At 42.0% G+C, this 72,089-nt stretch overlaps 3 protein-coding genes across 5 annotated transcripts; 1 reads left to right on the top strand and 2 right to left on the bottom strand.

Annotated features, from left to right (window-relative positions):
• Positions 1 to 25,309: 25,309 nt before the first annotated feature.
• Positions 25,310 to 34,885, bottom strand: si:ch73-43g23.1. The gene is given in 4 exon segments (XM_038699143.1): positions 25,310 to 33,189; positions 33,192 to 33,721; positions 33,724 to 33,965; positions 34,545 to 34,885. Coding segments are annotated over 3 exon segments (8,091 nt in total). The 5' UTR covers positions 33,887 to 33,965; positions 34,545 to 34,885; the 3' UTR covers positions 25,310 to 25,791.
• A 3,667-nt stretch (positions 34,886 to 38,552) lies between these two features.
• rmnd5b (required for meiotic nuclear division 5 homolog B) lies at positions 38,553 to 45,350 on the top strand. Of its 3 annotated transcripts, none has more exons than XM_038699139.1 (10): positions 38,553 to 38,663; positions 40,359 to 40,537; positions 40,659 to 40,801; positions 40,880 to 41,017; positions 41,179 to 41,279; positions 41,707 to 41,873; positions 42,107 to 42,272; positions 42,446 to 42,548; positions 42,638 to 42,792; positions 43,421 to 45,350. In XM_038699139.1, the coding sequence occupies exons 2-10, from the start codon at positions 40,399 to 40,401 to the stop codon at positions 43,482 to 43,484; spliced, it is 1,176 nt and encodes a 391-aa protein (XP_038555067.1). In that variant the 5' UTR covers positions 38,553 to 38,663; positions 40,359 to 40,398; the 3' UTR covers positions 43,485 to 45,350. The 3 variants fall into 3 exon arrangements, with proteins under 3 accessions (XP_038555067.1, XP_038555068.1, XP_038555069.1); XM_038699140.1 differs by having other exon boundaries at positions 38,582 to 38,619; XM_038699141.1 differs by lacking the exon at positions 38,553 to 38,663 and adding an exon at positions 38,777 to 39,109.
• A 1,211-nt stretch (positions 45,351 to 46,561) lies between these two features.
• Positions 46,562 to 63,324, bottom strand: n4bp3 (NEDD4 binding protein 3). The gene is given in 11 exon segments (XM_038699131.1): positions 46,562 to 48,152; positions 48,717 to 48,975; positions 49,164 to 49,387; positions 49,390 to 49,414; positions 49,506 to 49,598; positions 49,675 to 49,870; positions 49,996 to 50,117; positions 50,441 to 50,653; positions 51,731 to 51,902; positions 52,028 to 52,279; positions 63,158 to 63,324. Coding segments are annotated over 10 exon segments (1,896 nt in total). The 5' UTR covers positions 52,246 to 52,279; positions 63,158 to 63,324; the 3' UTR covers positions 46,562 to 47,778.
• Positions 63,325 to 72,089: the final 8,765 nt, after the last annotated feature.

Below are 72,089 nucleotides of genomic sequence, written 5' to 3'. Positions count from 1 at the left end.
TTAACATGTCAGTGGTTCAGCAAAGTTAATGGTCTTTGAATTGCATTGAATACTTCTTTTAGTTCTTTTACAAAGGCTGTGTAACCAACAGGCCTGTTTGAGGTCACTAAAACAGATCGGGACTTTCAGGTTGCCCTTGAAACCACGGAGATTGTGCTATTTTTGTATCTTAACTTTCAGAACTGTCAACTCTGGAATTCAATCACAGTCTTCCCCACCTGTTTTCATTTTCTCTTTATGTCTCTCTCTCTCTCTCTGTCTCTCTCTCTCTCACACAACGCACACAGAAGCTGCCTCCCCACTCTCCTCGCTTCTCTTTTCTAAGACAGTGGTGTGATTGTTCGAGACTGCAGGTGTGTTTGCAACAGTGGGAGTTCTTTCACACTAATTACAGACTCTTCACTGACATCTTTATTGTCTCTGAATTCTGTCCCTCCTCAAACACGCCCTCCATATCTCTGTATTGCTTTTTGTCTTTTTGACCTAACATTAAGGTCAGCAGAGCGAACGCACACATCTCAGCTCTGCAGAAGCCTGAGAAAGGAAATGAGTATGGCAAACCAAGCAGCTGCAGTGAGACTGACCACAACATCCTCCTGCTTCTGTGCTCATTAACAGCTTTCTTTCTCTCCTCTTGCAACCTACATCCATCCAAGTTGGGTATTACCTCACCCCCTCATCCACCAATACGAAACTCCACATCAAACACGGTTACAGGAAGTGCCAGGAAGTGCATTACCCAACCACAACCTGTGCTTGAGAGACTTGGTTCACCATGGACTTCATTCCCTTCTGGGCCCTAGGTCTGAAGAGTGGTCTGCAGAGTGAGTTGGTCTATGGCTACAGTCCAGGACTGACATTCCTGTCACTCCTGTGTGTGAGGGTGTGAGTAGGATGTTATTATAGCACCTTATATAGAGAAAACAGGGAGGGTAAACCATGGGTAGTACCTTAGTAATGAAGGAAGTTTTTTTCCCCCCTAATATGAACCCTGAATCCTCTAGGGTCAGTGCCAGCCTTTGCCGTCCATCTCTATAGTTACCAAAAGCAATGCCTAGTAGGGAAAACAACATCATAAAAGAAAATTGCTGTTGCGTTTGACAGTCATTATTGGATTCTATAGCTGGGTGGGTACGAGTAATTGATTGCAGATGTTTCTCTCTCTGTGAGGCCGAAAAGAAAATGTTATGCGTGCTTGTGTGTCACAGTAGGCTTACAGTAGACAGTTAGGATGAGGAGTTTTTCTGGTCAAGGTTAGTCAGCCATCTGCAGGAGTTCCTACACCCTATTTCCAAAAGTCTCTTATCGTTTTTTATTTTCAAAGCTAAGAGATAATATTTTCTTTGTCTCCCTTTATCAGTCTAAATTTACAAAACAGCAAAATTCCCCATGATATAATGCCCTCCAGAGCAGACTTAGTAAATTATTAACTTTGTAAATGTTTTATCTTCGCAGGAACCAGATTTTATATTAAATTATATGACTAGTTAAATTATTACAATTTTAATTCAAATGATATTAAAGCTGCTCCAATCATTTTTTTATATGATTGATGGACCAAATGCCTTCATGTAATGTAAAAAACATTATTACCAAACTCCGCAGTTTCCCCCAGCTGTTTGGAGAGTTTATTTTGATTATTGTGATTATTGTGATCTTCGATATTTTATCTCACTATTTTAATATTTCCGCCTGCAACTTTAGTAGTTTATTCTCGGTGCTCTCATCAACCTTAGTTGTTTTATGACAAAAACGCTCTGATGAAACCCACGGTACGCTACCGGTGCAGCGCCAAACAAACAGCATACAGACAAAGTTAGCGGCTAGTAGTTGGTGGTATAATGCATTGGAGCATTTAGCGGCTAAAGAGCCAGATATTTCTTACAGGAATTGGAGGAGGTGAAAACAGAGCTACAAGGAGACATTTGTAAGGTGGCCAGAACCACGACTCAAAATTAATGCTAATACTGCCCCATGGCTGCTGGATGGGCAAATGGGTAAATGTTTGCTAAGTTATTTTCTCTTCAAGGCCATAGGGTGTCATACGTATGTGATTTTTGGCTCGTTGTGAATATCTGCCCCCGAGAGGCCCAAAAAACGAAAACTGTGAAACTTAAAGGCAATATACATGATCTCAAAGTAAAAAAAGTGTAGACAAAAGTTAGATTCTGCATGTGTAATTCTAACTTATTAATGTGAGCCTACCTCAAACATATGTGGTCAAAACGTTTGGTTGATACTTTACAGCAAACACCCAATGACTGTCAACGCATAACCCCTGGTACAACTTGGCATTAAAGCCTAAGCAGGAAACTTATTTTTGTTTTTGTTTTATCTCCCCTCCCACATTTCTCCGTTTTGTCCTCTCTGACAGAGTTTTCCATTCTCTTATCTGGATATCGAGTTTGCTTCACAGTTGGTAAAAATAACCCTGCTGTCAAGACCATTGTGTCTATTTATGTCATAGTAAAGGGTGCTGCTCTGTTGTCTCACTTGCCCATTCCATGTGGTTGAAATGTTCATCGGTTTGTCCTGGTAATTTTTATGCTTTTGTAAGCTAATCCCTACACATTGTTGTCTATGGTCTGTCAAACGGGGCGATGCATGCATGTGTGTTTATTGTGCGAGAAAACGGGTGGCTCCTCAGGCTAGGGGAGATACGCTGTCTGCACTTGGACAGGGCTCTTCCTTCTGGCTGATTACTGCACAGTCATAAGCGCCACAAACGCAGACACAGACACACATCCACCACACACACACATAGACGACACACTGCTGACCCTACACACCCAAGAAAAGGCCCGTCTTGCATAAACACAAAGATTTTTCTTTGTTTTCCTTTTTTCCTCCCCAGTACCCTGTTCCTTACCAACATAGCTGTGTTTTCTTCCATCTGTCTGTCAGTAGTGCTATTTCAAGAGGCTTTCCTTAAAGTGGGTGTTAGTGGCCTAAAGTAACAGCAAACACACTAAAAATACTAAATTCTAAATGACCTAAAAATAAACAAAAGAGGGAACAAGGGGGAGAAGAGGATGTGGACTGATGTAAACTAATGTCTGAACATTTAGTTTGTGTTTACGCTTAGTGTCACAGCTGCCTTTATATGTACCAAAACACACACACACACACACACACACACACACACACACAGTTAGTTAGTAGTTGTTGGTAGGCTTACTGGTTGGGGAATTCACAAATGAATAAAACCAGATTACATTTTCGGTGACACACACTTCTCTAAAAGTCACTGTTGTAGAGGTCAACAGACAACGACTACTTTTGCTGACGACTTCTTTCAGATCTCCTTTTATAGTGGACTTACTGTCGCTGGTTTAAATTTATTCTCTCTTCCAGGGTAGAACTCAGGATAAACTGTTGCTGTGTTGCTCACGCTGTAGTAATAGCAAGTACTCGGCTGTTTTTTTTACAACCAGAACACTATGTCAAGAAATACATGCGTTAAACCTATGATGTGTAGAATTTGTATAGCATCTGTCAAATGAATCTGATGCCACAGGTTTTTGTTTGTTGAAGAATGAGACATTTAGTATCAGTGCAGTCTATTTGGTGCATCCAGCTGATTCATCTCTGCATTGGACAGTGTCTTTTTTCACATTTTAAGATTTTATTTGAGGCTTTAGTAGATTCCCACTCCAACACTGACAGATTTTATCCTACCATATGAACCTTTTTGGTGTTGTTAAAAGTTTTATTTCTTCACAAGTTCAAAACATTATTGATATTCATGCACACTGCAAGGCCTGTCGCATGTTTCTCGCGCCAGGCGTTGCAAATGCACGCTCCAATGCACACTAATTACGTAATTGGGACTGGTCTCAGAATTTGAAACATTGGGGTCTGTGGTCATGGTTTCTCTGCGCAACTCCCTGTTAATTGTGACTGGCTTGTTGATCCAATGATCAAGCCTTGACTCTATCACTTCCTTTTCCGCCTACTTCCAAAACACACCTGCAATTAGATAACCCCTTTTTTTACTGGGGCGAATGGCCAGCTACTGTAAGTTTCAACAGAAATCCGTCACATGCGCCTTTTCCTGATTTCTTTTTCTACACTTCTTTTCTGAGTGCTTGCTGTAGAAGTGTCCACTGCACCACTACAAATTTTGAGGTCAATGGCAACTCCTGCTCAGACGAGAGAACAACTCGTTCGAGTATGTACTCATTTGTCATTAACAGTGCGTACACAGCTGCAGATGCAGGTTTTTGCATGGAGTGTGCCGAGTGCTTTAAATGTACAATGTGTAAGATCTGGCCACAACTGCCTTGTTAACTCACTTTCAAACTTTTAGTGTTATACTGTAAGGTATTGTATTGTATTTTAGTTTTTCCTTTACTTCATCACTGTTAATGTTTTATTTCTTCAAAAGCCCTTCTACGGGTGTAGCAAATTAGCAAGTGCTAAAAACACTATGGTACACACACTGGACTGCTGTTTTCAGTTTATCTATGTTAGATGTATAGGTCCCTAATAAAATTAATAAATAAAAACCCTTCACTGAGTTACATTTTAATCTCCCTCACGTCCTCTCCTGCTTGACACCTCTTCTGCTTCCACCTGAACCCGTCTTTGTTGTCCCCAGCGTCAGAGTCCTGATCACTTTGCTGTAAATCAAATCAGTAGGCTACTGTATTACCTTTTATGAAACTCGCCTCTGTCTCCGTCTCAGAGGCCGTGTTCGGCCCCATTCCAGCTGTAATCACAGGGAAGTTTCTAATCCCGGTTCTGTTGTCCACTCATCTGTCCATAGTTGTGGTGCTCATTCAGGACTCAGTCAGCTAAGACAGCAAGTTAGCTGCATGGCTAATTGAGCTAACTAGCTAGTGGCAGTTAGCTTAGTTATTACCTGACATGTAATATGCTGCAGATTCTGCTTCTTTCATTTTGATCCTGCCCTAGAATGGATTTGCATGCTCTACCTTTTAGAAATGTGGAGTAGCTGCCTTAGAATGGCTTTACATAACGTTGGCCAAGCCTTATAGTGTGTTTGGAGATTGAGAAATGGTTGGTTGTCTAGTTTTTATTGTTGTTGATGGTTTCTACACCTCCGCAGGGTAGGCAAAGTAGATGTAGGGGAAAAGTCATAATTTCTAGTTTCTAGTTAATCAGTTGCTAGTAATGGCACTAAAACCCTTGGTTTGTTGCAGTTTGTGGCCTTCACATTGTTTACGGACAGAGCAAAAAACTCCAGTGTCCTCTACATGTACCACTTTTTGTTTTACCCCACTGGGTCATGAGATCACAATGTGACCGAAATCCATTTATAAATATTCAGGCATGTACCAATTATGCATTCTGGTGTGACGAGATGATAAAGTGAAAGACACGTGGTGGTCAGTAGGCTACATTCTTACCACATGACACAACAGTTACTATGTCACACATACATGGGACGTCAGTACTCCTGAGCAACTCTGCGATGCCTACCTACCGGAGGCAACCACAAGCAAAATCAAAGCACTGATCATACAAAAATTTTTTGTTAGTTTGGTTCTTTATCTGTCCTCAAACCGTATATGGGATCCCGAGAAACTGTGAAGATAACAACAGCACAAACAAGTCAGTCAGGGTTCAGGATCATGGTTTTTGCTTTAATTTGAAATTCAGGTGTTACAGGTTATTCAGTAGGACACTAGCGCCCGAAAGACATGCCCCCACCTGCCGCATCAGTCCACATCACAAGAAATCTAATAATGCATTAACACATATGATAATCCTCTTCACAATAACAAATACTTGTATAGTACGCATATAGTACATCATATATTCCAGTCATATCAGCAAGCCACCATTTAGAATAGTTTTATTTCTATGACTTATCATCATACACCAATCTATTGTATATAATTTTTGCATGTACCGTTTGTTTTTGTGAGTAGCATAAAGGGAACTACAACATGATCTCATGATATAACCCTGTATAAAATGATGCAAATAAATCAACGTATATGCATACGTATATATATATACGTATATGTAAAAGCACATGCAGATGAAATGCCATCATGATTCACTGACTGAATGTGTCACAGCTTTTTGTTCTTCAGAAAAATGATAACTGGCAAAGCAGGCAACACAGTAACCACGTCCTTGCTTTATTTGAACCATTGTGGTTACATTAGTACTTCCGTCGTACAATGACAGCACCAACTACAAATGTGTTTTTCCTCTTTAATGCGCAAGATTATCCTAGCCAGAAAGTCCCAGCACCTCATTGACACATGTCACCCCCAATAACACCTCTTTTTCTCACTCTTTCCCCCCTCCTTCTCTTGAATTACTGTCCGTGTGGGTGCTGCGTCTGTGTCATGCTGCAGTGCCTCTGCATTCCTCCCTGACCAGTTCCGTCTCAAAACAGTGCTGACAAAGGCAGAAGGAAAGAGAAGAAGAACAGAGTGGTGGGCCGAAACTAGTAGCAATGACAAACGGAGAGACGTCAAGAGAGGGTGGCCCAGTGAGATCACTGCTGTGATGCCAAGGAAATGCTGGTGGCCTCGATGCAGGCGCTGCATGATAATTTTGAGCTAAAAACATATAAACATAACATGGCTGATGTTTATAGATTGTTTGAGCTAATAGCAGAGTACAATTTAAGAGGATATGGCCTCACTAGCTCCCCATATAGCAGTGGATCTTCAGTCAACACTCCGTAAACACAAAGAAGCTGAAATAACAGTGTTTGAAGTGAGGAAGTGTGATTGTTGTGAGGATAAAAGGGAGGGAGGGGAGGGGGGGTTCAACCAGCGTTTTGTCTGCTAGCCTCTACCAAGAAATCTATGTGTGTTTTACTGCAGAACTTCGAATGAATAAATAGAAAAATTGGGCATTTGAAGGCAGACACAATACACACAGATATAAACACAATGCCACAATTGGGAGCCATCTGCATGGAGGTACCACTTTCCCATAATCCCCTTGTGTATTTGGAGTCAAAAACACACTTCCTGGTTGTTTTTAGCATTCTTAGTCTCCAAAGCAAATGGCGTCTCGTTTCTTAAGATTTAAGAGCTGAGCTTCCCTTTAAAGAGAGTTTGCTTTATGAGCTTTTGCTTTGTTTCTATGGAATGTGTGTAAAATCCCCATACTATATTGTAAAGTATGCTCCTACCACAGCCAACGCACTGCTGGCATGCCAAGCATTACTAAGCAACATTACTAAGTAACATTGTTATGTTAGCAGACGGCCAGGCACCAGGGCTTTTAAACCTAGATATATAATGCAGCTATGGTAAATGTGTGGTGCATTTACACTCTGAGATAAGAGCACATCAAAGACCAATGGAAGTTTAATGGAAGACATTAAGCATGGTCAGTGTAGAACTGATATTTGTTTCATGACTTTAGTTTATCACTTTATTTTGATAGTTGACAAGTGGAGATATGACCAAACTTTGATGTCATCTAAGTATAATTTCAAGTTCACTTACTCAAATTAATATGAGTTGGCTGTTGGTTAGGTTACAAATTTTAATTTGAAAGGTTAGGGTTAGATTTAAGGATAAACTTGAACACAGTTAACCGCTAGTATAAAGTTTGGGTTAGGTATAAAATAGCTCTGGCTATTATTTCTATCAGTTATGATAAGGTTATACTCACCAAAGTAATTGCTGAGATTTTGAAACGTGACAGCATTGCTGCAATGGAGCAACGCACGCAAGATGATGCTTAGACGATGAGACAGGTTGCAACAAAGCCAGCGGTTTAGCCAGATTATCTAAACCTCTATTATTTGAAACTTAAATTGAAAGTGAGCATACCCTGTCTCACTAATAATCCCTCAGTGCACAATAAAGCTGTGAGTGAGCACAAGGGCAAGTATCGTAGGCCAAAGTAGATCCAGGACATCTATCTGTATCTATCTATCTAGGATCTATCTGTAAACAGCTGGATGTTTAGAGAAAGACAGTTTGGGAAATTATTTTACCATTTGCCTTATTTTTTTCTAATAAACAAGTCTGACTAACGTGATGGTTTGTTTACAGCCTGTTTCTTGTCCCGTCTGACTTTTCTTTTATCAGTGTCGCCATGTAATGAGATCTCAGCAATTATGCTCTTGTGAAAGCACTTTGTAACATGGTTTTGAGCTTGAGTGCTCTATAAATAAAGATTATTATTATAGATTATAGATGTGGAGAGCAATAAAATATATAATACACAGGTTGTAATGAACAGTAGTTTTTCATAAACATTGGCCACTCTTGAGAGTCAGTAATGCACCTCAATAACCTAGTGTTTCTGATTTCAAATAGCACTAGTAGGATTTATAGGTGCAAAAGATTTGTCCTTTTAGTGTAATGACAGCTCATCTCTATGATACTGCACCCACATCACTCTTTCAGTTCAAATGTAGGCTGTGACTGGAAAACATCAGAATGTGGTAAATAAGGCGTGGAGGCAAGAGCACCAGGTAAAGTGTCATAAGTGTAGCCTGGGGCCACCTTCTTCTTCCTCTGTACAGATAAGACCTGAATGGAACATAATTTACACAAGAAGGACTGAGTCACGCTGATGATGATGCTGTTTTACACAGCTGTTGTCTTGTCTCTCTCTTGGTCCAGTAATTTCAGGCTTTCAAGTGTAGTAACCTGAGGAAACCTACAGCAGGACTCAGGTAACTTCAAAAAGCTATTTTTCCAACAAACATATCCCGTTTCTCTCCTGGAATGTTCCACTGCCGCAGAAACGCTTTCAGTCAGAGGCTGTGTTCATTCACTTTTGTTTGACATGAAAGAGAATCAGCGGTGACTCTTTTGATCACTGTTAACACACCTCTGTGTGTTCTGTCTCTCCAGGGTGGCAAAGGCCAGGTGAAGAGCCTGCTCTGTTCATGTAGGGCATTATTGAAGTTTGATCTGGCTCTGAAGCACCAGGTGAATGTAGAGGAAGAACAATATGGCATGAACAAGATGTTCACGTGCATTTACAGTGTTCAAAAAGCAGCACACTTGTGTCGTCTTAACAGGAAGGACTATTTTGGAAGCTTACAGCAATCCTCTAAATACTTAGCAGAACAGTCCATGGATTATGGGCGGCAGTGCCTCAGGGGAAATTTTTTTATGAAGTATATTTTAAAAAGCTCAAGGGGTAGAGCGGACATCCACATCCCCAGCTACCCCAGTTTGCCTAAACTATTATTGAATTAAAGTATCCTTGAACCCCAAATTGTGAATGTGTATGAATGTATATTTCTGTTTCTGATGGCACCTTAGCCTCTGCCTCAGTGTATGAATGTGTGTGAACGGGGTGAATGTGATGTAATGTAAATGCAAGTACAGACCATTTACCATTGTGTACAGTGTTTCCATAACACATGTTTGTCTCAGGCCTTGCAAATGGATATCAGGTATGTTTGACATTTTCTAAAACAACTTCACTGAAACTGACATGGGACACCTGATAAACTTGAACCAGGTTCCTGGTGGAGCTGGCAAACAGCTAGTGACTCACTGTCATTGCATCACATCAGGAGGGGGATGTGATGCAATGCAGTGAACAATTGAGAAAGTGACATGTCACATTTCCGACAGATATTACATGGGTGAGATACAGAGGCAGCAGGGCATGTAGTATGGCAGAGAAAATAAGAATGAGATGCATATCATGGTCATTTCCCCTTTGTTTCATAGAAATAATGTATTTCTGTGAGATTAGTATTAGTAGACAAATGGCTCTAACTACGACAATGCCCAGAAGCTTCAGCCACTAATTACTATGGAAAAGAACGTGAATCAGAGCTTAAGCAACCTGAGAAAACTTGAATACTTTTGGGATTGCTTTCAACCGTTGTTCATTTTACATGTGGTGACTGGATATGTCTCACAAATATTTAACAGTGAGTATTGCAGCTCTAGTTGACAGGTACATGAGTTTTTACCCCAAAACAAAAAACAAATAGGATATTTTGTAATGCAGTTCCTCATTTTTTGTAATGATGATTCAACTGGGGAAGTTTCATTCTCATCCAAGCTTTGGACTTGCTCCACCTACCAGTCACCTAACACTGCAGAAAGCGAGCTAGACTTTAACTGTTGAACAGCCCTGTTGAACATTTCTAGCATTTCTTTATCCAACATAATCTGGTACATGTGTAGCTATTTCACATATTCATAACTCAGTTATGAAAAGGGACTATTCATTTGAACTACCAAAAAACTGGTCTGGGGTCTAACAGTTGGCAAACAAAAAAAACATCTTCACTCCACATCCTGTCAGTTTACAGTTTTGGGTTGGGTAAAGCTGAGCAGGATGATCCAGTGATTCAGGTAATTTGAATGGATTGAGACACACCCACAGGAAGCACCGCTGGCCATGCCTGTGTCTCCACCAGATTCCCTGGCTGTTGTTACACATATTTTAAATAGGATATGGAGCATCATCTTCAAAACCAGTTATGGATGTGGTATTACAAATAATATCAGCCTTTTGTTTGAATGATAAATTGCGTATATAAAGTGGTGTACTAATGGTGACATCAGATATATCTAAAAAAGCAAAGTGTAACTGCAGCTGTCTGCAGCTCACTCACAGAGATCAATACTGGTGGCTTGTCAGTTTTCTGTTGCACACGCCATTCATGTGACTTATTCCTGAGGCAGTCCTCCACAAATGTTTTCCAACCTGGAAAGATACAGTGGGTCATTTACTAGATAATACAGTGTAACGACAGACCTGACCTGAGAGTGGACAGGAGTACAGGGGCAAAGAGACAAAAAAGAGGAAGAGGAAATAAAAGTGAAAAGGGCCGGTTTTGGTTGTTTTTTGTTTTTCTTTGCGACCCATTTGTAAATCACTGCCCTCCCTGTGGTTTCATTTCTTGAGAAAAGAAAAGGTGAAGCACTTCTTTCAATAGATTTATTTTGTTTTAGCCAGATTTTCACTTATCCCTTGTTGTATCTAGCCATGCAGATAGTTTTGTGAGTTCTGACATATCCGTCAAAGATGCTTAAAGTTTCTGCGCCTCAAAGTTCAGTTACAAGCCTGAGAAACCATAACTTACTCCACCTTCAGTTAATATTTAATAGAACTGGTATCAGCATACAAGTTTTTGTTTCTGGAGTGTGTGTAAGTATATTGCTGATACCCCTGTGTCTTACTCACTCTTCACTGATCTGTCTGAACTGCAGACAGTCATAATAAGATCAGGATCTCAGAAGTCACTGTCTCTCTAATGCTTGGTTTCAGCACGCACACATGCACACATGTGCGTGCACACACGCACACACACACACACACACACACACGCAACAATTCTAATACACTCCCTGCCTTTTATCCAGCTCTCCTCTGGTGCCTATGTAACAGGAGCTGGCCTTTCTCACAGAACAGAGAATGTCACAACGATAGATCGCCATTCCACAGACTCTCCTGACCTTCACACAATGCTGCTTTTGAAAGACTAAATGTCTCCGCACACAAGAAAGGGAGTAACTGTGTGTGTGTGTGTGTGTGTGTGTGCGCGCACGCGTGCATGTGTAGTATGAGAGGGGGAATCCCTGAGACAAAAAGTGTTTTTTTTTACAAGCCCAGCAATTAAATGGTGTATTTTGCCAACATAAGCGTGCTTTCTAGGCTTTCCAGACTCTTTTTTTGGATAACGTGGTTTCTTTTACTCTTTCACAAGCCAGCATAAAATGGATATATGGAACAGAAGTGGGTTGATTTGGAGAAAAAAGGGAGAAAAACCATATGTCACAAGTGAGACATAGCTCTCTGCCCGGGATTCCTTGACTGAGTTATGCCTCCCATGATGAAAAGCTCGGTTTATTATTCTATCACGGGCCACACTCACATCCTGCAGGGAGGGAATATGCCGGCGGTCTCAGCTGCGTCTCATGGATTATGTGAAATATGCAGAAGATGTGTGGGAGACAGACTTATTCTGTTTGACGTGAATGATACTGGAAATAAAAACCACTCCAAGCAGACAGACAGTCTGATGACTTAGCTGACACACAGGAGCTGACCACTGTGATGACGCTGTGATAAAGTTCACCTGACACCCGCATCACAGCGTCAGCGCTTGTATTTGTCACTCCAGACATGAGTGCACATTTCATGGGTTTGACATTTTAGATAATGCAACATTTTGGTTCACTGATATCACACAGTACACCTGTGTTACCGTGCCAGTGTTATTACAAGTCCACACCCATCTAAGCCACTTTTACATGTTTGATAACTTTGAACACCTGCAGCAATTCTCTATATAGACGAGCAGCTCTCCAACCAGACCGGTTTTTGGTAAGAATCTACTGCCATGCTACAGCTCTGTGAGGATGTCTGCAGCTGTACTGCAGATAGGTAGATGGAAATGCACCCATAGACTTAACATGACAAAAATCCTAAAGTCATGCTTCCGGTTCTGTGAGGCTGTAGCACATCAGTCATTTGGTGCTTCTAGCAGCATGCTAACAATGACAATGTTAGCATGTTCACCACATTTGCAGCATTTGAAGCACTAAACACATAGTACCACCGATTGATTGGATTGTTTGATGATAGTGCTGGAGCACAGGTCAAGTGATCACCAAAGTTATTCTAAGTCATTATGAGGGGAACATGAATATCAGAATCAGAATCAGCTTTTTTGCCAGGTATGTGTACACATACGAGGAAAATGACTCTTGATTGTACAATGCTCACGATGTGCTTACTTAAACAATAATACAATAAAAAAAAATCAAACACAGGCTACAATATAGAGCACACATATATACACACTATAAAACAAAAACAGACAGATTGAGACAACAGTGCAATGAGCAGAGTGCAAATATCCTCATGGTAATCCATCCAATAGTAAATATTTTATTCAAAACCACAAATGTCAACCTCAAACAAAAAGTCACAGGATCGTCAAAGTCATTAGGATTCACCTTCTGGGGACCATGAATGCTGGTTACAAACTTCTTGGTCACAGCAAAAGTGGTGGACCAACAGACATTGCCATTCAACCACACTGCTAATGTGGAAAAAGCTAATTAGGAAAATCTGAAAGTCAGAAAGAGTTACTGATATTTGTTATATATTTATTAAATAAAAAAAATATAATCTCTATATCTGTTGCTGGAATGTATCTTGAAAAACAATGTTCTTATCAGACTACTTACTGTGGGGAAAATAAATTGTATGGGGAAGGTGTGCAGTGAAGTGTTGACATCGGTGCTCTGCCTGGACATGCATGTGAGCACAACCTATGAACCTGTCATGACATCACACTGAGTGAGTACCCAGCTCACGACTCAAGAATGCAGCACAGGCTTCCCCGACTTCCAGGAGCTTGTATTTTGTACTTTTCCAAAGTACAGCTTGAGAAAGCCATACAAGAGGCATAGTAACTGATTTAACAATAACCTTTGCTTGCCGATAACTGCGCACACCTTTGCTCTTCGCCTCGCATATTTCCTTTGCCCTGTAGTTTTGTTTCTTGAGCCTGTGACACAACCAGTACCACACAAACACACACGTCACAGACTACAGCTATCAACACATACACAATTTATAGCACCTGGGTATCTGAGCCACTGTTTGTGCAGTCCCTGTTCATAGCCCAGAGGCCATAAAACACAGTCGAGCAGCTGTGGCTCAAGTTTATTGGCAAGACAATCTTGGCTTTTCATGTTACATTCACAATTTTTTACCCCTAGTGCATCTAAAATGATACAGAACATGCAGTGCAATTTAGCAACCAACTGCTTAAGAATAATGCACACACAGTAGGTGTTGTAAGCGGGTGCAGTGAGTAAAAATGTGATGGTGGGAGAACCAAACTTAGTATATTGGGTGTGCATAGCAGGCATTCCCCCCACCCTTACTCTGTATTTAGCAGCCGCCCATGACAAGGACCTACAGACCATCATGACCTCACCATCCAGGAGGCTTGTGCATTCACATGGTCAGGGGACGGCGGGTAGCAGGGGTGTTCATTTACATGATGTCATTAAACTGGACACAAACACACACCCTTATCACAGCCCAGACATGACCCCAACATCACCACGAACCCAGTGCACTGTTCAAAGTGTGTTATTCCCTATAAGTAAAATATGCAACGCAGCAGGGAAAGGGTATAAAAGGCAATTTTCTGACTTTCACAATCCAAGGATTCGGCGTGCACCTTTTTCCAGCACTCATCAGAATAAAAACTTTGCTTGGGGTTATCGTTAATCAGTAGTTGGATGGGAGTGTGTATATGGGTGTGTGTTATTAATACCCTTGAGGTAGTCAGTTGGGGGGATTTGAGAGGCTTCTTGGGTTTCAGCGTTTCTGAGCTCACAGACAAATGTCCCTATATGGCAGGTATATTCTCCACTCCAACGTGCTAACGACTTGGCCCCTTGCTGAAAATGCCAACCCAACAGACCCCATGCTGCAGTGTATTGGTGCAACCTATACGATCTGCTGCCTGAGCCAGCACACATGCACGTCCACACATTAGAACAGAAGTGGGATGCAAACTGGCCGCTGCATTGAATGTGAATGTGATTCAAATCCCCTGAGAGCCTGGGAAAATCTGTGTGGGATGGATGACAACCACTGTCATCTACCTCAACAATGGTTATCACAGTAAACAAGGTACTTAAGCCCCAACTGCCCCGCTGGGACTGTTCAGTGGTTGGCAGCAGAAGACTGTGGCTGTACTGGGAAGCTCCCAGAGATGAACTTATACAAAGAGCATGTATGCACAGTCAGCTTTCTTTGACTACATAAAAGCAAAACAACCACACCATCAGATATATACACAAAAACTAATATTGCTGTATTTAAAATACATTTACCTTCTTTCTCTGTGTTGTAGTTTTTAGTTATTAATGTTTATTACTTGGCATTTCTTCCCATTTTTCTTTTTCACCAGTCATACTCTGTACTCTTCACTGTAAAGTGTTCAAATGATAACGTAAAATAATACCCCTCTATCTCGAGCAGTGACACAGCATGTCTGTATGTCAATCTCTGACCTTGTGCCTGTCCTTCTTTCTGTCTGTCTGTCTGTCTGTCTGTCTGTCTGTCTGTCTGCTTTAACACTATCTGTCATTGCAGGCTGTGTGCCTGCATATGTGTCTGGCCATCTATTTGCAGTATCAGACAGTCAATCCCATTTGTATTTGACAGTTGATGTGTTATTTTGTCTGTGTGTCTGAGTGATGTCATTCAGGTGCAGTGTGCCAGGGCAGAAAGGCGTCACCATCAGCTTTCTTCACCAGACACCTTCCAGTCTGGGGGATTCATGCACATGTGCATGCTAAAAAACATGCAATATGAGCATGTGCACTTGTGCACATTAGATGGCACCGTGTAAGGATGCAAATGTTTAATGCTGTGCTGTAGATCCAGAAGTACAGCGTGACCTGTGGCACTGTTGTGGTCAAATTGTGAGGTGTTTTAAATAGGCAAGCCCTGGGATTGGACTGTGGTGATGGATGGGCAACACTTTCCCTTCCTCGTTCTGTGCTGTTGCGCTGCGATGATGGATGCCCTGCCCTCTGTAAATATAGCCCTGCCCCAGCTAGTTAGCATGCATTGCATGATCCAGGCCGGTGGTCATGAGCTAAATATATATCCAAAATAAATGCTTCCAGATTCATTTCTCAACTGTTGCTTAGACAGGCTGTAGCATACATCTCACAGAGAAAACATTTTATAATTAAGCAAACTTTAAGCATTCAAACTTTGCAGAATCGAAAAGCTTAGAAACCCTACAGTGATAAATTTTTTAGAGACCAGTGGAGGAAAACAATGTGGTTCTACAACTGTCTATAGATGTTCTGCCCAGTGCTGTGGTGACTGCAGTGGCAAGTCACTGCAAGTCATTGCCATGGTTTCCAACCAAACTCTGATTTTGTGTTTAAATGCACTGATACTGTGGAATGGATGCTGTGGGTGGAGAAATGGAGAGAGCTAGCCAGCGGTGACCGCAGTGAGTGACGCAACTAGAGAGTCTATGATGTTAGTGTGGCACTTAAGCTTTCATTCAGGTATGATTGTACTAAGCGGCGGTGAAAAACCACACCTGCTTCATGCAGTCGATACAGACAGAGAAACTATGCCGCTTCCCACACGTGACCTGTCAACACAGATGCTGTATCAGATCAAACAGGCATCAATGTATGAATTCATAAGCCCAGAACACTGTGCCAGCATCAAATCTGTAAGTTGTTGTCTGAAAATAGGCCACAGAGGTATTCAAAAGGGGGAAATAATTTTGATCTGGCAGAACAGAACAACAGACTCTTTGAGAATGCTTCAGAAGAAGCTTATCAGGGTGCTGCCACCGTGACCGCACTGGTAGGATGGAATCTGACTGAGTGAGAGTTTATTCTCTCCACAACAATAGAAGGCCTTCTCCGCCTGCTTTCACCCATCTGACTTGCAGCACTGCAATCCCCCAAACATGTCTCTGGCTTTTCCCCTCGGCTGCTCTTTTGACTTACACTTATATCATCACTTATGAAGATAAATGCATGGGAAAGTATAGACTTGCCAGCATTTTACAAAGGTTTTCCTGAACATTGATTGTATGCACACCTGTTATAGAGAAAATGACTCTAAATTGATGCATCTGTGAATACAAGTTTCATGCACAACATGGAAAATAAGCTGATCTCACCAGGCTGCAATCATTCCCTGTGTCCCAGTAGCTCATTACTGTATACTAATTCTATCTTTGAGCATGACACATTGGAAAATTGGCATCTTAAAGATTTCTTGTAAACAAACAAAAGTTATGCTTACAGTTAGTGTTGCTCACCAAAAAGCACTGTATGTATCCTTGAGGTCTAACTAACATGCACTGAAACAAGATATAAAACATTTTCTAAAAGACATTTAAAAAAAAAAAAAAGAGTTAAATCCTACATTGTTTACTTCCATGTTTACACGCTAGTCGTCTTCTTCTTCACTTCCTTTCTTGGCACATTGCTGCACTTCTTGTTATTTTATGTGTTACAGCTGCCAAAATGAAACAGGCATCAGGAATGTGTGTCATGGTGCCTACAAGCTCTCACATGTGCATCGCTGTAGGCGTGCATGATACAAACAAAACGGGAATTCCCACTCGCAAAAACATTGCTCCACAGCGCCACAAGTGGTCAAAAGCTCCACAGGGTTTCTTTAAGTATTTGTAGAATTTTCAAAATGCAAACTTTTTTCACCGAACCTTTTGGTGTGCTGTAGATGCTCACTTGAGTGTAATGAGAAACACACAGCAGGAGGAGCTCTTTGCATATTCAATAAAAATTAACATGGTTTTCATGGTGATGACGGCACCACAAATCTGGTGACAGCTCAGAACAACAACAACAAAATTATAGCACAGCCTTTCCATAATTCCTGCTAATAAACATAGACTCATATATGGCATACTTATTGCCACAATAGAAAATTAAACATTAGGGTATAGTATCTTTTGTGTATAGATATGTCTAGAGTGATTCATTCCCCATGCACATGTATGGAATGTAGGAGAAACTCCTTGTAGTGCTGAAAAATACAAACTCAAATACTGTGTTGGGTGTAATAACATTATTGATGTCTGTCTGTTCTATTCAAGTGTCGCAGTAAACCATGACAGTGTAACAGAATGTAAGCATGCACTAGACCAGGCCTCTGAGCCTCTAATTGGAATTCATTAATTTCATTATCTATACTTGGGCTTTTCCTACTGGGACATGTCAAAATGTCTGATGTAAGAAGGGCTTATTCGTTGTCACTAAGCCATATTTTGTCCTATACTGAGTGCACAACAACCTGCAGAACATTTTCCAAAAAATACCTTTGTGACTTCTGATGTTGTTGATTTTTCTTGGTTGGTACTGGATGTCCTGTCTCTGTCAAATCGAAAAAATGCGAAGCCTTAGCAGTGCCGCTTAGTGCTGAAGGGAAGGTATGACAGAGAGCTCATTAATCTGTTATCACACTGTACCTCCACCCATCAACACAATTACAAACTTAACATGAGCCTGTCTACAAACCCTGATATGAGTATATTTTATGGTTTCTGGGGAAATTCACTGTTAATCTCAAATGGGATATTATGAGAATAAAAACATTAATAAATCGTGCTTTTGGTTTACTTTATGCCACTGATGTGTTAAAAAAAACCTCACCTTGGCTCAGGGATGGAAAAAAAACACTTGGAAAATCACAAATACTGTAACACCTATTTGATACAAACAATCCGGGGGCAAAGACTTGCATGACAAATTATACAGTCAACAAAACTATTAAGCTGAGTTTCCTGCACGTATTGTTTGTTTGCCATTGTTCCTGCTTGTTTTGTCTTGTCAGTGCCATAGTTACTCAGATCACTGGGATCAGACTGGCTATTAGATCCAGTCATCAAGGATCACTCCTGCAATTTATGTGCAGTAGTCACTTTAAATTGGAATGTAGAAAATCATGTCAGTGATTGATGCGGTGTAAGATAATTGCATCACACATATTAGTGTGGAATCTGGGTCTCAAATATTTGCGAAAAACAAATCTATGCAACTTACTTACAATTACTGGAACAACTCATCACAGATTTTAAAATTGAATGTTTACTTCCTTAGCAGAGATAAAGCCATTCCTTTGATAAAAACATTGTTATTGTTACTTTGGTGTTTTAAAGGGTTAAAAACACAAACACAATAACACAAACTAAATGACTGAGGCAGAAGTAGACCAGAGAGATAAAATTACAGTTTTTGAGTCTGGTGGTTTTAACAAAAGCGATTTAGCAAGTGTTTCCGGTTAACACAAAAATGATCTTACGACTTAAAAATGGTCTATCTCTGTAGGGATCCTTTCCATAATGCTGACACATAAGTGTGTCAGTGGCAAAAACAAGGACTTTAGTGGATGTCCTTTAACGGGGTGCAATTGCCCGCAAGGATTACGATGCAGCCCTGTTTCACTGCTGCTGACTGCAGCTGGCTCGCTCAATACTGGACCAATTTCAAAAAATGTTGTCCCAATTAGTCACATGGATACATGGAAAATAGGGTCCAGGTTGAATAAAATCCAAGTTACCCTTTAACAATTGATTAAGTGACTGTGTTTATTTGAAACGGGTTTTTGTGGAAAGGATGAACAAAAAGAGAATTATCACAGAACTATGCATTTCCTCTCAGCTGTATAGACCGTTCTACTGTTTTTCAGCTTAATATTTTGGTTCTTAGGGCCTCCAACTTTTCCGTTTTGGTTCCGTGTCACTGCTTTTATCGTTTCCAGATACATCAGGCAGCTGTTTTTGTCAAAAAAGCTCTGATAAACCCACTTTACACCTCCTGATCAGCACTAATGGCAGACAAAGTTAGCAAAACTAAGCTAGCTGGTGAACATAGTCAAGCAATTAGCGGCAAAAAAGCCAGATAGTCTAGAAGATTTTCTCAGGAGTTGGTGGAAACTAAGCTAATAGTGAATATTGGACTTACATTGGTCCATTTTTGCTGCGTTCATACTACTACAGCTTGGATCTGTGCCCTGCCAAGTGGCCAAAAATCAATCTTTTTATGTCTGTGACAAGGTGATTTTGATTTGTTCATTTTGTTTTTACAGTTCTTAGTTGCATCATCATTTGCTGGGAAAGACACCAATGACAGGAGCATGACTGATGACTGAATGTATGTTTAACTGAGTGTCCTCTACAATAATAGAGCTTAAATTCATAGTTGTTTCAAAAATGGGTTAATTCTTCCCAGAATTTCAGCAAAGAGGCTCCACTGATCCTTTATTCACATTATTCTAGTAAAACTGTGGGATCATGAGTATAAATTAGTTCCTGACTTCCAGCTGGTTGTGTTTTCCCCTGTCTTTATCTGAAACACAGAGATTTCACAACATGGCATTCTTGAAGTACTGCTACTTGTTAACTTTGACCTACTTAATCAGTGAATATTAAACTTGATGAACAGTACAAAGTACAAGAGTGATGTCCACCTCTCTGCCTTTCCTTGTCTGGTAATTTGTCACTTTCTATTGCTGCACTCTCTTTGGCACCGCCCAGGTGTTGACCTGTGGTGACGCTTTATGGCTGACAGTATATTGACGTGCTGCAGGATCTCAAGTTATTCATAGCATAACATAGAATTTCCTGACCATGTTTGAGATTCCACACATTCTACTTGACGCTAAAGCCCGTGATGTATATTCTTTAGTGAGAGGAGGGAAACATAAATATTACTGTTTCTTCAGAAAATGGGAAGACTGATGCATTACTGGTATTGGTTTCTGCTCTAATATCTAATAGTTTTAGTATTAAATAGCTGATGTCTATGGTCTGTGAGGCCAGGGCCACCCTTGTATGACTCATTACTTTTACCTCATGCTCGAGGAATCCAGTGACCCATACACACCACCCTGTAAAGGACCTGACCACTGAACGAGACCAAAGGCTGATTCCCAGGAGATTCCCTCTCGGTAATACCTGCCAGGCCTGTGTGCAGTTGGCTGCAGCACATGTGGGCTAATATTGCTGTCCAGCTCAATATGTGGAGCTTTGAAGAGCGTTGTGTAGCCAACAGCTGACATGGCATGGTATCAGTAAGAATTTAGACATGTCATCAGCTCTAAATGATTCAGGATGGAGGCAGCAAAGAGCGTTTTCCTGTCAATAACTCATGTCTCTCTCCCTCTGGCTGTTTTGCTCTCTCTCTCATCAGCCACTTACACACACATGCACTCAGTCTTGCTCTCGTCTCATTCCTTCCATTCCTCATCGATCTGCCGTCCAGGTCATGGGAGGAAGAGGACCACGGGTAAAGTGATCGGGCTATGACATCACTTTGTTGGCTACCTCATCCTCAACACTAGATAATGCAAGTATGTTTATGTGCATGGTGTGTGAGTGAGCCCTAGGCTTGGAGAGGAGGGATAGGAGAGGAGACTCATACTATAAGTAACAATTTCCTGCCTAGACATGAGGGGTCCTGTGGCACTAAAGGAACTAGACTAGTCTAGACTAATGATTCCCACTATGAATGAAAACATCTCCTTTCAGAGCCCTTTTCAGTCAATTATAATGTAGCTGTTCAGCCAATGTAACAATAATCTCCATCTAGAGCTTCTCTGTGTGATTAAGCACTTGGCCAAAATCAATAATTACAAAAAAAATATATTGTACTTACTGTACAGGTGAGTCATGTAAAGACTGGTCATTTGTAGCAGATGAACATTATTACAGGAGTTTGGGCTGAAGCAATCACAGGAGATGACGTGAAATCTGCACAGTCAGACAGGTAGGCACACCACCTGGCGGTTAGGGAGGTCTGTATGACACACAAGGGCCCACACACACGCAGGTAACTTGCAACACGGAGTCATTATTATGCTCTGTTGCTGCTAGGCAACAAGGTGATTGCCAGGTGATTGAAGGCACATTTTAGGTGTTCCCTGGCGTCTTACATAGTCCTCCTTTCTCTTATCTCCGCTCTTCTTGCTTCTCTTCTCTCTTGCCTCTTACACAATCAGCACACGCTCGCACGCGCACGCATGCTCACACTGGCTGTAACCCCGCCTGCTTCCTCCGCGAATAAAGCCTTTTAAGGTCATTCATCTGAGTGTACAGGTGAGGGAAGATGAACAGCAATGAATTTTGTTGAATTTTTGCTCTGTCTTGTTATGCAGCACTTTTCAAAGCATCTTCTCCGTTTTTTCACAATCAATAAAGGCAAAGTTTGTCTTGGGTGGCATATGGCAGTGTGAGACAATAAAGGTCCCCCAGTAGGCCTATAGAACTGAAGGAAGATTGGTGTTACTGGTAGGCTACACATCAAATAGGCAAAAGAGAAGAAAGCTGTACATTACACTCATAACTCGGATGCAGTATTTTTATTTAAAGTGTTTAGAATCAACATTTTGGTACCTCTTATTTTTTCAAAACAAAAGTCTGCGATCATTTGGTAGCATGTATATAATGTCCGGTTCTCAACCTGGGGACTGGGACAAGATAAATCTGAAGGGGTGCAAGATTAATGGCTTAGGAAAGAAGACAAAAATATTTTACCAAATAGTTTAGATTAGCCTAATTCTTTCTGATGGTTCTTCAATCTTTTGGGGAAAATGTCTTTTAGCTCACAACTGATAGATGAATAAAAATAAAAAATAATTTTTTTTGTCATTTTGCTGACACTTTTTATCCAAAGCAACTTAAAATTGACACGTATATCATAAGTTGCACGCCTCTGGAGCACCTAGGGGTTAAATGTCTTTCTCAGGGACACACTGGTGTGTTGCAGCAAGAATTAAACTCAGGTCTCCCACATCAAAAGCATTTTTCATCCACTGTTCCATCATCACCCCAGATGCGTAAAACCTGTGACACAAGTAGGCACTGCTTCATTTTGATGGGTTACAAACCAAGAAGAGTTTACAGGACAGGTGTTTGAAATCATGATGTTCATAAAATGTGGACATATTGTTGTTGCTGGCCTTTCTCAGCTAAGACTGACCACACAAAAAAGGTTGCCAGTCAGCTAGAGGTTACTAACATCTGTCTGACAGGGAACAGACATCCACCTTGTAATCTGGTTTCCTCCCTTTCATAGATTCACCACACTCAAAGAGTCATGAACAGACTGACTGACACACAAAACACTCACTCACTATTTCAATCTGAGTCTGCAATACAGTCATCATTAGTTGTACTTTTATAAACTATTGACATCTAATATCTGGCTGCACAGGCAGAGGAGACTCACTGGAAAATGTCAGGAAGCAGACTGCACATTTTATTCCAAACAACTAGCTTATCATCACATAAAACTCTGCCTGTTATCTAGCTGCCTGGCCCATGCCACCCACTCTTTTCTCCATTCCTGATACCAGAAAGACAATGCAGAGTGGATTTTCCTGTTGACCAATCAGCACCCCAGTGGGGCCACATCAAACGTGGCTTCAGAGTCGAACTCACCCACTCACTCCTGGGTGCGGCACGGATGATGGGACTCCTACAGTGTGTCTGTGTGTGTGTTTGTTCTCCATGTGTGTGTCCTCACATTGTGGGATAAAAAAGTGGTCAGAGAACCATAACAATAACAGACGCACTGGAAAGAGCCCAGAGCCCTCCTAATGATGTCATGGTGTCTGTTTTGTGTGTGTGTTCGATTGGAATTCATACACAATGGGGAGGATGTGGCTGGAAAATGTTTAATGCTTATTGATCATTAGAAAGAAGCTACTTTATTATAGTAATTTTATATTTGGCTAATTTAAAGCAAGAACACTTGTTATACCACAAGTAAGTATAATAATACAATAAGCCACACTGTGCTGGGATCTGTTTCAAGATGCAGGTTTGCTGGACAGTGTAAAAATAAATGTTACAGAACAGGTCTTTTGACATCAGATTTGAACAGGTTCTGGGTTTAACTCAGAAAAGTTAGATAAGTCCATAAAGCTGCTTCTTGGAGCAGGTCCAAGGTGTGTGGAAGTGTGTGTGTTTGTCTGGAAGTGCTTTTGTATTAGGTGTGCCAGGAGGTTTATACAGATTAGTGTGTGTTCCTAAGGTGTGTCTGTAATCATTATCCAAGTTGTGACAATACAGGACCATGGCGATAAACTTAGATAGCTAAACATTCCATCCCATTGACCAGTTCAGAGAAGGAAGTTGTAAGGAGACACATTGGGCCCAAGCTTATTTTCTGTGAACTATTAATAAATACAGGATCATTTTGAATTTTACATTATTACTGGCTTAGCCAATATGTCACTGTGGATGAAAATGGACCTGTGTGCTGGCACTAGTGTTTTGTTGTTACGTGCTGTTGCTGTGCAATGATTACCTTCTAACTGATTAACTTGGTGGGAACCTTTCTTCTCACTTGTATGACTTGATTTAATTACACAGCTTCAGTATCTTCCTCAGTAACACGCTGGCTGTTGAAGGGATTAAGCCGGTATCTTTATAATTAGTAGAACATCACAGCATTCTCCTCTGGTTTAGTAGGCATTCCTAATAATGAAGAGTTTTGGAGGTTGTTTAAAGGGTCTGGTGAAGCAGGTTTCTAGACCTGAAAATTACCCACACATGGAGACTGAACGTTTTGCCAGGTGTTACATCCCCTCCAGATGTGAATGAACATGAATATTTTGAGGCTTGGAGTTCAGATGAAACAGTATTTTGTTCAATCAAGCACATGCACACTCACAGCCACACATAACACATTAAAGTCCCTACCAGCTACTAGTCAGATAAGTTTTATTGCCATCCACTTCAAACAAAGGGGTACCAGTTTAGTCCATTAGTCTGAACTTACAAATTAGGCTCTGGTCTAGTCAACAGGATCATTGTTTGATTAGGAAATCGCTCAAGTGACTGGGTCATCTGATGAAAGCTTAGCAGATTTAGACATACCTTCAGACTGGAAGTGCTACTGTAGTGGTCTGTGGCACCATCCAGTGGTCACAGTAGCACAATCTTCTGCTACAAAATCACAGTAGCGGAGCCATCTCTTTATACTTAATATTAATGCTTTCATTGTCTTACAAAAGTCATGACGATGACTAGATCTGAGATTAGGCCCCCGGCAATAACTTCCACGTCATGTGACCTAGTGACTCCAAATCAACACCAAAACCACTGTCTGATATATCAGTATTATAAACTATTGTTTGCTGTTGTGTAGTGTTAATAGTGACAGTGCCCTCTAAAGGCCAAGAGAGACAGAGCTGAGGGGTAAAGCTAAATAATTCATGCTTTGTTAAAAGCTGGTTTCAAAGCATAACATTAAGGTGGAAATATCTCGCTATATCTACTATGCTGATCACCAAAGTCCTATACCTTTTGTTGTTGGAGAATGTTTAATGGGCTGTTAAAACTTGGATTTGGTTTAATAAACCCCACATTGTAGCCTTTTCAATAGTGTACTTTTGATTAATTTAGTGCATTGATGTTGTGTGCCAACACCAAGATGAGGAGTTGGGACAGTGTTGTGTGTTCACATGCCCCATGTGACAAAAGAATCACTTCTTTAAACTCATTCAGTAAATGTATTCCTGTCTAGCCAGATCTCTCACTGCTTGGTTCATCATTTGATTGAAAGATTGACTTTATAATATCTGATGATACATAAAATATTTTCCTGAAAACAACACATTAGAAGAATAATAACTTCAGAAATGTTATTTCATCTGAAGGACTTGCAAGACTATAGTAGCACAAAGGTGACATGATTGTAAAGTCCCAGTATTTTTCCACCTTACTTACATGATCTGGCTGGTAAACAAATGCTGAGATAGTTAAATATAGAAAGAATAGATAGAAAAATAGATGATGTCATGAAAAAAGAGGGATGCATATGTGACATGTTTTATTGACATTGTTGTTCCAGACATCATGTGCACAAACTCACTCATCCAATTGTAGAGACACAATAATAAAATAAATATGAGGTTCTTTTAAACAGTATTTTCAAGTTTTTGGAGATATTTGTTGTTAAAGTACACACATCAGTAAATGAGTAAAGCTATTGATTTATAGTGCCTGTGCATTACTGGTGACTTAAAGTATAATGTTCTTACCCTTTATCAAAAATCATTTTAGATTTCGGTGATAATCTTAAGAACACCTCATAAAAAAGGCTTCCTCACTTGTGCTTTCAAAACTGTTAACTCAAGAATAATATATCTTATTTTAATAAAGCAGCCTAGCACAGAACAAGCAGCAGCAAATAAACAACAACCAAAGAAATGTGAAAACTCAAATAACATTACAGGCTAACATTAGACACCCCCTTTATACACTGTGTATTTAAAACCCAACAGGCTCCAGGAAGGCGGCCTCTATCCTCTATTTCAGGACCTTTTCCCCCCTGATGGGGGTAGGGTGGGGGGGTGTTTGTGATAATAGTCTGGTGGGGTGGGATTGGGGCTTGCATTCATCCCTGTAGGGACATAATACATACCCTCCAGGTAACTCTGGTCTAGTTGTGGATGGTTCTGGGGCTCTGGTTTGGACCCCTGACCAGAGGAATTCCTGTAGCTGACCCCAGGCCCGGTTGGGTGCATTGCTGCTGTGGCAGAGGCCTCAGGATATCGGGGTGGCTGGGGCTGAGCCTGGGGGTGGGCTGGAGGAGGAGGAGCTGCATATGGCATGTATTGCGGAGCAGGGGCGTACACGTTGGGATTGTGGAGAGATGGGTAAGGGGCCGCTGAAGGAGGATAGAGTCCTGAATGTGACATTGCTTGCTGTGGGATGAGCACTTCCACATATTGACCAGTCTCTGGATCAAATAACATTTTCCTCAGTGGCTGTACAGGCACCTCGATATAAAAATACTTCCCTGTTTCAGGATCCAGGAGCACTCTGCGAGGTGTCTGTCCAAAGCTACTCTCTGAGTACAAACTGGAGCTGTCACCCCCGTATTCAGAGCCATAGGATGGCCCCAGGCTTTGAGGGCCACACAGGTACTGGGGATCCATATGAGGAAGGCCAGGAGAGTGGCTGTGGCCAGTGTCGCTGTAAGGAGCCCCAGTCATGCCTGGTGGCTGTTGCTGGGGAGATCTGTGGACAGGGGGCCGTCGAGGGTCAATATGTTGAGGTGGCTGCAATGGGCGGTCAGCAGGGCAGGCCTGAATGTGTGAGGGGTGGGGAGGGCAGGGAGCAGGCTGGTGAAGAGGCTGGTACATGGCCGGTGGCTGACTTTGACCAAGAGGACTTGATTTGGGAGAGCCAGGCTGGTAGCTCATCAGCTGAGGGTCAGGTCTGCACTGGTGGGTACGAAGAGGAGGCTGAGCCACTGGGTAAGGTAATGCCTGTCCAGGAGAATGCGAAGGGGCAGGGGGAGTGAGGTTATGGGGGCTGCGGTGATGGTGAGGAGGGGTGAGACCAGGGTGGGAAGGGTAGCCAGCTGTGCAAGAGCAGGGAGGAGGGCGGGAGGAGGGTTGATAGCGATTTGACCTCCTGTGGGTCAGATCTGGGAGCATGAGTGGGCTGAAGCTCTCTCTTTCATCGTAGCTTGGAGGGTCATCTGAAGCATAAAAACGCAGGTCATCTGTTCTTTGGGAGCGCTCACTGGAGAGTGATCTGTAGCAAGGCTGTTGTGTGTATCCTGGCACTTGTGTTATGGAAACGGCAGCGGGTGGTTTTGTATTGTTTGAAGTTACCGGCATAGCTTGTTCATGAGGGTATGCCATCCTGGTATACTGTGGTTGGCTGTCTGGATCCATAACAGCTGTCTGGCTTGACTGGTTGGCTCCAGCTGAGGCAGCTGAGGTTAAACCTGGGCCAGTGGCTGATGTTGGAGTTGTAACTAAGTTTGTAGGTCTTTGCGTATAACTAGAGATCTGAGACAAGGCCCCTGGCTTTTGCTGCTGACCTTTATCATTAGATACCTCTGTCTCTGGTGGTGCCGTTGACTGGTTTGAGAGATTGGAGATTGTGGTTGCTGTTGTTTTGCATGGTGGAGGTTTGAGGCTGGATACTGCAGACACAGCTAGTTTTCTTGTATAATTCGATGTGGATGTGGACTCACTGGGGATCTTTCTATAGATTGTCGGTGAGGACACAACAATTGTTTGAGGCCTCTCCTCACCTTGTGGTTTTACAGTTAATGTTGTTGCTGATGGTCTCTGTGTTTCATTTGGCATTGCTCCTAAATCTGCAGGTTTAAATTTGCAGCTTGGTTTTGGAGGCACAGCTGGCTTTTGAGAATTTTTAGCTATAGATTTAACTTCAATGGTTTGAGGCCTGTTGTTTCCTATAGAGTTTATGGGCATCTCTTGTTTCTGTGTTTCTTTAGACAGTGACTTAACCTCAATTGGCTGTGGTCTGAATCTCCTTATTGCTGGGGACCTTGGGGGAAAAGCAGGATCAAGTCTTTTCACTGCATCAAAATCTCCTAGTTCCTTCTGTTTGGTGGGAGGTGGTGTTTGCTCTAGTGGAGTCCTTAGTGGAGAAGCACTTTTTGGCTTTGCCGTATCTTTTACGGAAGGCTTAATGCTGTCTTCTCTGTTCTTTGTAATGGTGTCTGTGTTGTCAGACACTACTGCAGGGCCAGACGTGGTGGATGAAGAGGAGGATGTCCTCTCTCTATGAGACTCAATGCGACCTCCATCTGAAGGAGTGGTGGTCTGAAGGGGGATCTCCAGGCAGTTCACATGCTTGCAGGGAACCCCTTTACCTACACCTGCATTCTGGTTGTCACCCACCACTGCTCCAATGTCAGCTTGGTAGCCTTTCTCCTTTAATAACATAGAAACTGAGTGGCCACTGCCAGAGGTAGTGGGCCCAGGTGAAGCTGGGGCTTGGAGTGGGGTGGGAATCTCTTCTTGGGCTGAAGATGCCATAGTCTTGCTGGATCCATCCCTTATTAACACTACAGCAGTGGACACCTCTCTTTCCTTACTAGGCAGTTTGGGGAGGCTTCCTAACATCGGAGGTTTTCTGTCTGATCTAACCACCACCGGTTTGTCCTCATTGCCTGGCACTTTATGCATTTCTGTCTTCATCTCTTGTGTTTCTGTTGCCATGTTTACAGCATGTTGACATGTCTTGGCAATTGCTGTGTCCTCTATTCTGTAATTCTGTGTGTTTGCCTTTGAGGACTCAGTTACAAGCATCGGAGAAGCCTGGGATTTGTCACCTGGGTTCTCTGAGTCTTTCTTGCTGCATGTTTTATTTTTGTTTTCTTTCCAGCAAACAGCCTTGTATTCTATTTGCATTGGTTGTGGACGAGACAGAGGATTTCCTACGCTCTGAAGAGGTGGAGATAAAGTTAACAGCTTTGAATCTTTTACCTCCTCATTCCTCTCCACTCTGAACTCCTCTTCCCTTTCTTCCCTCATCTCTTCCCTCCTAATTTCTTCCCTTACCTCTCCTGCTATGAACTCTTCCCTCCGTTCCTCTTTTATTTCTTCCCTCCCTTCCTCATTATAATTTCCCATCCTTTCTTCATTCACATTTGATGGCATTACAGCACCAGTTGCCTTGAAGGACAGATTATATGTATTTTTTACAAGCCGCCTCACATCTCTAACTTTGTGAATGGGAACCTTAACTTGATTATTCCCATTTCCTTCTTCTTTCTCTGCTTTCTCATCTACATCGGTCTCTACACTTTCCTCCTTTTCTCTGAAAGACATATCTGGTGAAGAAGAATCAGGTTTGTTTTCTGCTTCAGGTGTGAGACGGACATTTAGGGAGGCTTTCTTTTTCTCCATGACTTTGAGCGAAATCTCCTGTGTTCTTGACATATAGGCACCCTTGTCACCCTGTTGCAGTTGTTTAGGGTCCTCTTTGTTTTCACATTCCTGGTCTCTATTTGTCATCCTGGCCTGCATGCTGCTGGCTCCAGTGGGAGAAGGAGCCCTTGGCTTCCCGGCAGAGGCATTTGCAGAGTTACCACCCTCCCTTTCCTCCCATGCTTTACTGTCATCTGCTTGTTGTGCTCCAGTTCGTAACTGGTTACTTTCAAATGGCACTTTCAATTCTGATCTCATCTCAGATCTTAATGAAGTTGCATTCCTGCTTTGAGAATCAGCCTCTTCACTCTCAGTCTGTGAAAAGTTAACACTTCTGCTGCTGCTGGATGAACTTGGCCTATTACTAGATCTCACTCCAAAGATTTTTGGTGATTTGGCTTCATCCTTTGTGCTAGGTTCTCCTCTCATAGGAAGACCTTCAGAAGAAAGACTATAATCTGATTGAAAACTGGAGCTCAGATTATGCGTGTCAGACTCTTTAAGTGCTGCCACTGCATTCTCTGTCGGTGGGCTGTTTACTTCAAACGTGGGGCTCACTTCTTCTCCTGCCTGGTCAGGTTGTTTATCAACACTTTGCATCTTCTTGGACAACACACTCTTGATGAGACAAGTAGCCATCTTGGTTTTAGTGCATGCTTCATCCAGAGAAGCAGATTTTTGGAGTTTGGATTTTCTCTTATTTGGTTGATTGGCCTCAGGGCTGCACTCAGAAGGGTAGCATTCTTGCATTGTTGCTGGTGTACTGTGTTGTCTCACAAATGTCTCTCTGAAGTGACGGTCTAGAGATGGGCTTTCCACCATCCCTGGTACCCCAGGACTACTATTTTCACTGCTTTCACCCTGCTTCCCTTCAGTATTATTCTTTCTCTTCAGCTGGATCTGTCTCTTTGGCACTCCTCTTCTTACCTTTCTGAAGTCCTCTCTTTCTACAGCCACATCTACACACTCAAAGCTGCCCATCTCATGGCGCCTTGATGAATCTAGGCCATCTGAGTAGTATGCAGATGGTTGCTGGAAGGAGAGTTCATCATTGTCCAGCTTTGGTGCAGAACCTCTGAAGTCAGCATAGGCCAGCCAGGCGGCATTGGCCCCACCTGGGCTCTCCTGGGTAGATGGTTGAGAAATGTTGGTAGATGAACGGTGGCTGGAGTTGTACATATCAAGGTAATCTACCTCAGGGCTTGACAGGCTGCGGAAAGCCAAGTCTGTAAACCACTTCACCTCATCATCTGCTTCATCAAGCTCACTTCCCATGCTGGAGCTGGAACTCCGGCAGGGCCTGTTTACAGCCACACGTCCAGGAGCACTTTTCTTGTTCCGGGGTGCAGGAGGTTGAAGCCGTCTGCTAGGAACACCACCACTGGTGTCTTGTTGGGAAGCAAGTCTAAGCAGACTATGTTGTTGCTGTAGCTGTCTGGCGGCAAGCAAGCTCTCTGAATAGGAATGCACTGTTGGCAGTCCCTGACGGGTCTCTCTGCTTGTGGGAGCTGTTCTGCGACTCGCAGGCCCTTTTCTATTCCTGGCATTGAATGACAGCTCAACCTGTTCCCCTCTGTAACTGGCATCCCCCTGCCACCCCTTCCCCTTTTCCAGAACCCGCTCCTCCCTCTTTCTCTCTCTGTCTATCTCCCTATCCCTATGCCTCACTCTACCTAGCTCTCTATCCACCTCCAGCTGCATTTCACTCTCCATCTCCAGTTGCGTTCCTAGGCTGACCCAGTGGCTCTGGCTATTATTGTCAACGGGGGCAACATTGGGGCTTTCCCTATTTGTCACTACTGTTTTTAAATTACCACTCTGTGAGGATGCTACAACCTGAGAGGGGCTGCGGCTTCTGTTCTGCCACTGTCTGTATGGTTTCTCAGGGGCTAGGATGTGAACAGGTGTAAACCTGGTGAGTGGCGGAGAGGGAGTCCGCCTTCTGTTTACATGGTGGGCCATGTCCTCTGTGAATCTCTCTTTGCTTTCACGTCTAACACTGGTTGACAGCTGTCTTCTCACGTGCTCAGGTGTACAACCTGATTTTAATAAGCTGCTACTTTCAGAAGTTAGGGAATAAGTGAAGTGAGGCTGTGGGTTGTCCAATCTCTGCACAGGTGAGTTGGATGAAGTACTGTGGACAAGTGAAAGGTTTTGATTCCTGTCCTTAGAGACTGGTAGATTAGGGGAAGGAGACTTGATTTCAAAAGGGGGGTTATTATAAGTATCTTCTTTCTGAAAAAAGGTAGGCCCAATAGCTTGTTTTTCCCCAGAGGAGGAGGTTAAATTTGAGTTATCCTGAAGGTTTGCTTCCTTTGGTGTTGCTTCTCTCTCTGTGCTTTGTTGTGTCAGTGAACTGTCTACCTTTTCCACAGCTAAGAAAGGTGAGGTGTATAAAGGTGAATGGACTGCAATCACTGGTGATCTGTTTTTAATTTCAGCTACAACTGATTTGTCTTCACTGTATAATTCATGTGAGGGTGACACACTCTCTTTTTCCAAATAGGAATCCCCCTCAACATCAGGTGTATTTCTTAGAGGTGGAGTAGACTGTGTATACTGAGAGTTGTACTCTGTGGAGAGGTTTGCTGGTGAATTTTGATGATACCTCTGCTGCTCGGGAGATGGGGGAACAGGTGATGGATCTTTACTTCGGTGTCTAAGTGAGGGACTTTGACTCTTGTCAGATGAAGAGGTTTGATACCGTGGCTCAGGTGAGGGAGTGCGATGCTTTGAAAGAGGTGAAGGTGTTTGGTACCTACGTTGATGCGATCCAGGTATATCAGGCTGGAGGGCAGAGCTTGTGAAGCCTGACATATGAGGTGAGTCTTGTGGTGTATCAGTGGACTCTGCTATACTGCTTTGTATACTGTCTCTGCTTGGGGTAGGGCTTCTTGCTTCAGGGGAGACACGTGTCCTATCAGGCTCAGGGGTGGAGAGACGAAAGAGCTCAGGAAATGGGAGAGTGTCCCTGTCTTCAGGCTGAACAACAGAGTAAGAAATACCTGTGATGTGAGGGGACGAGGTGAGGCTTCTTGATGAGGCAGAGTCAAACTGAGGCTCTAGGAGAGGAGAGGCTGATATTGTCTCGGCTTCAGATGACTGCTCTCTCCTACTGGATGCTGTAATCCTTATTTCAGGGGAGGGGGCAGTATGTCTGTGCCCTATGGGAGAGCAGTTACTCGTAACTCCAGGTGATGGAGATAAACTATAACTTACCACAGGTGAAGACACCTGGGTCCTAATTTCGGAAGGTGTGGAAATGTGTCTTATTGTATTGGATTGTATTGTAGTATGTGACAGGCCAGGAGAGACAGTCTTAGCTGGAGAAGCAGCACTGATCAGGCCCAGTGAGGGAGCTGTGTGTCTTAATTCAGGTGAGACACTACTCTCCACAAGCACAGGAGATGTTGTTATTGAAATGACAGGTGAGAGAGGTGTGTATCGTAGGGCAGGAGTAGACACCGTACTGACAGATTCGACTGATAACCTTGAATCTCGGCTCTCAGGAGTGGTTGTGTTGTTTCTTTCTGCAGTGGTAAGATCTGAAATCAGCTCAGGGGTGTGAGCAGAATCTTCAATATCAGGTGTGGAGCCTCTGCTGAGGAGATCATGCAGGGAGACCGTCCTTCGTAGTTCAGGAAAAGGAGATGATGCTGGGGTATGAGGAGAGTAGGGCCTATTCTTCAGTACAGGAGAGACCAGTGTTTCTCTTGACTGGGATAATAACTTTATACTACTGGATGGATGTAAAGGAGATGAAAGGATGGCTCTAGATTCAAAGGCTGAGTCTGTCAAATCTAGAGAAAAATCTTTGGAAGTGTGCTCAGGTGAGGGACTGTGTTGATTAAAGTAGCTGCTCCCTGGCTCAGGTGAGACTGCTGCCCTGAATTCAGGTTCAGATTGGGTGTTCACTGATTCAGGGGAGGATGAGCTGACACAGTCCCTAGGCCCAGGACTTGGATTTAAAGACTGATGTGAGAGGCTTCTGTGTCTATCTTTTAAAGTAGGAGTGTTTCCCTTGGTTCAGCTTCTGAATGAGTTTGACTAGAATTAAATGGTGATGGTGACAATCTATTTTCAACTGAGGAAGAAGATAAGGATGACGCTCTTCCCTCTGGACTGAGGGTATAGGGGCTGTTATGTCCAAGAGAGGGTGTCCTCTCCCCAATGTTAAGGACTTCAGATGATGGGCTAGCTGTACTAAGCTGAGGCACTAGTGATTTGCTTTTTGGTTCTAAGTTTGGGGTACTGCCCACAGAAACTTCTGGATGCCCTACACTCAGTCCTTCACTCTCCTGCTGCCTCCTCTCTGAAGACTCGCTCTGCAAAAGGGGGCTGTAAAACCTTTCTCTTGAATCTTCAAAGCCCTCCTCTCCTTCACTGGATCCTTGTGCGGTGTGGTAAGAGCCTGAGGAGTCGTTCAGATCATCCACCAGGGGTGACGCAGCAGTTGTTCCATCCACCTCCCTCTGGGAAGGGACAAAAGCCCCAACAGCAGGGGTGGTTGAGAGGGAGGGCGACTCACACTCGTCTCCAAAATGTCACACAGGCAGGTGGTCTCGGAAATGGCACTGCGCTGACTAGGGACATTGATGATGTCAAATATTTCAACGTGATTGGGGGTGCCGTCACGACACAGGGAAAAGGCGTGGGGCGCACTGCGCAGGAAGGAGTAGCTGTCCCCCTGGAGCGGATAGCTGTCCATCGCTTGTCCACAAGCTCCAAATTGTCACTGTGGCCAGTCCAGTATGCTCCTCTAGTCTGCTATGGGCTCCGTTCCTGGACTAGAAATAAGATATGGTAACCTGGAGGGTGTGTAGCTCATTCATTTATAGCCCCAGTAACACTGATGAATAAAAAGCAAATGCCTATTAATAGCAAATATAGAGGCTAAAGCGAAACAATGCATTGTTTCTCTTTTGTTAGCGTGCCTACAGAAAATTAGCTTTTAACCCTCAAATGTTCTGAGAATATGTACACAGAGTTATTAAGTCTCCAAAATGGATTCAAAACAAATAAAAAAAGAAGCAGCAAGCTTGAAATTAACAGGAGAAAAGAGAAAATAAAGACAATAACTTTAAGTTTACAAAAGATATTTAGCTGATACCAGAAATTCAGTGTCTTTACAGGTGAATTACAAGCTCACATGTTTTCATCGAGACATCATATATGTGATTTATTTTGAATTACAAAGACTGGAATATATTTATCTCACATATATGGAAAGTGATAATATTTATATTACCTCTGTCCAACATACCCTTTATCTAAACTTTCCACATTGCCTTGGTATAGGACTGACTAGAGAAAGAGATTCCACTCCCTTTGGCAAATAGAGAAAGACAGAATGATTGGTACTGTACCTTTGGCCAATGATGAGGCTGATCGAGTTTCTCTATGTTTCAGTATCTGCCCCTCATCCAGCAAACTGTCTCTCAAAATCCACTGCTCCAAAATCCAGGACTGAGCACCTCTGTACAGCTCAGTCTGGCAGGGCCACACTGGCTAGACAACTTCAGAATGTAAAAGGCACTGCCATGTATCAGACTTGAATAGAAAAAGCAAAGAGGGACATCTTGCCCAGACCCATTATATCCTCTAATTCTCCCATCTCTATTTCTGCCCCTCCCTTCTGAGCTGGCCTTAGGGAAATTGCTTACTGAGTCTAACCTGGATCTTTTTTCTTCTCCAGGCTGGGCTTTGGTTCGACATTAGCTTTTTTGTGTGCGCTGGGCGAGGGGCAGCACTGGGGGTGGGTGGGTTTATAGTTAGCAGCAGTTGCTGATCCGGCCAGGATGGATGAGTGCGCCTGGAATCTGACACTTACAGCCAGCTCAGTCACAGGGCTCCTCTAAATATAGACCCATACTATCAGGGCCAGATAGCCATAGCTTTAGCTGTTTGCCTGGGGGAAGAAAGGGGAAATAAAGAGCTCGTAGTACGGCCCACACATTGTCCACTTAACCACTTCATATGAGGTTAAACTTAACATTGAGGGTGTAGTTAATGTATGCTTGTATGTATCTGTGTATTTATGTAGGTGTTTGTGTGTGTCTGAATGACATGCTGTAGCTTGACAGCTCACATGAAGAACTCCTGTGTGCTGCATGGTAGCTAGCAACACGTGCATAACATCAGTAAGGTGCTCTCTCATGTTTAAATTCATGTTTTTCATTTTAACGTCTGGAAATTGCATTTTAAATTAACATTTATGCTTGCCTGTCAAACAAACATTTGATGAAAACTGTCAAAACAAAAGGGATCATGCCATTTTAATGTAGTGTTGCTACTATAGCAGCACCCTCTGAGCCACATTAAGGCTGTCTGGGCATGTTTGATGGTAGTGAGTTTGGATAAGCCCTCTGTCCCTAACCTAATACCTCACGAGATTACCATTCATTCTCAGTCATTAAATCTCTCAGGGCAAGCCAATGGAAAATCTTTGATTGTAGCACCGACTGAATGTTGCATAAGGCTGTGACTCAGGGTATATTATGGCTGTCATATCAATGGGTTGAGAGATCGCTTTCAACATTGGAAAGTCAACAATCTATTATATGTATATCCTTTTCTGTCTGAAGTATCATACATGGCCACAAGTGCACACGGAGTCCTTGAGCTTAGTGGAGCAATTTGGCTCTTCTTGAAGAGCTTTGCAACAACTATATATCATTTTTTAAACCATAAATACTGTATAATCTCATAATTTCTTATGAATGTGTGTTTATAGACTCCAAATCCCCTTTGAAAGATATCCTGTAAGGGATTTCATATTTCAGTGGAGGCTCTGATGGAATGACCAACATGAATCATCTTGCTTCTGAACTCTTAACAGGTAGTAAGGAGAGGATGGATTATATGATTAGAACTTATACAGTAAACTAGCATTCACTACTTCATTGTGTTATTAATAAGCAAAGATATTACTTGAAAAACACAGAGGGAAAGTGTAAAACATGTTTTTTCAGAACCATACAGTTTCAAAAGGTCAGAGAGGACAACATGCATGCATGTGTGAATGTATATGTGAGTGTTGGGTATGAAATAGTGTGAATTTAAGCGTACAGAAGTGCTGATGAATTTGAACCTCTGTGGCTATGGCAGTACAGTAGACTGGAGGACTCAGAGGGAAAGAATGATGAGCACTTCAGCAATGGGGAGCGTTAGTCTACATCATTGATAGATTAGTCACAAAGCCTGTTCAAGTCCAAAGACCTCACCATCAGCAATGCAACACACCAAAAACGCATGCATAAACAATACATTGCGTGGCATCTATAAGTGGAAAAACATATAATAATCTTCTAAACCTGGGAGCACTGATGGCTGATGTTCAGTCTCCACATATTGAACAAATTGTCAAATGCAGTTTGGCACAGCACTTATTTATGTGTTAAGATAAATAAAGATGACTAACTTTTCAAAATGCATTTCGGCAACTCTCTCTTCTTGCTTTCCATTTGTGGGATATGATGCTAAATGTCCAGTCTCATGACGGGTTAGGAGTGCTAGTATTGATGACAAACAGTAAGAATATAAACACAAGATCACATTTCAAATGTGTCTTTTATAAACTGACCTAGTTGCTCTTTTAGGATGTGATTAACTTTGCATGGCCTAGCTCTATAAGACACATTTCTAATGTTATATTTTCACTTTCTATTTTTAGTTATCAGTAATGAACAATTTTCAGATACTTGTACTCTACCTGAATATTTCATGCAACTTTTCACTTTTACTCCACTACATTTCAGAATAAAATATTGTACCTTTAACTCCTCAACACACATATGACTGCTATTAGGCTTAGGCTTCCTTGTTACTTGGAAGATTAAGACTTCACATACATAACATATGATCGGCTTAAAAAATATGAAGCATTGCTACAGGTGAAACTAGACAAGGGTGCAGAATTTGGTAAGGACATGTGTCAATTGTCACTAGCAATAATTTTGATCAAATCACAATTATATATAACCACCGTTGTCCATCAGCATCAAGTCAATGTCAGCAGCCTTTGTTCTACTTTGAGTCCAATATGTATTTAAAATATGGATTTAGCATAATAGCAGTTCTATTAAATTAAAATTACAATTGCAATTATAATATGAAGAATTGGGCTAGGCCTGTAATAATCCTGCAGTCCTAAAATACACAGAAGGTCTCAATTTCTCAGCAGATGGAGAGAAAGTGTGGCAGCAGCATGGCAATCTTTGTGCCGCAAATTGAATGTTTATTTTGCAATATAATGTAATGAGAGGCCTATTCAGAGTTTAGTAAATGCCCTTAAAATCAGTTCAAGGGACAAAAAGATAACCTCATGTAGGCCAACTTCGATAGCCACTATACCTTACATCTTCTACAGGTTTTCATTTCTATTCAGGAGGTAAACAACAGGCCATATGTGTGTTTTCATCTTTTTAAGCACAAATGTGATGTTTTAAACAGGGAGTGTGGTTCCTATTCAAACAGTCTGTTCATGAAAGGAAAAAAGTTAAAATAGATTTATTAACAGCCCAGGACTGGAGGGCTCTGCAGCGGGTAATTAAAACTGCTTAGAAGATCATTGGTATCCATCTCCTGAGCATCAGTGATATCGGCGAGGTGCCTACGCAAAGCCAAAAGGATACTAAAGGACAGTACCCATCCCAGCCACAGCCTGTTCACCCTGCTGCCTTCTTGGAAGAGACATAGCCAAGTTTCTCTTGCGGCACCACCAGACTGCAGAGCATCTTTACCCCCCAAGCTATCAGACTTTTAAAATCAAATTCTTCCTCAGCACTGCTCCATTGAATATAGTTTATTTCTGTTTTCCATATGATTGCTTTTGTATTACTGTATTGTCTGCTAGCAGAAGGGTTACAAACTTAATTTCACTTTACAACATGTTGTGATGTGACAAATAAACCAACCTTGTACTTTGTAAATGAGTCAAGTATGATATTGTATACAAGCTATAAGTAACCATATCAATTATTCATTAATTATACGGCCCAATTCAATCGATTTTACTTCTTAACCTGACAATTATTTTCTATTCAAATTTGTTGTGGTTCTTGCTCTCAGGAGGAAAAAAAACTTGCTCCAAATTCGCTCCTTTTCTCTGCTAATTAGCCAAATAATCTGTAACGTTGGTGTGTTTTTAATAAAGTGGAGATACAAAAGAGCTCTACCTTGACAATCTAACAATAAAACGTTACTGATCAGCATCCTGTAGGCTATGGCGGTGCCAACCTTTAAAGTATGAGTTGTTGCAGACTCAAAACGCCCTTGTACAAGAGCGATACCTGATTCAAGTGGAAATCATATAGTACACGAAGACCTGTCAGTCTTTGATGTTGCAGAGAACATGACTTTTATTTTGAAATGTCCAATTTACGCAGAATGCGACACAGGAAGATCCGCATTACGACTGCTGGTCAAGTGTTGCCATAACAGGCAAGTGGCTAACGCTAATGTTTGCTAACTAATTAGCAGGATAGGTGAGTAGTGTTTATTTAAACATATCTTAGAAATTAGTTAAACGGCGATAGGTGTTTTAAGTGTTGGAATAACACAAAATAATGAAGAAAAGCGGGTTGTCATTCCCTCTAGAAATTATTTGGGCCTTGTCAGTCAGACACTGGCGAATCTCAACTAGCTCATTAGCTGCTAACGTTAGCAATGGCGAGCTTTTATAGCTAGCTAGCCGCTGTGATACCGTTTGTTTATGTTAGCTGTGCGACAGCTTAATTTTCGAAAACTACCGCAACGAATCAAAATACATGGTTAACAATTTGTGGCACTTCATATTTATCATTGCTAATGAGTAATCAAAATACGAAACCGGAATTTCAATATTTAAATAGAAATATAGCTTTCGTTTATGTTGGTTAGCTTTATTACGGCAAATGCTCAGTGGACATTTTCTGTTTTCAGCTCATAAACGGTGAGTTAACGTTACAGCAAAGCTATTTATATAGCAGTTATTTGATGTTAACAATGAATTATTAGTATCTGTATGCAGCCCATTTGCTGAAACAAAATTGCCGAATAGCCTTTTGTTTCTTCGTCTGATGATTAAATTATACATTTGTATGGTTGTTACTGTAGCTGCGACTAACACTAGTAAACGCCAGGCCGCAGAGTACAATGCCTGCCTGCGTTTAATGTTGTTAGGGCCTGACTACTTGTTAGCTGTATTACACCAGGCCAAACTTTTAATGAGCTGATTAACTTACATGGTAGATCAGCCTTTTCTTCCTTTAATTATTTTGTTTACTTTTTGTTAAAGGTCTTGTACTGTGCCTCAGCGCCTGTGCTGTTTCGTTCAAGAGGCAGCTGTGTGACAATCGTAGGATTGACTATGATATGAGTTTATTCAAATACTGCAGGCAACTGGTTTGTGACATTAAAATAATGGAAGGGGATCTTACATATTTTAATAGTTGCACAATCAAAATTGTTAGATCATCTTTTGTGTTAAATCAACTGTAGTAAACGGCGAGTTCACTGAAAAGAAAAACATTCATTACTTGAGTCTGACCAATACATCAGCTGGACTAATATATCTCTATTTGCTGATTGGTAACAAGAAATTGCAGTTCAAAAATGCCAAAGACATGTTTGAGGCTGTTTAGAAAAACTGGTGCCATTACATAGCATCAGATGTTTATATTTCAACATTAAAGGGTCATGCCTAGTGCATATGTTGGTCTCAATTATTTAAAAACTAATTTTAGGGCATTCTTATAAACAATTATTTGTTGTGCTTTTAATTTAGGTAAAAGGGCTGAAATGATTAGTCAATTGACCTGAAATTGATCCCACTGCTTTAAAAAAAAATTTATTTATTGTTTGTAATTTTTTTTTTACCTAGTTCCAGCTGAGGATCTGCTGTGTTTCTGTGTCTTATGTACTCGTAAACTGACTATCTTAGGGTTTTGAGCTGTTGGTCGGACAATATCAACAATTGTCTTTAGGAAATTTGTAATTGAATTTTTTTCACTATTCTCAGATGAATCTACGATGAAAACAACTGTGGCCCGAAAAAATTCAAAACATCAGCCTTTATATTGTTATCAAACTCTCAAATATAGGAATTGGCCTCAGAAATCCAGTCTTAATCGGACTGTATTAGTAGTTCACTGGTTTTAACTTGTGTTTTTCTGTTGTCCTGTATTTTCTCTTAAATCTAGGTGTTGTCGTCGTGTGTGTGTGAGTGTTCCAGTCTGAACCATGGAACAGTGTGCATGTGTTGAGCGGGAGCTGGAGAAAGTGCTCCACCGCTTTGTAATGTATGGCCACCAGTCTGAGGAGAGGCTAGACGAGCTCCTGCGCAGTGTCTGTGAGATACGAGGACAGCTAGTTGCTTTTGGTAAGGAAAACTGTTACATGACATTAGGTGACTGAAGACTGAAGTGAATTCAAGCTTCTTTTTATAGTAGTTTTAATTTCCTTTTCCCATAGTCACGACTTTTCTCTTTTCTCTCTTGCAGGAGTACAAGATGCAGACCTTTCAGTCCTATCTCAGACCATGGCACAGTGTTGTAAGAATATTAAAGAAACAGTGCAGATGCTAGCCTCCCGACATAAGGACATCCATGGCAGTGTGTCAAAAGTGGGCAAAGCCATTGACAGGGTAAGGACAGGCAGCAACTTTCTTTAACATTTAACCTTTGACATATATATATTTAATCTCTGAAATGCTTCTCTGCAGAATTTTGATGCAGAGATCAGTGCTGTGGTGGCGGAGACGGTGTGGGACACCCCAGAGAGACAGAAATACCTGAGTGAGACCATTGTGGAGCACCTTTACAGACAAGGGATGCTCAGTGTAGCAGAGGATCTTTGTCAGGTAATTGTGAAGCGTTCAAACTAATATTTTTGATGTAAGCCTTTGAGATGATTCCTTTCGAGATGAGATGATCCATGTATTAATGCAAATTAATTGAACTGCATGTCGGTCAGGATAATTATTGGAAGAATTCCTAATAATTCACAATGTCTGTTTTCTAGGAGTCTGGTGTAGTTATAGATATGAGTATGAAGCAGCCTTTCCTGGAGCTGAACAGAATCCTTGAAGCTCTGAGGATGCAAGATCTCAGGCCAGCACTAGAGTATGTTATATTTTTTGTTTTTACTGTTACCTGTGTCTAGATCTTTGAAGAGAGTAAAATGACTTGATAGAGATAGACATTTTAGCTGCTTTAAGTTAAAAAGCACTACAAAAAGTACAGAAACCTCCTATCAATACAGGGTGACGTGGAAATAAATGTCACAAGAAAAAGTTATAATATAATAAAGTCATAATTGCAAAATGCTTAAGCTACTTTTCCCATCTGGCAGATTCCTCACACTTTGGGGAACTCTGTGGCCACTCTGTTACCCCTTCTAAATACCCCAGATATGTTTGGCTAGGTTTACTGTGGTTATGCCAAGGGTATCACTTTTGAACACAGAATGATGATTAAAAAACACTCCCTCTAGTTTGTTGGTCAGTGTCAACATAGTTGACTGTACTTATTTTTGTCTGTGCCTTCTCAGGTGGGCTGTGACGAATCGGCAGCGCCTTTTGGACCTGAACAGCAGTCTAGAATTCAAGTTGCACCGCTTGTACTTCATCAGCCTGCTCAGCGGAGGAATCAGCAACCAAATGGAGGCCCTGCAGTATGCCAGGCATTTCCAGCCCTTCGCTTCTCAACACCAGAGAGGTAGGCAGTATACAGTGGCATCATTGTGACATTCCTGATAGGAACACTAAAAAATGCTTAACTTCGAGTTGTCTCCCATTTTTCTTATATCTGAAAGAGTTTGAGGCTCTGACTCTTGAGAAGAGTCCCGAGCACATTTCAGCAACCAAGCAATATAATATATATATATATATAATAGCAACCAAGAAGGAATTTTGTTGTTTTCCTCACCTGTACATTTTTTGTCCCTGCAGATATTCAGATCCTGATGGGCAGTCTGGTGTACCTGCGTCATGGCATTGATAACTCTCCGTACCGCAGTCTGCTGGAGACAAATCAGTGGGCTGAGATCTGTAACATCTTCACCAGGGATGCCTGCGCTTTACTGGGCCTCTCTGTAGAGTCACCACTCAGTGTTAGGTTAGAAAACCATGAACAACACACCTGACCTAATCTCTGATTTCCTGTTAAAATCTTTACATTTATTGTAAAAGTTGTAACAATGAATTTGTAGATTTTATGTAAATAGTGCCTTTTGCAGTGTCATCACCATGTGGCCTTTTTTCAGTGCTGTCATGTCTGTTTCTCTGCAGTTTTGCATCAGGCTGTATGGCCTTGCCAGTGCTGATGAACATCAAGCAGGTGATAGAGCAGAGACAGTGCAGTGGCGTATGGACGCACAAAGATGAGCTGCCTGTAAGTTCCTTTGAATTTCTAGTGTTTCTAGTACTCCTTCCCTTTCTTTTTCACCCTTCAGTTGATTCACATCACGTCTCTTCATGTAGATTGAAATTGACCTCGGGAAGAAGTGCTGGTACCACTCTGTGTTCGCCTGCCCGATCCTCAGGCAGCAGACCTCAGAGAGCAATCCTCCCATGAAGCTCATCTGTGGCCACGTCATCTCCAGAGATGCCCTCAACAAACTGACTAACGCTGGGAAGTAAGTCAGAAATACAGCCTGCTATGTGACTATGACTGTGATCATATGACTGATATGTGCATGGTAGGATAAGGTTGTTCATTGTTTTATCTTGAATCACAACATTTAACTCTAACATGCTCATTCTTGGTGAATTAATTCCAAGTAATTAACCAGCACTTGCACAAGCACTGTTAAGTCAGCTGCCAAAATTGCATTGTACTTAAGAGCCACACTGTTGGAAAATCACACTTACTAAACGAATGGCAAATATGGTCATTGTGAATTGATTTTTGGTGGTTTCCTGCATTGAAAAACTTCATGTTGAGCCAGGCGACTTTTCAAAACATGGAATTAGCAGCATCTAGGAAGGGACGCTTTTCAAAATAGTTCCTGCTGTCAGCCGAATTACCACACAGCAATACCACAACGTTGGCAAAAAAAGCAAGCACTTTTTAAGCCTAGTGGTCTTTTTAAAATTTTTATAAATTAAGAAATCAATTCAAAATGTTTATTTTAAAAAAATGGCTAGCTATAAAATGTACAAGATCAATCAACCAGAACAACCAATGTGGCCCGTTAAACTAACAAACCATACACTGTAACAGCCTGTCCCTGCTCTCCTCACCCTCCCCTGTCTCGTCCTCAGGTTGAAATGTCCGTACTGCCCCATGGAGCAGAATCCGTCACATGCCAAGCAGATCTACTTTTGATACCGCACACTGTCCTCATGAGTAAGGATGAAGTTCCCTGGAGCTCTTTGCATTTCCAGGACCATTTGCTCTGGCCCTTTTCCTCTGTCCCCGGCCTCTTGGCCTGTTATTGTAAGCATTAAGGTTTTATCCCAGTGCTCCTCTGGACAGCCATGGCCATCCTGTAACCCACCTCGGACCCTCCAACTTTGCGTAGTATACAGAGTCCAGCAGGGATGGTCCAACTACAACCTGTAGTAGAGTGAGGAGTCTGTCAGTAATGAGAACATCCTCACAAAGAAGCACCTCTGAAAAAGGATCATTCATTGAAACTTGCAAAATGCCTGCAGAGTTTATAGGCTTATCTTTTCAAAGTATGTAATACTTGATAGTGTTTGTTTTCTCAGCTTTATCGAAAGTTTGAGTTCAAAGACTGCTTCTTTTTTCTTATCCTTTTTTGTGACAGAAGCAGTTGAATGAATGTGGATGGCTGAGTGTGGGTAAATGGGTATAGATAGGCAGTTTCTGATTTCAGGATGGTAATAAAACTTATCTTACACATGAGAAAAACTACAGAGTAACGGACTGCTGAAGGTTTCTTTCTGGTTAAGGGAACTGTGGAAGTCTATCTTGAATTGAACTCTTGATTGTGAACCATTACTCCTCCATTATGTAATAAAGGCCTCTCGTAGCTTGAAAGTAACTGTTGGTTTGATCAGTAGAAAGATTAACTCATCAATGGTGGATCAGCTTTTTTTTTGTGACTGACTGCACCAGCAAGATTTTCCTCATTGTAGAAGCCATTTGTCTTGTTCTATGTATGTATTTAACAAGCAATGACAAAAAGGAAACAAAAAATATATACTACTGTGAAATGTGCTTTGTTTCTATTTTTTATTGCAGCTGCCACAACGGCTCATGTAAATTAAACTGAACCGCAAAATGCATAATCAACACTGCAGCGTAACTTTCAGAACTAACGACTCAGCGGTTCGCATCACGGTTGTGCCATCGCCTCACTCTGCCACGCATTGTGTATCCTAAGCTTGCACGCCATGTGATTTGGAGATGTAAAGTGGTGTGATGGTAGCCGTATGGTCTGACTTGTAGTGGCTGTAGGCTTGTGATTCAGCTTTACTCGTTGTGGGTGGGGAAGTCCTCTGAACATTGTGGCTGTTGTTTAATGTATACTTAAAGAAATGCCTCTGCTGCATAGGTTTTGCTTTTACTTGAGATTGAGTCAGAATACAAACATTCAAATCCATACATTTCCTCAGGGCTCATTGCAATGGTTCATGACACTTTGCAGTTAGTATTAAAGGTGTACATTTATATAAGGAGTCAAAGATTACACATATTTCACTACTGAGGCTGATAGTTTGGGTGTTGTTGGACTTTGTATATACTATTCAACTGGTGATGTGTAAGCATACACTTGGGGAAATTGTATCACATGGTTAGATGATCATTACTAATAGTGCAAGTTCCTGGTGTCCTCTTGAAAATGGTGATGTCACCTCACCCTAGTGAGGCTAAGTTGTTCAGCAAGCACTGCACCAGCATAGCTCATACTGACAATGCAACATTACACTCAGAGTATCAGATGAACATTTTTATCTTGCTTTCATTTGGAGTGGGTTTAAGCACGTTTTGTGTGGACTTTCACTGAATTTCCTGTTTTTCTTTCTTTGGTTGACAATCATTCATTGCTTCTTCCGAGTGTTCCTTCAGATAGACTGCTAGCGCTCCGTGCTTCTGTCATATTAATTTTGTTAAATGTTTGCATTTCCTGCTTTTGTGTGTGCAACTTTTATTGTAAATATTTATCCACTAACATGTTTCATATACTTGCATCTGAAATTAAATAAAAATTTATACTCCAAGTCAGTTTTGGAGACGTGTACTGGCATGTGATGGTGGTGGACTGGTCCTACCATAACATTTTCCTTCATGGTTTAAAGCTGCTCAGCCCTCCTTTCATTGCCACATGGTGGCACAATTGCTGTGTTATCTATACTCAGACCAAACAGCCTTGAAGTCTATTAGATGATGAGCTACAGGTTTTAATTTGAACGAGTTTCACAGCAAGGAACCATTTTTTTCCCATATAAATGGTACACTAATTTTTAAAACTCAAATTAATTCATCAAATAAACAGCACTGATGGCATTCAGCACCGCAACCCTCCTGCAGAGTGATAGCATGTGTGAGGTAAGAATATTTTCACATCGCACTTCAGTGAACCACTCCTGAGCTGCACAGTTATATTAAGCCCCAGTTTATATAATGTTTTAAATGCCTAGGTAAGGGTCTTGTGAGTCAGCCCCAGCTCATAACTATTTAGATTATGACCTGCTTTATAGACTTGCATGTGCCATCTCTCACTTTTCACACTATTTTATAGATTTAGTGTGATGTCTACTCACTCATTTTATTAACTGGTAAATAGAATCTATTACCATGTCTATTTTTTTTTTTTTTTAAAGCATTCTTATTTTACAGCATTTTTCCACACCTGCCTAAAAACTTGGCACAGTACTGTTTTTGCTCTCACTCATGCATACCCATAAACAACATGGATAAAAAAAAACAAAGTGAAGTGTTAAACTTTCGTCCCTGCCAAGATATCCTTGGCATTCTGTTCTAGTTTGTACATTTGATGGTTTCCATATGAGCGCTTATTTTCTTGAACAAACAGGGATCCTCCTGTTTCCATCTCAGCTGACCTACCACGTCTCTGCCGTCTGTACTGCGGGAGCCGGTATGTGAGGACTGGCTGGGGCAGAGCAGGGAGGGCCTTAGGGAGAGGTTGAGATAAGGATTGAAGGCTAAACCTCTAAAAGCCACATTAGTCCCAAAAGCCTCAATCGCTCTGTTCATTCTGTCATAAAGCGCCTGTCCTTGGGTTTTATTGGCACACTCTGGGGAGATTTTAAGCCCCTTCAGAACAGGCCAGCCGTCTGATCCCTCGGGTGGATGCCATCGGTTGCACCTCTGACATTGTAAAAGTGATTTCTGGTGAGTTTAATTCAGACAATGCACAGGAAAAAAAAATCTGTTATAATGCAGGTTGCCGCCTTACACCAGAAAATGCCAGATTACTTTTACACCACTTCATAAATGTTTATTATCAATCCAAAACAAACATACATACATATTTATACTGTACAGCTTTAATTCCAGTAAATAGACAAGTCACAGTATGTTGAAAGGTCGATTGAGAGCTGGCTTTTGAATGTTCATATATTAATAATAAACTACACAAGAACAACTTCATCTACGTCATGCATTTGATGTTACTGGCTGTGCAACAAATCGCACCAATAGGCAGGACAGTCATGTTCAGCATAATCTATTGATTGCTTCCATTGCAATCAGAACATGTGGAAGTATGCCTATTTAAGACAGTGTTCTTGGAATACAACGACAAAAGGCCAATCAAACTATATTACAATATGTACTAAATATATAGGTCTCGCTGCTGGAAACTGAATGAGAAAAAAGTCCAATATTTCCAGTTTCTTCATTAGGGTACACATTTTTCTTGATGGCAAAGAAATAGCATTAATACCTTGGCACCAGATAGCTTTCGTCCCAGAGCCCAGGTCAAACCTGAATCCACAGAACCTTCTGCACAGACTGAGCAGCTACTGAGATGTAACAGGGCCACGTGAAATCCCTTTGAATCCTTTGGTTACTGTCAAGATTCTACAGCAGTCCAAACCAAAAAGTAATTACCAAATAAAAAAACAAAATAGTGACACACTGCATATAAATCTGCTCATTTACAGGTTTACAATTGGACAAAAGTGTTAAGCAGGACAGTCTAGATGCTTGCCTGTATTTTTATAAATTGACACTGAGGCACAGACAGTATTTCTGTGCAACTACCCTCATATTGGTGTGCTCTTTGGGAGTTGATTGGTCCAGTCTTTGCAGGATAAGGGCATTAAATGACAAGGGTACATGGGCAGAGGATGGCAAATGGACAGGAACCTATGGAAGCCCATTGTCGCTTGGAAAAGAAGAAAACTAGATCAAATGTTATACATAACAAATGTGAAAATGGTGAGTAAGTCAACATTTTGTGATGACATAGATCAAAGGTTTGACCTCAAAATTTGTTTAAGAAAGTCAACATTTTGAGTTATCGCAGAATAACTCAAAATGAATAACTCAGACTTAGGTCAAAACTCACTATGACAACATTTTTGAAACTGATTTTAGTCTATCTTTTTTCCTTTTTGTGGTGGACATTGTTCTTCCGTAGAAAACATACTACAGGGAGACAGTTTGCATTGCAAATAAGTCACATTCAAATTTCAGATGATTCAATTCTCCCTATCCACGGCAACCCAGAGGAAGGTCTCTCCTCTTGTTTTTCACCCGTTCTCTCACTGCTCAGCTCTGGCACTTCTCTTTCCAATGTCCCTTTTCTGCTCCCTCCTCCTCCTCCTCCTTGCTCTCTGCCTGCCCTCAGGTGGTGCAGTTCCCTCTCCAGTGCTTCATTGCGGTGGTACATCTCTAAATAGCTGGCCTGCAGCTCCTTCTGGTAGCGGATGACCTTGTTCTTTTCTGCCTGCCATGTCTGCCTCTCTTCCTCGAAAGCCGTGGCCTGGGCTTCGCTCTGGCGTCGCTCCAGCAGGAGCTCTGCACGCAGACGCTCCTCTGTCGGGCCCCCGCACCCTCCTGCAACGAAGAGGTTTACATGGCTTCAAATACAGGCCAGCATAGCCGTAGGGGAAACATAATGAAATACACTGGCTGCTTTTTAATGTGCAGAGAACTCTGCTCCTGACCTGGTTAGTCAAATAACCTGATTTTTGTTCCAAGCATGTAAACATCATAACTCAAAAATAACCCTGACAAGCTCCGGCTGTGTAGATAAGAAACCCCATTTAGATTCCTCACTTACTGTGATATTAAACAGACATCTGTGGTATATAATCATCTTGCTTTGGCATGCGCAGCCTTAAATAGGTCTGAAATACTCGTTATGGCTTTGCCCCTTGTGACTGAATGTTGATCAGTTCAATCTAGTTGGTTTTATGTAAAGTTTTATGTATTAAGTCCTTTGAGACTTGCTTTTGGTTATGTGCTGTGTCCACAAATTAACTTCAACTCTTATCTGTGCTTGTGGTGCCTCTGCATGAGTAAACTAAGGTGTATTCCTTTTAAACCTCAAAGCACGTAATTCAAACACTGGCAGTGACGATATGTACCCACAGACAATAGACGGATATATAAAACTACCTGTTGCCCCAGCTGAAGGACTCTCTTCAGCTCCTTTCCCATCCTCTTGTGCAGTCTGAGAGGGGAATCTGCGATGCTGTGTCCCCTGCAGGACAAGCTTTAGTGCATCTATCTGGCCCTCCCTGTTGCGCAGCTCTGTGCGGGTCTCCCTGAGCTGCGTCTTCAGCTGGAAGAGCTCACTCAGCTTCTGGGTCACCTCCGCCTGGGAGTCCCTGAGCTGCTGCTTCAACAAGGAGATCTCCCCTGACTTCTGGCAAACCTGAGAGATAGAGTAATGGGACAATACGAAATAGGGGCAGGAGAAACTTTTTTACTGACTTTTACGGACCTTGTTGTGATCATTTAACAGGACAAACAAGAATGGAATTCTGTTATCTCCACTGTGCCCTGTTATTACTACTTTTTAAGTGCCTCTCCCTGCCATAAAGTGTCCTTCTGAAGCCTTACCTCCCACTGCGTCTCCTCCAGAGTTGGACTGGTTCGCTTTACCGTGGCCCCAGCTTCCTGGCTCTGTTCTCTTTTCAGGCCGTCAAGCTCCTCTTGCAGTCGGTTCTTCTCCTGCTGGGCTTTGAACAGCTGCAACTGCAGGCTGCGATGTGAACGCTGGGCGTGCTGGGAAACCTGACGTAGCTTGGCGGCATACAGGCGTTTCAGCTCTTCCACCTCCTTTCCCACAGGCGCTGTTTCCCTTCAAACACCTGCATGAGGCGAGCAGATGGGGGTCAAACTTCAAAAGAAATGGATGTATAGATTAATGACAGAGAACAGACAACAGACAGTGAGATTCACCTGTGCGATAGCACCCTCACTCTCATCCAGGTTTCTTTTCATTTGTTTCAGCTCATGTTCTTTCTCCACCAGGCGCTCCTCCAGATCCCGGACCTGGGAGAGACAACATGAATGACTTACCAATCTGTAAATCATACTTAATACGCTTATCCATCTTCCCAGTACTCACCACTTCCTCAACAGACAGGGAGAGGGTCCATTCATAAGGAGGTGGGGCCTCCCCTCCATATGGAGTCAGACGGCTCAGGGTCGCCATGCTCCGACACGCCATCTCCCCTATGGCCACGCCCCCTGACCCTGCAGCCTTTGGGCCTAGAGAAGTGCGTTCCAGGGAGCCGATGGTGTTGATGTGGCCCATAGATGCACTAGGGTAAAAAAAGAAACCATGAAGGCCAATTTCTCTTCCATCACTACCCACGTAAAATATCAATTATAGCAACATGTCACTTTGAATACAAAGTAGAGCTGAGACAATAATGCTGCAGCAGACCTGATGTGAGCCAGGTGTGGGCGGAAGGGAGGCCGGTATGGTGGCAGACTGCTCATGGAGTTATGGCCCGAGTCGGACAGGTTATCATCCTCCTGGCTCATCCCACGCACAGAGGAGTGGCCCTACAAAGTCATAATTAGACAGTTATTCATCACTGTAATTTTTTATCACAAATAATGAATAACATGACAGATCATGAGTAGTTAATTGTATTGCTTCTGCAATAAATGTACCAAGACTGGATTCTGGATCAAAAACCTATTTCACTGTTCCCTGGCCCATAGCTCAACTTTCCACCAGGTTTAACTGAAGCCTAGGTTTTCAAGATATTTTTACAAGTAATCAACCAGATAAATGGACTAGCCAGCTTATTGGTGGAGGTGATAACTGGCGATGGACATCAATACATGGATCAAGGCTTTAATTTAAAGTCGTGTTTAGATACCTTGTTACCACTGGATGTCGGTCCTCCTTGACGGGAGGGTGAGGAAGAGGAGGAAGAGGTGGAGACAGCTTTAGGGACATGGGCGTAGGCTCTGTGCAGCCCATTGGAAACGCCATGGTCCACGTTTTCTGACTTGGAAGACGGGTAGAGGTTCTGCATGGAGCTAAAATTTTTGGGGGTGACAGGCTTGAAGGCAGAAGACCTAAAACGTGCCTGGAGAAAAACAAACCAAGAGCCGGAAAAGTTCAGGGCACTTGTAGAGGATGTAGAGATTGTAGAAAGTAGCTGGGTGAAGGCTGAAGGGGAGAGGAAGACACACAGGGCTTGGCTATGGAACATAAATCACAGTGTTTCTATAATATCAATACTGTTCCACCCTCTGTGTTGTTAGTGTTGATCAATTCAAGGCAAAAAAAAAAAAAAAAAGCTGAGATTTGATTGCAGCAATAAATTCAGACCGCAGCAAGTGGCAGATTCTGGAAGCGATTTAAGGTTGATTTATGCTGGTAACCGGCTATAGAGGTGTTGCACAACGCTGCCAGAGATGTATGGATGTGGTCAATTTAACACAGCCCAAACAACCACTTGCTGGTTGTATATCATTTAAATAAATAACTCAATAGGAAGTCATTTATCTGCATTTGTGCCTGAATCTGTGAATGACACTCAGTCCTCCTCATACCTAATGCTTTAAAGTAAAGTACCTTTACTTAATGTAACGCAATACTTAAAGCAGGGGTAGGCAATTTATTTCAGAAGCATTTGTCATTATATTTACATTATATATATAAATTAACTCTACATCCCAACAGCAATAAATCAAAAGTCTGGTATCTGTGACGGTCACAGGACTCTAATAAGTATGTCATTCCATTTTGACCAAATTAAATGACTGGCTGGCCTACCCGCCTCTCTACCTGCGTGCCCTCTGCCCTTGCACTCATGCAAATGAACATGTGTTTTGGGGGAGTGGCTTTAGAGGGAGAAGGGGGTTGGGATTTTTTTGGTTGGATATTTTAAAAATCTAGCTGTCTCCAAGCTTTAAGATTACCCTGATTCTTGAAGTGATCAAACTCTTATAGTACTACATGTCCGGTGGCCTTGTAATACACTTCTTTCAGCTCTAGCTGAAAATAAGGCAAGACAAGACATATTATGTTTAAACAAGTTTAATAATCAGTCATCAACAAATTAGTTTATTTTGATAAAATATTAGATTTAATCATCCACAAATGAGCTAAAACGTTCTTGATTGGTCCTTTTTGCAGTGTTTTAAAAAGCAATATTCACCTTTTCGTACTTGCCCCCACTTGGCAGTGAGTTTTTGGTCAAATCCACCTCGGTGCCGTCTTTATGGTAGACCTTGGCGTATAAGTTGTCCTCCTCACGGGCACTGGCAGAGCTGAGGCCAGAGATAATGTCCTTCTTGCTGTCACAGCTTGGACTAGCTTTAGGCTCTCTTCTGTTTGGAAGCACAGTAGGTCAACTGAGGTCAAGTCCTGTCACATTTTATAGTACCCTCCCCTTCAAAAGTGCAGCATGTGAAATGTGCTACATAAGCATCTAATTCTTTATAGCAGCACTCACCTGGTGATGTTGAGGTAGTTGAGTAGCTCTCTTTGGCTGAAGCCTTTCTTCAGGAGGCCGTTGGTCTGTTTGGGTCTCACCTGGGGCACTGCACGGCTGCCTTTAGTTGGAGACACATCTGGCCTCTCCACTAGACTGCCTACACTTCCCATGCCGCAACGGGAGAAGTTTTTGTTGGGACCACGGGTCAGAGGAAGAGTCTGGACTGAGGTTGCCATTGGTTACAGGGCTCTAAGGGGGGGTTGAGGTGCTCTGTAAAAAAGAGAAAAAGTAAAAAATTAGCTGAGCTTTCAAAGGAAGGTGAAGTAGGGAGACCTATTCATGGTAAATGAATGAGCTGATGACCATGCTCTTGATGGCAACATATCATTATAGGCTTTCTGCTTCTTAACAAACTGTTTTAAGCACATTTAAAATCTTTAATACCAGGTAACATTCTGGACCTTTTAGGGCTGCAACTAACACTTATGTTCATTATTGATTCATCTGGTCATTTCCTCAGTTAATGGATTAATTGTTTGTTTGTAAAACGTCACAAAATGGTAAATAAAATGCCCAGTAAAAATCTTCCGCACCCAAGGTGACATCTTCAAAGGTCTTGCTTTGTCCGACCAAAAGTCCAAACCCCAAAGACCTTCAGTTTACTCTCATAGAAGACTAAGGAAAGCAGAAAATACATACACATTTGGGACCAGAGAGTTATGGTATTATTTCTTAATGACTCAAAATGATAAATTGATTATCAAAATAGTAGCAAATTAATTTTCTATTGATTAACTGATTGTTTAATTGTTGAAGCTCTAGAGCTTTTACACAATCACTTTAAAATATAACAAGACTAAGAAGTCTACAGCCACACTAGTGGATCTGTGAGGTTGTACTTAGCCACAGTGCTTTGAGCTAAACATTAGCATGCTAATATGCTCAGGATAACATGCTATTTTCTTTTAAGCAAATATGATGTTTACCAAGGTTACTATGTTATTTTACCATTTACTAATTAGCACTAAATACAGAGTCAAAGTCAGTGGATCACCAAAGTCAATAGGATTCATCCTCTTGGAACCTTGTATGTCTGTATTAGATTTTGTGCCAATCCATTCAGTATATGTTAACATATTTCGCTGGAAAACATTGACCTGTTGTTGGCTCTAGATTAAATGTCAGGGAGTCACCAATATCATTAGGATTCATCCTCTGGGCACCATGAATATCTGGACCAATCCATCCAATGGCTGTCAAGACATTTCACTAAAAACACAAAATGTCAACCTTGTGGTGGCGCTAGATGAAAAGTCAGGGGATCATCAAAGTATGTATGCTTTAGCTTCAGGGAACTATGCATGTCAAAATTTCATGGCAGTCTATCCAATAGCTGTTGAGATATTTTAGTTTGGACCTCTTGCCCATTTACTGCGCTGTTGGTCTCTGGAGGAAGAGACAAACCGTTCATCAGCTGTGTTTCTCTATACATACAGCTGTCACAGAGCACAGCTAGAACAACTCAGCTTCCCACAACATCACAGCATAGCACTTCACTACAAAACAAACACACACATACACAGCTGACCTCCATGAAAACAATAGTAGAACAATAAATAATGATGTCTTCACAAAGAGGACAAATCCCAAACCAATTTGAAAATGTTTATTTCATGAGGCAGTTGTTACAGCATCAGTCTTGCCTCTTAGAAGCCCAACGGCAAATCAAAACTACAGGATCACACAAAACATGTACTCAGTGAGAGTTATGTTGTTTTTTTCTGAGGTAGGGCAGCATATGTCACATCACAATCCTGTTATGTAACTCCGATCCGACTAGGTTGCTAAAGCAAGCCTTAAAAACAGCCTTATAAAAACCTGATAGAAGTACTTTGTTCAATACACATTATGGACAATTGAATGAAGTGATGAAGCAGCTTATTTTGTTTGCAAATTCCCTGTCTCTCATGAAAACCATGGTGTATCCAAATGTACCAATCCCACAGTATGCCTTCGTAAGTCTACCATGGCCTGAATACATTTTGTAACTGATATGATGGCTGTCTTTGTGAGTTTAGGTTTCCTGTCACAGCAGGCGACACCTACCCAAGAGGCACCATTGTTTTGTCAACTTGAATTTGTGCCTCTTCAGCTCTACGCAGCAAATTGTATCTCCACAACCTCCCCATCAACATCGATTGTTGAATCACCCACATATCCCCTCCCTTCCTTCTGTTCAGACAACCTCATTAAGGATCACTATTGATGTCACCCTTTTGACCCTCTCCCGTCCCGTGCATAAACACCCCCACCAGCCATAAAACCTTCTAGAGACCATAAAACACACAAATACGCAGCAGTCTTTCTGACTACAAACAGGACCAGAGGGAGGCAAATTCTCCTTTTGTGCTCATCCAGCTTATAGCACAGGTAGCGTTTAAAAGGGCAGTACTTGAAATTTTGCTTGTTTTAGCACATTAGATACCAATCTCCAATACTAAATATTACTTAAAACAAATTTTTTAAACCATACCACAAATCTTGAGATTCATTTCCTACCTTGTATGCAATGCATACTACTGGTTTGGATTAATTTCATTGTATTATGAAAATAAACTGGACAGGCTTAAACGTTGCTCTACACAGGTAATCAGTTGTGTTATTGTTCTGTGGTAATACGTTTGCGTCCTTTGTGGATTCCAGGACATCAGACATCTGATATTTGAGATATGGCTGCCAAAAAAAACACTCTACTGTGAAGGTATGTGGTCACAAGATCCAACCTGAAAGATCACCAATAAGCAAAGATGAATGTTGTGATAGGATCATGTGTACTTGATCATTTCTTGCATTAGAAAGGGTGCTGTTTGGCAGGTGACTCTTAAACCTCACATATCCGAATGTCCTTAGACGGACCAACAAGATGAGCATTCAAACCTGTTCCTGGTGGCTCCTGCATTACTGTAAAACAAGCTTTACTGAAAAATATAGCAACAAACGGTCACTAGCATGGCTTGATTACCTATCTCACGTCAGTTTCAGGTCTCTTGAAGTTGTTTTTTATACAATAGTGAAATGAATTCAACCACATGACTGCCTGGAAGGTAGAAAATCAAGCTTTGGAAACTTATTTTTAATAAAATTTACATTATGTACATGATCTGTTGGATGAAACTCCAGTATTGTGTTTAGAATGCTTTGACAATGACAGTCAGTCAGTGCACACTCATGACACACACACGCTACCTTAAAGCAATTTCTCTCTCTTGCTGTCACACCAAAATATACTTTGTATGAGCACAGACACCCGCAGTAACACTCTGGCATCTCCTCTTTCTTCTAATACAATCCACATTTATCAAGTGCTTTGCACTGCTGGCCTCAACAGTTATAACTATTATGCAAATGGTTCAAATAGGCAGAGAAAGCTCTGCAAAGGCAGCTCCAGCCCACTCCACTCAGGGCTCTCCGCCAGGCTGAGATCAAAGCAGCCCAAGCTGCTCATATTTATATTCATGAGGTACTATTTCTCCCAATGTAAAACTTTCCACTAAAGCATCCGGCTACCTAATAAGCCAATATAACACAGGCTGAGCTCAGGCTGAGGAAAGAAACCTGATAATCAATGATGATGAATATAATCAAATAAAATGTGACACACAAATGTGGGTACTGCTCTGGCGCCGTCCGACCAGTAAGTCCTACTGTCTTACTGTGTGTAAGACATGATGCATATGGGTCAGTGCAGTTCATGCTGAGTGTGTATGTGTCTGACACCATATGAATAAATCATGAGTGGGCCAAACCTAATGGCCACTGGCCAAGGTCTGACACAGTATTTTTAGATATGGTATTTTACTCAGTTTATGTCTTGTATCTGCCAAAGACATGAGGGGCCAATCGATGCTTGACGGGAAGCTGGGTTTGAAGTGATGGCGGGTGAGGCAAAGCAATTTCTTATGGGTAGACAGGAGGGTAAAAATCCTTTTAGGCTGGAACCACAAATCTTGCAGGACTGAAGATATCTTACATCCAGTTGTTTTCCATAATTGCCTTTTAGTTTATGGGCCCAAGTAAACCAGGAGACACTGCAAGATTTACAGCCCAGCCTGACTAACCAAGGGGCCTTGAAATGCAACACACCTCCTTAAATCACACACACACACACACACACACACACACACACACACACACACACAGCGGTGCTTTCTACCAGTTACGGTCTAATTGAAAAGTGCGCTGTTCTTGATTTATGCTTCTTTCAAAGCAGAGACGAGGTCTTTCAAAAGCTGCTAACTTTGATCAAACATTAAAATGTTTTAACATCAGCGTATAAAAGAACTGCGTAGGTAACAGATGAGCCTCTCTGTCCTTCTGATGCTGTGCACTTTTATCTGCATCTGCTGCGCAAGTTTCTGGTGTGTAATGTTTCAAACTGGAACTCTAAAGTAAAATTAGTACATGAACGAAAACCTTTCACAGATTTACTGACTATATCTGATCAGCACACCTTGTCAGCCTAATGAATGTAGCTGAGCATCAGTATAATAACCTTGTGGCACTATAGAGTTTATCAAACTGAAAAAGGTATCAATATTAATAATGTTTGTAATTGTTCAGTTTGAAGGAAATATGCTTATCTAGCAATATAAGTGTTTTCATGATGTATAATTTCTTCAGATTAGATTATTAAACCTGAGAATGGCATCTCTCCCTTCTGTGCCCATTCAGCATGTCTTATAGGTCATGAAAGAAAATCAACATTATGTTTGTCAATATTATACACTCCTAGTGATCTTTAGCAAAGGAAAGGTGTGAGTCTCTTAAGGTTTGTACCAGGGCTTTACAGTGGTAAAGGTTTTTGGTTTGAGTTTTCTCAGGGTGATATCCCAAATCATCTAGAAAACCATACAACTGCCACTTTGATACAATCACAAAGAAAGCAAAAAATGCAGCCTTTAAGAAGAGGGTTTCAAGGACGCTCTCTACTAAAATATTGTAATCAGGTCTCCTGTGGGGAAAACAAAGCTTTCAATGAAATGGTTGAGTGTGGAGGGGGGACATTTCAAACCCTCAGAGACAAACAGGTCAGCACTGGGACTGAGACAGAGGAGAGCAGGACAGGGAAGCCAAATTCCAAAGATGCTTTGCAGAACACAAGCTCGGGCTCGTCAGTTTTTGTTGCACAAAAGGCTCACTCCCACGGATGCTTGTGTGTGCGCGGGTCACTCGACACAGCCCCAAAAAAAGCATAACGCGCAGCCTGCAGCTCCAGATCCTCTGCCCTCTTCCCTCGGTGCTCTCTCTCCCCTGCTCCATGATCAAAGTTTGTTTACGTTTGTGGGGTAACTTTGCAGGTTACATCTAAAACTCCCACACAGCGCACACTCTGTTATATTATATAAGCTCTATCAAAGCTGTGCTCGCTAGGTTTCACAGCTGTTAGTTGTTAGTCTATAGAGCCATTACCAAATCAGCCACTAGCCTTATTTAATCTATACAGAGAACTGCAGTATTATATTTATCTCTACTCTGATTGCCTGACAGCCCTCCTTTGGACACCTTCTAACAACAAACAAAGCCATGATAAGATATTATGGTGGTTTGTTGCAGTGTCAGATATTTGACTTATCATGCTTACAGTAAAAAGAGTACAACAATACTTAGTCTACAGCTAGGCTAGTGCCTCATTGGGGCTGTACTCAGGCACAATGCTTTCAGCTAACGTCAGTATGCTAATAGGCTCACAATGTTTATCTGCTAAACTCCTGAAGTTTAGCAACTCCTGAAGTTTAGCAGATAATTTTTGCCACATTCACCACACTTTTAGTTTAGTGTGTTAGCATGCTAGCATATGTGAATAAGTACTTAACAAAAATGTAAACTGAGGATGATGGGAATGTCCTTTATTAATGTACCAAAGGATAAACCAAAGAACTGCACAAAATGACCATGATGACTGCGGTAGATGAAAAGTGAGCGGATCATCAAGGTCATTAGGATTCATTGTTTGGGAACCATGACATAGGTGTTTATAAAATTTCACAGCAATGCAAGTCGGGCAATAATGGTGGGCAGACGGACCAACTAACCAGCAATGTTATCCATAAAGGTAGCATGGCTGAAAAAGGAACTTTGATTTTCCCAGAATTCATGAACCATTTCATGTTTGTGCTGGATTGGCGGTCATCCGGTAAAATCTTCCACTTCAAAGAATGAAATGTGTTTTACATGTCCAACAACAGCAACAACGGTTCAAATTTTTTGTTAGGAGTAACAAGTTGGAAATTAGCGTTTTGGCTAACAACCGCACATTTAAATATCAGAGAAGAAAAAAAGGTATCGATGTCCATGCTATTCAGCGATCTCTTAGAACTGTGGCACAAAGACACATCAGGAGTGAGTTCTTATCATGAAATATGGTGGCAAAATAAAACAAACACATCTTCCCTCTCAAAACATGTGGGTGTCCTACAGGACAATTGATAACATAAAAGTTTTATAACAGGGCGTGGTGGTGCAGTGGTTAGCACTGGGTTCAAACCCCGGTTGCCCCAGCCTTTCTGTGCAGAGTTTACATGTTCTCCCCGTGTCTGCGTGGGTTCTCTCCCGGTGCTCTAGCTTCCTCCCGCCGTCCAAAGACATGCAGGTGTCTCTAAATGTGAGTGGTTGTCTGTCCTGCGATGAAGGTGTACCCCGCCTTTCACCCAATGTCAGCTGGGATAGGCTCCAGCCCCCCACGACCCTGTACACAGGATAAGCAGTTGACGATGGATGAAAGTTTTATAACAAATGCAACCAGTAAGTGCAACTTTTCAACATTTGGGATCAATTATCCCAAATATATTATATTCTGGATGACCTGAACTATGGGAAGCACACAATTAAAGTCATGTAAATTCAAGTATGACTTGATCTGATATTATGATGTTTCAACTCTCTAAATTTGTCAGCATCTGTGCCTTAGACCAACTAGGAAGGAACCATCCTACATGTGCAGCAAAGGAGCGCTCCACTTCTGATTGACTATTACATGCTATCGTGTAATGTGGTGAGTGTGAGAGTGTCTCTTGCGGTGGGGAATTACTGCAGACGAGTGCTCGGCAGCAGCCTCTAATTGTTAGCAGGTTATTCATTATGGATGGGAGACAATCAGGCAGACAGACCTCGTTCCTCTCCACAGACCCCAGGGCCATTCAGAGGAGCCAAGACGTTGAACAGCAGGGTCATGAAATGTTCTTTCTTCTTGTGCGTCAAGGCAATTTGTGTGTCCTGTAGCATCACAAATCTGTCAAATCTAAGACACAAGCTACATTTCAGACATGTAAATTTGGTCAGATACTTCAAGCTATACTGCTTCGAGGTGATTCTTGTCTTCTGTTTTCTGAATGAGAGAGTAGACAGAAATTGCCAAAAAAGGTCAAAGTTAATTTCATGATACTGGAGATGAGGAGCAGTCTCTCTGTGAAACACGGGACATAAGTCACTGGCGGTTAGATGTGGTGGCGCTAAAGCTGAAGGCCCAGTGTTCAGCCTCACACTGTCTCCATTGATGACAAACACTGGAGTCTTTACAGAGGTCGACAGGTCATTTTTAGTCATGGCTGTAGATACAGGATGCTATTGAGCACACATGCAACTAAGAGCAGACACAGACGTTTTATTCTCCGAGTTCTGACAAGGGAGAACTGCTGGATTTTAGGAAACACTGGAGCAGCTTGTATACTATCCTGCACCATGGTGTACACTCTGGAGTCATTATCATGAACTCCAACTATTTTACTAGCAGTGTGTGATGCAATAATATGTTTCTTAAAGCTATATTTTACTGATCATCACAATTACGTGGACAAACAAAGATTTATGCCAAGATATGACTGAAACGTATAATATCTCTATACTATAAATAATTAGCCTGCCCAGTAAATTTACAGTATATTGGACTTACTGAAAGATAAATCCTTCCTCATCAAAATGTTGCCATGCCTGTCATCCATCTCATTATCTTATCTTGAACATCTATATTAAATGACATTTTAGTAATTTGAGATGGCTCCTTCTCCAAGTGGCTCTCTGTGCTAAGTACAGAGATGTAATTAATAATTTCCACAGCAGCCTCCATGATTACTGAAAGAAAAGTTAGGAGAAACTTAAAACTTGGAACAAGTTAGCGGGGGAATGGCTACTTTAGAGGATCTGCAATTGCAGCAGGTTTCATTCCGATAAGCCTTACAACTCTGTTTAGAAGTTACTGGCTGGCTCTGACCTGGTCCTGCTCCGCTAAATCAGTTGTCAAGACTTCCTCTGAGGCGGACCAGCTGAGGTGAGGTTCCTCCCTTTGCATCTGTTAGCCTATTGATGGAGGTCTGCACAGTGTGCCTTTGCCTTTACTGCCTTTGCTGACTTTACAGTATTGTATTTCTGCACTGAATTCAATTATTAGCTCAGACTACAGTAGCAATGTTGGGGTTATCTGGGGTGACTGGATGCACTGGTGTTTCATGGAACCTCATTGATCTGGATCTGACTGATGTTACATAAGGTTGCTTCAGTGTGAGACGATGGCACCCGAGGGAGTGTGTTCACAAGGCCACCTCTTGCCTCCAAATGTATTATGGGTTATTTATGGGAAAATGTATTCAACTACAACCCTGTTCTGATTCTGTTTTGTCTGTTTTGTTAAAATATCAGTCTTCAAAAAGGGATTGATTGCATAATCCCTAAAGTTGTTTAGATAAATGTCTGTGTTGATCCCTCTGTAAGTGTTACAAGTTCAGTCTCTATGTGTGTGTGTGTGTGTGTTAAAGAGAGATTAGTCCTAGCAGCATAATGGTACCTGACATCAGTGTTGTTTTAAGTGACATCCACTTGCCCTAAGTGGCCTAAATCCTTCAGAAAAAGAGAAATGTATTCCTTTAGCCCTAAAGACAAACAATATAAAGAGAAACTGGATGATGCATCTTTACACCACTGGAAGAATCTTATGTTATACTGTGCCTGGCATGATGAGAGTGCTACAAATAAAAACCAACATGTTCACTTGTTTTGAGACTTTCAAAGTGATGAGATCCTTTCCTTATTATGTATATGCCCGATTCCATTAGCAACATCTGAGATATCACACTGGATAAACACATTTTCTGTCGATCAAGGAGGTAAACAACAGTAAAAACAGCACCATAGAAACATTACCTCATCTAACTGTGGAATTTGTGAGGAGGCAAACACAGAATGGCAGGCTATTTATTTCATCTAATCTTGAATCCAGTTCAAATTCTGTTTGGTTTATGTTCACCTTGTTAGCCAGAAAAAGCCCGTACAGTGTTTGCCAACTGCCGCTATCAGTAGAGCTATGTTCAACACAGAGCAGAAGTTCAGAGTGAAGAATGTAAAGGGAAAGACCGATGTGAGGAAACAAACTCACATTCCTTACATTTCTCACCAGGTAATTATTAATGAGCCTTCATATCACCCAGCACTGATACAGGTTTGTGGGTTATTTGAAAAAACAAGATAAAACCCTAAACAACAGTGTCTATTATCCAAAGCACCTTAGTTCCCATGAGAGCTAAGTTGGTAATATCAGACATTTAATGACTGATAATTCCACCACATAATTAGAGCGGGGGAGGCATACACTGTTAAATTGAGCTGATAAAGACAAAAGCACGGTAGCTAGCTTCTTATTAAATTCATTACAGCCAGGATAGAGGGGGACGGGAGCAGAGACTCTCTCTTTTCTCTATGTGGCTTCTTTGTTTCCTGGAGTGGTTCATGTAGGAGTCACCGTTCTGTGATTACAGCGATAGAAATCGAGTGGCTCCCACATCGACCCACACCTGGACCAATTCCACTTTAACAGCCGCAGTGAACGTGCATGCATCTATCCACACATCCTGAATATCAGGCCACACACTCAGCACAAACACAAACAGGAAGATGTGTGGACTGCAGCTGAAGATGGGTTGGGATTCAGAGGAATATCCAGATAGATATGGACTGACACACTGTATGACTTCTTTAAATGTTAATGTTTTCCAATTTAGACCTAAATAACGTGGTTAGATAAAAGGCTTTATTTGATCTTATCTGTACTCTAACACCAGAAGGGGAGCCGAGCAGACTGCGTGTCAGGTAGTAAACACGGATGCTGACGCACGCTGATGCCGAGTCAGAGGATCAGCGCTTTTTCCTCCTGTGGCGTTTCTCTGTAAATAAAGTGAGTGTCTGTTGTTCGTTAGTGCCAAGCAGCAGCACAGCGGGAACTACTGCAAATCAGCTTGTTCAGCCAACTCGGGTCACGACTTTACTGTAAAGAGTTAACAATGACAACAAAACAACACGGAAACCAGGAGTGAAACATCAACATGCGGAGAGTTTCACTTGGCAGTGACATTTTGCCTCAAGCTATGCAATTCTAAAAAACACAATCGGTAAGAACAAAGTCCGTACAATGAAATCTTGTTAACCAGTTTGGGTATAGCATTGAGCCATGAATGGTCCTCAGGGGGAATTCCTGGGACACAAATAGACCATCAAACCAGCAATCATTAAAAAAAAAATGCAGAAAAACAACTCATGTTACGGAAAAAGGGTTTATTGAATAGATCAAGACAGCTCAGTGGAGCAGGTAATCCCATACATTGTTAAGCACCATGTGGCTCCATTTTTGGGATATTCAATAATTAACAGTTAATTAGCATATTTGTTCTGTGCTGGGAGTGAATGGGGGAGGCTGAGGCTGCTGCTCAGAGTGACGTCATTCACCCAGGAGAAAAGATTTAGTTAAAAAGTTAGCTAATTCTAATTCAACTCCACTGCAAACAAGCATGCCCTGTGGGGCTAAGTAATTAACAATCAAGCTGCTTTCCTCTCCTCTCCTCAGCTTAAGCTGTTCTTTGACAATGCAGCCTGAAACCACAGTGAGTTCAGAGCATGTTGAGCAACATGAATGTATGTATACACATACAGGTTAGACGAGTTCTTGCTTTTATCTGAAGCCCAGTATCACACATTAGACTCTGGAATTTAGGTTCTTTCAGTTTCAAAGGTTTTTATGAGCAAATAAAAACTGCGACCAAATTATTTGATGACATGAGGCCAACAGAGATAAAATGATAGGTAGGAAAAATGAAGTCGCTTGTTTACCTGTTTGTCCACCTGAAACTTCACTTCTCTGCTCCTGATTCCATGCTCACTCTATTTCTCTCTCTTACTGTTGGCTCGCTCTACTGATTATCATGCCACATGACTTCCTGTTTCTCAGTCTGCGGTGGCAGCTGGTAGGTGTGGATGGGAGGGAGCTGCCTGGACCTTACCGGAGACCTGCAGGCCACGACAGGATGAGTTTGCACTGATCTAAAGAGAAGATTAAGCTGATCTTAAGCTGTGCGTGAGAACGGTTTCACTACACACAGCAGCATTTACCTGTTTTACATAGGAAACCACTAAGTTGACCTCAGCAGCAGCTACAAGTCAGTCTGGACTCCCCTGGGAGAGCCTGGTACTTTCCTGCTCACACTCCACCCCCTGCTTTTTTCCTTCTCTTATCCGCCTCACCTGCTCATCTCTTTGTGCACTTTGAGCCCTCTCAGGGGGCCAGTGTGGTTGGACTTGTTCTCCCAGTTCCAGAAACAAAAGCCCCGCATGTGAACCAGTCATTCATATCACATTCGATCCAGACCTGCATCTACACACAAGATCCAACTTCACCGGACAAATACCAATAATGTAATGTGTCTTGTTTGCTCATGGAAGACAACAATGAGGGATCAGACTTGGGTTAAAGGGCAGCACGAACACAGAGAAAGGCGGATGAGGGTAGGAATAAATAAGAGAGTGATGAATAGAAAGATGAGGAAAAAGTGGAAAATGAGAGCATGTGTGGGTTGTCTCGGTGTGGACCATCTGGACAATAGTCTGAGTGTAAGTCTCCCTTCCTGAGGCTGGGTTTCTGGATGGGTTCTGTGCTGTATCAAGTTCCATAACTCAAACTGAAGACACTTGCATCTGAAGAGGGAGAAAAGAGAGGGCATTGTTCTCTGCTCCTTAACTAGGAGAGAGCGACTCCTTATTTCTTTCTTCGTCATGCGATGTAGGCCGCAGAGCTGAAGGGAGTGAAAGAGGTATCTACTGGCACCAATAGGTGGGCACACAGGAATCCCAGCTAATAAAGCACCTTGCCAACCAGAGATGCACTATGTAGAGATTGGCAAGCTATTAAAGGCATTCCAGAGCAAGAATGTGATGTTTTGTGGTGCCCTTTGGCTTGAACAGTGCAATTTGGAGAAAATCAGCTGAAAAAATGAAAGGAGAGGATAACCCCATCAAAGCTGGGCAGACCAGTCTAACACTTGAGCAGGTGCTACTGTACCCCTGTCATTACCTCTGGGCCCCACAGGCATATCCAGTCTCAGATTCCACAGATTCTCAATTGTAAGTCTCCCAACAAGAAAGCTCTGGGAATCTGGAGGAGGGGTGAAGGTGGTGCATGTGTGTGAATGGATGGAATAATGGCAGAAGGAGGAGCGAGGACAGGGTAGAGAGCGGATAGGAATGTGGAGATCCATAGATGGAAATACATGGCAGGAACAACAGAGAGAGGCTAGCCGCGGCCTGCTTACAGATACTGTACCTGTCTGACCAGTCCACTAGACGAGACGACAACCTGGGCTAGACTCATTTCCTCTGCATTAGCTCTCCTGGACAATAACATTACAGGAAGCAGCTATGGGAGGTACGCTGGATATCTGGCTCTAGAGAAATAACATTATCCTGGGTCAGACACCCACCTGAGCTCTGGCGTGTCTGTCAGTTTGGCATTAGTTCTTTTAGAAAAACATGCCATTTTGAAATTCTTTCAGTAAGCATTTAGAAGAAGCTAGCAGGACTATCCTATTTCACAGAGACAGGTTTCACATAAAATAAAATAAATAATTGGAGAAGAGTTCAGTTCTTAAAGGAACAGTTTGACCTTTTTGGAAATATGCTTATCTGTTTTCCTGCCAAGAGATGTGGTTCATGTCTGTACAGTAAATATAAAGCTAGAACAGCATACATTTAGCTTAGCTTAGCGCTAAGACTGTAAACTGTAGAAACAGCTAGCCTGTCTTTAGTCCTATCTACTAGCACCTCAAAGACTCACAAAATAACACGTTATACGTCATTTGAACCAATACCAAAAATGACAATTATTTTGTCTGGGCAGATTTTAGACACAGTCAGGCTAGCTGTTTCCACCTATTCCCAGGCTTTGTGCAAACCTATGCTAACCGATTGGTGGCTGTATATTCATACTTAATGAATAAATGCAAATAGAGTGGTATCGATCTTCTCATCTAAATCTTGGCAACAAAGTGAATGATGTGTATTTTCCAAAATGTCAAACTGTTTCTTTAAAAAAACAAATCAGACGGGTAAAACTGCAGGAGAATTACAGTGCCAGTGAGTCTTAACCATTGTCCCACTTTGGTACCTGTGTAACCTGACTGAGACATGCATAGGTCATGGTAGCTGAATGCAACCTTTAAATGCACCGTATTGATTTTATGTAAAAGAAGGATGTGACAGCGAACTGTAATGCGGTTGGAGAGCAGAGCTGTGGCTGCCTCGCCAACTGCTACTTGTTCACGCAGATATAAATAAACAACAATGCCCACTCGCAGAGGAGGGCTTCAACTCGTGGCCTTTTGTTCTGCAACGCTACAACTCTTCAGACTAAATAAAAGAGACAAGGGCCAAGTACTCTGCATGCACACAATTCATCCCTACACACACACACACACACGCACACACACACACAGACACACAGACACACACACACACAGGGTAACCATTGCTGCTGATATCTATAGAAGGCAGGTGAGTGCGAGCGCTCCTCACGGGTAGATAAGCCGAATCATTAAAAACATAAGGAAGCTATAAGGCTGAGCTGAGGTGGGGGGACAATGGGCTACATTTGTTTACAAGACAATAGCCCCCGAATGAGATGCTGCCAGAGTTAGCAGCTATTTCCGTCTGCCGCCTGAGTTGGTGACATTTAGAGACAATGGTCACAGTATGGGGTCTGTCCAGCCTCCTACACTCTCAGACCTTTCCCCTCTGAAGGTCAGAGGGTGCCGCTTATCCCATGCAGACAAAACTATTGTTCAGCAGTCAGGTGGCAAGTCAACCAACCACGCAGTCAGTAATAACCTGGGGAAATACTGGGCACAGTAGACTTTACTATGATTAAATATTAAGTATCTGACGGGCCTGGTTCATCTGGGAGCAGATAGAAATAAGCATGTGGGCCACCAAGCTAGCTCCTCAGTACACAAAATTCACCCTTACCTACACTTACATATCCTCAGTCTGTGATGTTCTCTACTATCCGTGAGTTACTTTGTGAAAGGTTTTGTGGCTATACGTCAAACCTTCATCTAAAAATTAATACAGAAATCAAAAGAATGGCTACACAATTGCAATGATCATTCAATTAATGTTGTGGGAAGCAGGTGTTTGTAGAAGGTGGACAGAAGCTTTACATTGAAATTGTATGGAAAGAGGTCTGACCTATTTGGATTAGACAAGGAAAGCAGAGAAAATGTACTCCTGTCTACATCAGACATCCAAGTTAGTTGCCAAAAAAACATCCCCCTTTGCTTTGATGTCTGCACACTGTCATATATCATCAATGTGTGATGTTATCATCCCAGGTGTTATTTTGTGATCATTTTAGAAGAATTCTTTTTTCTGCCTTCTCTGCACCTTCTTAAGTCAGTGACACCCTGGTCAGTGGTATATTAAAAATAAACCACCAAATTTTTACAGTGTTTAGGGGACTATTTTTTTTACTACTTTTTTGGCCACTTGGGGGCAAGGGAACAAGCTGTAAACACACACTGACATAGCCAAGTTGTTATGGCTAACATGTTAGCAAACAGTTGCTTATTCACACATCCAGGAGATGCAGAGTAGTTTTTCTGGGCAGTGCCACCTGAGTCACTTTCCTTTTGGCTCTCGTTTGGTCTCCTTCAATATTGATTAGTGCAGCTTTAAAGTGTCTTTAGGACACGTTGTTTCCTTTTAATTTAATTTAAGTTGTAGTTTTATGATATTGTAGTTTTAAATCTGTCAAGAGGAAATGTCAGGAATGGCAACATTCTTTCAAAGACCAATCTTCAGCTATAAGGAAACACCTGCCACATGGAGATAATGATTAACTTGGTTGTGTTCTCTGTCTTGGCATGTAGAAAATATCTCAGTTCAAGTCCTGCAACTTGATCCAGCTGAATTTGTGTAAAATAAATCAATGTTTTACTGAGGCTAATGAAATCTGAGCTGCAGTCAAACTCACACAAGACTGTGAGTGATAACCACGTGTTGGTGTGGGCTTGTTAGTTAATGTGGTTAAACAACTGATCATCTAGTACAGAATTACATAGGAAATATAACAATGTAATAATAATAATAATAAACTTATATAGCACCTTTTCAAGACTTACAAGGAACTTTACTTGGTAAAATATGACAAACAGGAATCATGAACTTGTTAATAACAATAAGAACAACAGCACAATCAATAAAACAATAAAACACGGTAATACAACATAACAATAAAAACACATGTTGTGGGAAGGTAAGATAGAAGGATAACGGGAAGGCTAGACTATACTAGAAGAGCCTTAAATGAAGAGATGGACTTGTTGTTCCATCGTCTGCTGCGCCTCTAACCTGTGGCCTTCCTCAAGGATCTATCTTAGCGCCTTCTCTCTTTTCCCTCTACATGTTACCGCTGGGCAACATTCTAAGAAGACATGGGGTATCTTTTCACTGTTATGCAGACGACACCCAAAAGTATGTTCCAATCAAGAGAAATGATCCCTCTGCCCTTTCATCATTCTTAGGCTGTCTAGATGAAGTAAAATTTTGGCTGGACCAAAATTTTTTGTTTTTAAATGAAACCAAAACAGAGATCATTGTTTTCGGGCCCACTGTTAATCCCCAGGCCGCCACCCTCGACCTAGGCAGACTAGCGGCGTTTAGATCCTCAAGTGTTCGGAACCTGGGCGTTCTACTGGATGAGTCTTTAAATTTTGATAAACAAATCTCCTCGGTAATAAGCTCTAGTTTTTATCACCTACGTCTCTTGTCAAAAGTCAAACCTTTTCTTAATCCTAAAACTCTTGAGATGGCTGTTCATGCTTTTATCACCACACGTGTAGATTACTGCAATTCACTTTACTGTGGTATCTCGAAATCCCAAACTGCTCGTCTGCAATTGGTGCAAAATGCCGCCGCAAGATTCCTCACAAATAGTCGTAAAAGTGATCATATCACCCCAATTCTGCGGTCTCTTCATTGGTTGCCCGTTAATTTCAGAACTGAGTTTAAAATCCTGTTATTTGTGTACAAAGCTTTATGCAACCAAGCACCTAGCTACCTAACTGAACTGCTACAACCGTATACTCCATCGAGAAGTCTCAGATCAGGCGAACAAAATCTGTTACAAGTCCCTCACTGCAGACTTAAACGCAGAGGGGATCGAGCTTTTTCTGTGGTTGGGCCTCGGCTGTGGAACAATTTGCCCTTAGACGTTAGGATAGCCCCTTCTGTGATCTCTTTTAAGTCACTTTTAAAAACGCACTTGTTTTCTTTGGCCTATAATTAAGGTTGTTTATGTATGAGTATCTTTGTATATACATATACCTATATGTATATGTGTGTGTGTATGTTTATATGTCCTTTCTGTTGTTTATTTTTGATAACTCTATGATTGCTTGTGCTTCTTCCGTTCTAAGCTGTTCTTATCTTTGCTGTACTGTTCTATGATGTGCTGCTATGCATGGTGTTAGTGTCTTTTAATTTTGTTGTTCTGTAAAGCACTTTGGTCAGTCATTGGCTGCTATAAAATGTGCTATATAAATAAAAATGAACTTGAACTTGAACTTGAGGAGGCCTGATGGCACAATATATTTTCTGTTCAGTTACTTACACAGACTAACACTTTCTTTTGATCCCACTGGCAATAAAGTCATGCAAAGTTTTTTCCATTTACTGTGATAGCTTTGAGCTAAACAGCCTTATATCCAACAGTGGCAGAATCTAGGCTGGCAGCCCGGCACGCCTGGCCAAGCCCCACAGTGATTTTCTTAACCCGGCCAGGCTTTAATCGCAGCGACAGACGGCCCAGAGAGCGTATCAGGCCAGCCACAGGCAGAGGGATGACCGAGGAGTGAAAGCTCTAAGTGTAAGAGCACGACACTTTCTCCTCAGAGCGATCAGGCTTGGCCTTGTCTACGAAGAGTCTATGAGATGAGTGCAGACAGGAGAGAGAGCACAGAGTAATAGGATAAGCCCAAGATTAGGAGCAAACAATGAGAAAATAGGGAGAAAGGGGAGGAAAATCTGCAGAGTGAAAGAAACTGAGTTAAGGAGGGGAGACAGGCCGAACCCAGCGAGTGGAAGTAGGGCTGATTAGTGTTTGATTAGCTGGCTGGTCTGAGGGGAAATCTATGTCAACCAACACAGTGGCATTACGACTGCGCTCTGCCTGCTGCACCATCTGCTAGACTGAAGTATGCATGACTGACCTGCTATGCACTTACATGCTACACAACAAAAAAAAGCCCAGCAGTATATTGTGCTGTCGTTCCCAGTGGTGACAGGAAATCGGAATGATTGGGCTCTGGCGGCTCTAGTTTTATATTTAAGGTTTACATAAGGACTAACATCATACTGTGGGAATGCGGAGGTGTAGAGTTGATTCATAATGACTGTTCTTGATGGAAAGGAGTTTGTATCCTCCTCTCTTTAGGTTAGGCAACACTAAGCAAATACTCAGCAGACGTCTGACCGTTCAGCAGAATATGTGTTTCATCAGCTGCCGGTGCTTTAAGGAGATGCATGTACTGTATGTATGCACACACACACACACACACACACACACACACAGAGGGGTGTCACCCCCCCGGGAGAACAAACAGCTGAACGAAGACATCACATCAGCTGTCTGGGTGATTATGCTGAGAGGAGAGCAGCAAAGAGACAGACTGCGCTAATAGGTTATCGTCAAAAATCTCCCAATAGGCTTTCAGCCAACAGATGGGCGTGGCAGGCAAATATCAAACATTTTAATAATTGATTCATCTTTACGTTTTTCCTCTTAACATCTCTGAAATGTTCAGAAGGATGTCATATGTCCGTTACAAGGAATCAGAGCTTAAAGCGATGTCTTCGAATGGCTTACTTAGAGCGGCAGGAAATTCTAGACACAAACCAGAGAAAAGCTATTGTCAACATTACAGATTAGAAGAGGCAATATTGGGGAAGCAATCGATCGTGCTAATGTGACAAGACAGGTAGATGACGAAACTGTTCATTTCAAAGAAGCTACAACAGGAGATTCACATATAACATTAGTGGTATCTCACCATGCAGGTGAGTTAGTGCTGTTAAGTCACTTTCTTTAGTAGCACAAATTAAACTCCACCTCCATTTTATTTGGTTGGGAACAGAAGTTCCAGACAATAGTAACTCAAAACTTCTACACAAAAACATCTGCATGGGGACAGATGCCACTGGAAAATATGATGTGTGTGTGTGTGTGTGTGTGTGCGTTTAGGCTTAAGTGACCCTCGCAGTCATTCCCAATCTCACACATCTTCAGCTAACCCAGCACTGTTTGATCTGTTTTCATTTGCTTGTGCTGCTGATGATAAAGGAGGGCCCATGGCAAAATCTCACTCATCTCTGTGTCACACAGAAGTGTGTTGGATGAGATGGAGAAAAGCATTTTTGTGCGGTGAGTTCAACCCTAAACAATACTTAAGCTGTCTCAGTGATTGCCATGCAGTGATCAGTCATACACATTCACATGGCAGCAGTGTATCACCCCACTATCACCTCTTTGAAATCTCCTATAATCCATTCCTAAATTACAGGACTGGTTACCACGCAGTCTCCAACAACAACTCACACGTCTATTGTCTCTCCATTGTCAGACGCACGCCTTCACTTGCATCAGCACGCACCCATAACCACCACACTCAAAGGGCTCTCCCTTCAACGCTCCATGGGTCCTCAGGTCAGAGGTCACCTGTGGCCTCTGGTCTCCAGGACAACAGCCTGGCAGTCCCCGACACAGAGCTGGTGTCTCCCCCTCACCGTCCACCCTCCACCCACACTCAGGCTCTCTCACACACAGAAACAGCTTTTGTCCCCAAACTCCTGTGCATCAAAAGAGAGCCAAACATTTAAACCCAAACACTGTTCAATACACTGCAGTGGAAGTGCAGGAGACCACCATAGCTGCAAGTCAAAGTGACAGAAAACAAATGGCAAAAAATAAAATAAATACATCCATCAGTCTCCTTCTTATTATCTGGCACACACTTGAGAATTGTTAAATGCCAGGACAACAGTGAAATCACAACATAAGGATTCATCCTGATTTAGAAACAACAGCCCTGTGTGTCATTAGTTTACAAGCATATGTTCAAGTTTGTTTATTCGGGTCTAGTCTGCAGGAAGTTTTGAACATGACACACATACTTGACACAGATTCCGGCTGCAACGCTGCATGTGCAGGGAGGGGGGGATCACGAAAAGATTAGAAGAAGTGGCGCTCACCATATTGTGCATGCAGGACATCTCTTGGACCAGCTCTGGTACTCTGCTGCAGTTTTGTCTCTCGCTGATTATATAATGAAACAAACGGCGTTTACGTGGCTCCGCAGGATATTTTCCAGAACTTAATGCGGGGCAGCAGAGAGTGATCTGTCCGCTTGCAGCGTGGAGAGAGAGAGAGAGAGGGAGAGAGAGGAGCGCAGGCTGGGACTGTCTCGTCTTGTTTCCCTCTCGGAGGTTTGAACAGCGGAGAGCAGAGTGAGAGGAAACGTGAGAGGCAGGGGAACATGTGCCTGTCCCCCGGTAACTGGACTGACACACTTCAAGTTGGGAAGAGGGACAGCGCCATCTAGCGACCAGGCATGTAGGTGCGCTACATAAACAAAAAACACCCAGTTTGTGCTTGACCCCAGGGCTGGATTACCAACTGGTAAAATGCTGCGACTCCCCCAAGGGCCCCAAACCCTCCAGG

The sequence above is a fragment of the Micropterus salmoides genome, unplaced genomic scaffold (assembly GCF_014851395.1).
Source record: "Micropterus salmoides isolate LMB-PRFRI ecotype aquatic unplaced genomic scaffold, ASM1485139v1 Ms_hic_scaffold_5, whole genome shotgun sequence".
In the NCBI taxonomy this organism is placed as follows: Eukaryota; Metazoa; Chordata; class Actinopteri; order Centrarchiformes; family Centrarchidae; genus Micropterus; species Micropterus salmoides.
The sequence above is the reverse complement of the archived record's forward strand: the minus strand, read 5'-3'. Positions and strand labels throughout refer to the sequence as shown.

Bases quoted from the DNA above. Each gene is read 5' to 3' on its own strand.
- rmnd5b (XM_038699139.1), top strand. From the start codon at position 40,399: ATGGAACAGTGTGCATGTGTTGAGCGGGAGCTGGAGAAAGTGCTCCAC. The intron at 41,874-42,106 runs GTAGGCAGTATA...TTGTCCCTGCAG, and splicing joins CGCTTCTCAACACCAGAGAG to ATATTCAGATCCTGATGGGC. The intron at 42,273-42,445 runs GTTAGAAAACCA...GTTTCTCTGCAG, and splicing joins GAGTCACCACTCAGTGTTAG to TTTTGCATCAGGCTGTATGG.